This window comes from Gopherus flavomarginatus, chromosome 12 (genome assembly GCF_025201925.1).
Source record: "Gopherus flavomarginatus isolate rGopFla2 chromosome 12, rGopFla2.mat.asm, whole genome shotgun sequence".
Classification (NCBI taxonomy): Eukaryota; Metazoa; Chordata; order Testudines; family Testudinidae; genus Gopherus; species Gopherus flavomarginatus.
Genome location: NC_066628.1, coordinates 16,514,123 through 16,586,030, shown reverse-complemented (window position 1 = coordinate 16,586,030; position 71,908 = coordinate 16,514,123). Strand labels below are relative to the sequence as shown.

Below are 71,908 nucleotides of genomic sequence, written 5' to 3'. Positions count from 1 at the left end.
AGACAAAAAAATCAATGAAGTGGGAGAAAGGTTGAAGTGTGACCATACTAAAAACCGTGAAGACTGAATACAAATATGAGGCAGCATTTGCACTTTGTAAATCCAAGGGGAAGCTCATTGTTCAAATGTAGATCAAATGCACCTGCTCATCCCTTCAGGTAACTGCAGGTCTCTTCTCTGACAAAACCCAGTTTCTGCAGAAAGAGGAGAGACAAGAACCTCACTTGAGGATCCTGAATCCTGGTGGCCGAACCCTGAGAAATAAGAGTTCATCGCTTCAATCTTAGGCTGTGCTGTGGTTACAGGTGAGCACCATCTTCCTGACTGTATTTCTATACACTGTCAAACAGAGGCATGAATGTGTTTTGTGAATAGTAAAGGGACAAGGTGGGTCAGATAATAACTTTTATTGGACCAACTTCTGTTGGTGAATGAGAGAAACTTTTAAGCAACACAGAGCTCTTCTTCAGGTGAATATTAGCAGTTTTAGCCTCACCTTCCCTCAGCAGTGCCAGTCAGCATTCATAGCACCATTTCACAGAGGTAGAGGCTGAGATCCATGTCCTGTACAGGTCCTCAGTTGGGGAACTGCCCCACTAACACATATGGAGATACCTTGAATTATATCAGCAGGGGATCAGGCTCAGTGTCCCCCAATAAGGTGGGGACTGGTGAATGAGTCTTACTAGCCCAGATCAAACATGCCAGATTGTTTCTAGACTCCTAGTTCAGGAACAACATCTTCTACCCCCACCCCCAAGTGAATTATCATTCCACAAATATTAAGAAGTGCAGAGGATCACTCCCCAGTTAGGGTTGCACATCAGCCTGGTTCTGTCCCATCCTAAGATCCACCCCCCAAAGAGATGTATTTTATTACAGCTACAGTTAACGTCAGGAAACAGAAAAGGCATTGCCAGTCAATGATCACATCACAATCACCACCAAAGGAACTAAGGGAGAATTTACTCCATTTCTGAATTTATTGCATAAATTGATGTCTTGTGAGGGGGTGAAAATTATTCCATCTCCTACATGGCACTGAAATGCTGAATATACCAGGATATATAGTTATATTAATTTCCATTAATTGTAACTGGAGATCAGTGCCTAAGGACACTAGACTGGGTGGAAAATCTCAGTCTAACATTTTAGTTGATGTATTTATTAATTTTGACTCCTAAGTCATGGCATGATTCTGGCCATTGCCAGAAGTGAAATACAGCATTTAAGCATCATTGTTAGTCTCCTGTATGTCACTGGAAGGAATATGACACTAGATAAAGAAATGGTCTGATCTGTCATATCAGTACTCGGTTACCAGAGAAATGGTCTGTTATATTAGTCATTGTTCTGACATAGCAGAGGGAGATCTACCTGGACACCAATGTTCTGTCCTCAGGCTAAGGCTCCTGGCACTTAGCTCTGAAAGCTACATTTAGCCTTAAAATTTCAGCCTGTAACCAGAAGAGGAAGGGGCGTTTCTGAATATTTTTGGAATTCAATCATGAACTTTTAACTATGTTTTTCCAATTCAATTGCCCTGTTTGTTTTATTGTTACAAGACTAATCCCATGGAAGACAGAGACTGCAGAAATCAAACAGCTGTCATGGAATTCATCCTCCTTGGATTCGGGGATCTCCCTGAACTGAAAATTCTTCTCTTCCTGATGTTCCCGGTGATCTACATTGCAACCGTGGCTGGGAACATTCTCATAACTGCACTAGTTGTGGCTGATCAGCACCTTCACACCCCCATGTACTTCTTCCTGGGGAACTTGTCCTGCTTGGAGACCTGCTACACCTCAACCATCCTGCCCCAGATGCTGACCAATCTCCTGACTGGGGACAAAACCATCTCATTCAGTGGCTGCTTCACACAACTGTATTTCTTTTGTGCTCTGGCTGCTACAGAATGCTATCTCCTAGCAGTGATGTCTTATGATCGGTATTTAGCAATATGTAAACCCCTGCACTATTCAGCTCTTATGAATAACAGATTTTGCCTCCAGATGGCTGCTGGGTCATGGTTAAATGGTTGTTTGTCTAGTACAATCTTTGTCTTATTCCTATCACAGTTAACATTCTGTGGTTCGAATGAAATTGACCATTTCTACTGTGATGTCATCCCATTCATGGAACTCTCCTGCAGTGACACACACTGGTTAGTACTGTTCCATTTCACACTATCCTGTGTATTCACCCTGCCTCCATTCCTACTAACCCTGACATCCTACGTGTGCATCATTGCCAGCATCCTGAGTATCCCTTCTACCAATGGGAAACAAAAGGCCTTTTCCACCTGCTCCTCCCATCTCATTGTGGTGACAATTTACTATGGAACCCTAATGATTGTCTATGTGCTTCCAAAACAGAATACATTAAGCTTGCTGAACAAAGTCCTCTCTCTTTCCTACACAGTCCTGACTCCCCTGGTAAATCCTCTCATCTACAGCCTGAGAAATAGAGAGGTCAAAGAAGCCTTGAGAAAAGTGGTCAGTAAATATGTGGCTTTCACAAAAATGGACTGAGACTTAGCCTGAAGTTTTCAAGCTGCCTGGGTGATTTAGGCAATCAGTCCCCATTAATATTAAATTGAAAATTCCCATTGGAAATCTCAGTGCTAATATGGAAAAAAAATAAGATGATATGTATGGAGTTACTGAGACAGAATGTTTATGTTTCTGTGTTGTGTCCAAGTAACCCAACATATAGGAAAGGACGGTTGCAGACAGCTTTGTCACTCTCTCATGTTCAGCACTGATACACCTAGTATGATGGTATTTATCTGCTTGGCCTTGGCTAAATGTTCACCCTATGGGATGAACTTGTACAGCGTTTGAAAATGCACATAGCTCACACGGTGTAAGGCACAAAAACCACTAATTATCCAAGAAAATCCTTGTGTATATCCCCTGTCCATTTTTCTCTATATTTATAGGCACCAACTTCCCTGCTTTACCGTGGGTGCTCACCCCCCACCTACCCCCAGCCCCACCCTCATTCCACCCCTTTCATGAGGCCCCACTCCTCCCCCATCCTCAATTCAATCCCTCCCTGCCCCTATTAATACTCTTTCCCAAAATCCCAGCCCTCGCCTCGCATCTTGCCCATCTCTTCCCCTGAGCACACCACGTTCCCCCTCCCTCCCAGAGTGTGCTAATGCTGCCAAACAGCTGTTTGGCGGCAGCTGGGCGGGAAGCGCTGGGAGATATAGGGAAGTGCGGGGATGCAGTGCGCTCAGGGGAGGAGGAGATGGGAGAGGGGCTGAGGAGAGCTTGGCTGTCGGTGGATGCAGAGCACCCACTAATTTTTCCAAGTGGGTGCTCCAGCCCCGGAGCACCCACAGAGTTGGCACCTATGTCTATGTTAGATAATAAAGTCTTGTAACCAAATTCAAACAGTCAAATACAAACAAAACACAATGATTGACATCATGATTGTTTCTGCAGATCATTTTTTATTCCCCCAAATATAAAACGGAGGATCCAGCCGGAGCTCAGGACAGTGTTGTCCATCTAACTAGAAGAATCATAGAGAACTGTGGCCATAACCATCTTCCCATTATGGAGTTATTAACTGGGCAACAGGCAGAGTGAAGACAATTTTAACCAATTTTTTATTTCTGTAAAAAAGCAATTTTTGATCAAAATTAATGGTTGGACAATACAAATACGCACGTAAGCTTGGGAAATCTGCCACCTCTGAAATTGTGCTTATTGCTTCCACTGCTCTCACACAGGCCAGATGCAAATAACCAGGCCCAAGCAGTGACTTCTGGACACTTCACCAGGAACAGCTTCATAGCTCTTACCTAGTTTACACCCGGCTGTGACCAGCTGTGGCAAAGCACCAGTATCAGGCTCACTGGGCCCATGGAGTTTGAGCAAACAAAGAGGTAGACTCACAAGATAGGGCCACTGGGACTGTCCAGACCCAGCTGGGAGTTAGCCAGGGCACACGTAGAACTGAAGACATTCTTGGAGTTCAGGTCTGTCAAACAGTCACCAAGGAGGGACTTGGGCTGTGGCCATACAGGGAATCAGCTGCTCTGTTGCTGCCAATGGCACAGAGCAGATTAAAGGGAGGGGAACTGTTACATTGGGGGTCTCCAAAGCTGACTGCAAAAAGTGTCCATCCCAAGAGTGGTAGTTCTCAGTACAAGGTGTGTAGTCCGTCCTAAGTGCCTTAGACAGCTCTACTGCATTCAGTGCCCTCTCCTCGGGGTGTGAGGAAACCTATGTTGAGAGGAAGCCTCTATCACCTACCAATGGGCAGAATTCCTGTGATGCCAAAATGGCAGTGCTGGCTCAGTCACTGGGAACATGTCAGGGCTTGTGCAGAGACAAAGGAGATGGGCACCATTGAGAATGGTAGGACTTCAGCCCTGCAGAAATTACTTTCCAAGGGCCCTAATGGAGTTAGGCACCATAATCTCTTTGATATGGGAGTTGGATGTGAAGGGTATGCTTAGGTTCATTTTGGGTGAAATGTGGTTTCCAGGGTGCCCACTCTCCATGCTCCATCATATCCCAACACGTGGTACACCTGTATCATTGTTCTCACTAGCACATTTGGTAACACTAGTGTGTTCCCTGGCCCTTTCCAAGTGTTATCATCACACAGTTTGCCCCCATTATCCATCCATAACCACTTCTGTGCCTTTGGTGCAGCGTGTAGAATGTCCTGTAATTTAAAAAACTTTGGGGTATTTATGAGAGGCTGTGTTGCAGCAATCATTTGTGCCTCTTTACCTTCCACTGCTGCTTGTTTAGCTAGTTCACCTGCCTTTTGGTTCCCCTTGCTATGAGGGTCTGTCCCTTTTGTGTGGACCTTCACTTTTATCACTGCTACTTTGGTAGGTTTCTGCATGACTGTATGAAGTTTCTCCACTATCCCCCCATTTTGTATTGGGGATCCTGTACTTGTCAGGAATCCCCGATTTACCCACAAGTTAATATAATCATGTACATCCCCAAACACATATTTAGAATCAGTATATATGTTTACAGCATGACCTTCCGCAGTTTCACATGCCGCAACTAACACCTGTAGTTCTGTTACTTGTGCCGATGCTTCAGGTAAACTGCCATGTGCCACCAGCTGCCCATCTTGAGTGCAAACGGCCCATCCTGTGTGTCGCTTGCCATCCACACAGAAGGAAGAACCATCCACTCAAAGGCAAGGGGCACCATGTATTTCAGTTTCTTTTACCAATGGAAGGTCCATGGGCTTTCCTTCAAGGCAAAAATGATGTGGGTGTCCCTCATCTGTGGTAGGCATGAGGGTGGCAGGGTTTAGCAATGATGCTCATTGTAGATGTACCAAAGGTATTAGCAAGCTCGTTTCCCATTGAGTCTATCTTGCCACATGGACTGCCGAAGATTTATTTCCTGATAAAATAGCAAGGACAGCGTGAGGCATGACAATATTTACATCCTGCACACCAATAAGTGGTGAGGCCTGACTTAGGGCCATAGAAGCTCCTTCCACCGCCTAGAGGCACGGTGGCTTTGCCTGAGTGACAGCATCTAGTTTAGAAGAGTAGTATGCTACTGGACGCTGTTTGTCCCCATGTTTTTGCATTAACACTGCTGTTATATGTTCCTCTGTGACATGCATGTACAATGTAAAAGGAATTAATGGGTTAGGAAGTCCCAACCCTGGGACGGTACTTAGCCTCTCTTTCAATGTGGTAAATGCCTGTTCACATTCAAGTGTCCATTCAGTTGCATCATGTGGTTCACCAGCACCCTTCAGGAGATTATTAAGGGGCTGGACAATCCTTGAGTAATTTGGGATTTGAGTTTGGCAGAAATTGAATAGCTCCAACACTTTCCTAACTCCCTTGACCGCAATTGATCATGGACATGCATTAATAGCCTCAATGCGGTCAACAGTTAAACACATGTACCCCTTGCATATTAGATACCCCAGATAGGATACTTCCTCCTTTGCAATCTGAGCCTTTCTAGCATTACATTTTACCCCACTGTCTGCCAAGTGCTTCAGGATCACTTCTACGTCTTTCATGTGCATTTGACCATCTGGTGAGGAGATTAGAAGATTATCAACATACTGTACAACACAAGAAGTCATGTCTGGCAGCTTTGACAGCACATCAGCTAACACTCTAGGAAACAAAGTAGGTGAGTTATAGAAACCCTGGTTTAGGCGAATGATGGTATATTGCTTCCCTTTAATAGTGAATGCAAACCAAAATTGACTGTCATGGTGCACAGGAACAGACCAAAAGCCATCGCTAATGTCCAAGGCTGAAAACACTATGTGATCATCAAAAGCATATAAGCCTCCCTCTACCATCCACTCCTGTACCTTTTCCCAGAAGGGTAGGTTTGGGTTATTTAGCTGCAAAGATGACATTTCTTTTAACATGCTCAGCAAGTCAGATGGCCTCATGGGAGTGTGATCTAGGCGACTAACAGTAACTGGTTCCCCTTCCCCTGGATTAGGATTAGGGACAGTGTGCACTCTCACCGGAACCATGAAACTAGAGTGATATCCCCATGTTACACATATAGGGTCCAAAGGTGCTGAGGGACAAGATCTCTTCCCCTGCAAGTCTGCTTCTTTATAGTTTTTTGCTTCTGCTTGCAGTTTTTCTACCTCTGTTTCTAACTCTCCCACCCTTCCTTTTAGCATATCACTCTTTCTAACTAGCTGTTCATAATCAACAATTAAACACATAGCAACCATTTTGTCATTCTTTATTTCAGTCATACAGCCAAAATATCTCCACAAGAAAGCTACTAAACTTACTGCTACAATAGTTATAAAAGCACGAACCATATACTCTTCATATTGTGGATCACTATATCCCTTCATCTTTCCCTTTTTTTCTTTAACCTAAATATCCTCCAATCTCCACATTTTTAAATACAATTCTGTTCTTAGACTAATAGCAATTTATTCAAATAAAAAACCCCAGACTGAAATGCCCAATCATCAGATTAATCCTTTTTCCAATTTATTTGATCTGCACAATTACAATGTCCATTTAGGAGATCTGGGCCTGCCAACACATTAGCTAGAGGTACTTATGGCTATACCTGCCCCTATACTAACTGTTGGTCCTTTGATTTCTCATTTCAACAGCATGTAGTCAGAGGAACTTAGAGCTTAACCAGAACCAGCACTAAGTACAATATCTTAAGACTGCAACATCCCCCCTGAATTCCCTAGCAACAAGACTTGCTTACTACAAAAGGTCTGAGAGTCACCAGTCAGGTCAGAGACACACAATCAAATAAAAAATGAACATACTCACCCACTGATTAGATTGTAGGTCATGATCCTGAAGGATATTTCTCACCCTGCTCGCTGCACCAAGAATCTGTTGGGATTTTGTGGTTCCCAGTGAGTCTGATGCTGGGTAGAATCAAGGGACTTCGATGCGATGCGATGCTGTCAAGGAGTGTGGGGGAGTCAGGCCCTGTACCTCTCTTCCTGGGACTCACAGTGACTCTCAGCCAGCCAGTAAAACAGAAGGTTTATTGGACAACAGGAACGCAGGCTACAACAGAGCTTATAGGCACAACCAGGGCCCCTCAATCTGGTCCTTCTGGGGGTTCAGGAAGCTTAGTCCCCAACTTGGGATTCCCTGAATTCCACCACCCAAGCCAAAACTGAAACTGAACTAACTCCCTCCAGCAGGCCCCTTCCTTTGTCCAGCTTCCCGGGCAAAGGTGCTGACATCCCTCCCGCCTACCTAGCTCAGGTTACAGGCTGAGCTCCTGTCCCTCACCTACAGTTATCTCCGGCTCTCCCATCCTCCACACAGACAGTCCCTACTGCATCAAATCTCCAAGTTATGCTGACTCTGCTCACTGACTTGAAACACACAAGGTTATCTATTTACCCTAGCTTTCTCTTAGCTATGTACTGTTCTTTGTTAGCTAGTCTTCATCCGGGCCTATATGAAAAGTTCTTAGCAGAAACTGTAGTTAACATTTTACATCCACAGCAAATGGATTTTGGCCCTTCAAGTGCCCAACTCCCATTCACTGTCCATAGGATTTGGGTGTTTAACATGACCTCTTATGGGAAAATGCAGCCTATACATTTATAGCCAAACCACTCTCCTGAGAATTCATTCCACACCCAGGGGATGTTTCCATCAGTTCTTTCTCATGTTTTACCATTTTTTAGGTGACCCTAAAAATTGTGTCTCTGTTACTAAAAGCATCATCAGTAAAAGAACTAAACTAACTCTTCTCTTTCTGTAGTCTTTGTTGTCATACCACCCGTTATCTACCCCCATCATAACCACTGTGAGGAATACATGTGTCAAGGCTTGGCTACACATAAAAGTTGCACCACTTTAACTGTACCAGCATATCCCTGCCTCTGACAGGGCCACATGCCCTTGGGCTGGAGAGCCTGGGGCCAAGACAGCTCTGATTAAAGATGGAATTCCTGAGAGGAATCAGCCAATGTTCAATAAAAGGCAGAAGGAGGCTAGAGCAGTGGCTCTCAACCAGAGTATGTGTATCTCTGGGGGCACACAGAGATATTCGGGGGGATAAATCAACTCATTTAGATATTTGTCTAGTTTTACAGCAGGTTACATAAAAAGCACTAGCAAAGTCAATGCAAACTAAAATTTCATACAGACCAAATGAGAAAGGAAGCAATTTCTCAGTACTAGAGTGCCATGACACATTTGTATTTTTATGTCTGATTTTGTACACAAGTAGTATTTGAGTGAGGTGAAACTTGGGGTGAGCAAGACAAATCAAACTCATGAAAGAGGTACAGTAGTCCGGAATGGTTGAGAACCACTGGGCAAGAGTAAGACCTTGTCTATACTACACAGTTTCAAAGACAAAAGGCAGCTTTTTGCCAACAAAACAGTGGTGGTGTGCACACTGCAATGCCTCTCCCACTGACACAACTCCTCTGCTTTGCAGAGAAAATAAACCACTTCAGGGAGAAATGATGTAGTTACAGTGACATAGTGTCAGCATAGACACTGTGTTAGTTACATCGCTGAAATTGGACTCCAGAGATATCCACAATGCCCACCCTGACTGCTCTGCTCACCATTTTCATCTCTGTTGCCCTGCATCTAGCTACTCCAATAATTCAAGTTAACTGTCCTTTGCATTCGTCAAATCATAGAAGTATAGGACTGGAAAGGACCTCAATAGATCATTTAATCAAGTCATCTGTACTCCTGGCAGGACTAAGTAATAAGTAGAGTGATTACGAGCCAATAAGCTTGGAAATAAAAATGTATGCAAGGGTGTGTGAAGATCCAGGTCTATCCAAGAAGAGGACTGGGAATAACAATTTTCTAGTTTGTTTTGTATTCAGAAATAAGTGAATATTTGTATTCCGTTAAGGTCGGAACAATCATTTCCTTCAGGGCAAGAAGTGACAGTATGTCAAGCTTCATGCTAAAAAATGACACTTTGGGAGTCTAGTTGTAGAATTTATTGCAATACACACAAGTGCAATGATTGTATTGACTGTCCCCAAATCAGACCATGAGCTGACTGGTGTGAATGGATGATACTATCTTTTATGGGATGGAATATGTGATGTTCTGCTGCTTATCAAACTCTCTAACAGACCAATTAGAGGCCTCTAGTTCTGGTACAAAATTATCTAGTATGTAGAACTGTTGTGGCACTGAAGATCCACATGACCCCTAAACTTGTCAGGAATTTTGAAAGAAACTATCTGCACTTTATAATCTCAGATCTCTGACTTTCATGTTTCCATGGTCTGTACATTTCCAAGAAGCCTAGGGAAGTTAGATGCCAAACTCTCATAGCAATGTCATGGGAGTTGGATGTTTATTGTGTACATTACTCCAGCCTAAATGAGTGAAGCACATTATTGTCTCTTCATTTGATCTCAGTAACAATCCAGTAACATTTTCAAAAACACTTAAGCGAACATCAAAAGTGATTTAGGAGTCTAAGACGTGTTGACCTTCAGTGAAGACCTAGGCTGCTAAGCCTTAGAAACTAATAAACTTTTGAAAATGGGGTTTAGACTCCTAAATCACTGAGATGATTTTTAAAATGTTACCTGAACTGATTGAGTAAGATTATTGGATTGGGATTGGGTACCTGTGTTTCATGCTTTTGAGAGCAACAAGAGGTTTGTTTAGAGAAAGTGCAAGCTCAGCTAACTATGCTGAGATTTCCAAAGAGGCCTCAGGGAATTCGGTGGGAACTCAGAGTCTAAACCTAGGCAGCTCTGAATATCTCACATTTAAAATCTAGAATTCATGCATTATTTCTTGACAGTCACCTTAGCATTCACCCAATAAAAAGAGAGATTTGATTTAGGATTAGAGGTTTCTTCCCTCTCCAGGACTTTTCCCTTTGAGATTAGAAGTTTGACTCCACTGATGTTTTCTAAAAGTAAACCAAAGATCAACTTTTCCTTGCTTGTTACATTCTCCACAGCAGAGGTGTCTCAGGAGACTGCACCTTGTCACAGAAGGCTATATAACCAATCAGAGAAGACGTTCCCCATTAGGCGGAGGGTATGATGCACAGGGTAAGTTACTAGACATGGCAATGGAGCCCCAGTAGCTTTTCTAGGCTATGACATTCTATTTACTGGGTAAATGAAAGTACATGGATGCAGTGAGAAGCAAAGATGGACTGAATAACCTGGATCCTGGTCTCTGAAACGATGAATTAGAAGATGACAACAGAGATTCTGGCTTGTGACTGACCCACCTTAAAGGTAAATAAGCCTTTTCCTGCCTGATTCTTGAAGCTCGAGGTTTTTGAAGCAATATAATTGTGCTAGATAACGGATTCCATGGGAATACAAGGGGAAATGGTCAATGATCTCTCTCAAACTCCCAACCCAAAGCATAATAATATATTTCAGAAAAAGGAAAGATCTGTCAGGTTCCTGATATCCTAGCTCCTTATCTGGCCCCCATCACCGTGGTATCTGGCACCTTACTGTCTTTAATGTCTCTATCCTCCCATTGCTCTGTGAGGTGCTATTATCCCTGCTTTAAAGATGGGGACCTGACACCCAGAAGGACAGATGTATAGAGGTGTTTCAGCACCCAAAGACACCCCCCCCAAGTGGGATTTGTAATTGATGGGTGTTAGGTGCTGCACTTACTACTCAAGCACCAATAAGCATTTTTTGTACCTAGAGAGCTTTGATAATTTGCCCTGAAAGTCACATGAGGAGTTTATGACCAGGGAGGGAATTTAACTAACATCGCCCAAGTTCAAGATGAGCTCCTCAAACACTGGAACATCCTTTATTTCACTTTAAGCTTCCCTCCATGCACAGGATTTTACTTTTCTTTCTGGCTCTGACCTCGCTGGGGCATGGAGAGGGTCAGGGAGATGCTTTGGGTACAGCAGAGTTGATATTTCCTGCTGTGCTCAGTGCTAGGAGAGGAGACATTGGAAATAAATTCGCTTGGCAGAATCCATTCCCCCTCCCCCCCGCCTCCCACTTTTCATGACTAATGTTGATTTTTATTAACACCCCTCCCCCATTTTAAACTGTTTTAATTTTTACTGTTGCAGGAAATTCAGCAGTGGTTGAGGGTGGGGTCAGCGTTCAGGCAGCGCTTACAGCCGGGCTGCAGAGGCTCCCAGCATCGACCAATAGGATACTGGTGGCTCCATGCACCACCGAGGTGCAAGGGGCAGAGAAGGTGACTGCCCTGGCCCAGTGGAGCAGAGATCCATGGCCAGGGCTAGGAGGAGGAGGAGGCGGATAACAAGTCCTCGTCTGCTGGGGAGCCCTCCCCGACTGGCTGCCTCAATGGGCAGAAGCCATCCAGCACCGAGGTGGCCTCCCCAATGGCCACAGACTCTTCTTTCTCACAGCCCAGCCTTTGGGGTCTCTGTTCTATTCTACCAGGACAGCAGCCTGCCCTGCGCCTTGCATCTGACACCAGCGATGGGTGTCACCAGCCGCACGGCCGTGCAGGGAGCTATGTGCATCTCAACTGCCATTGCCCCACTCACTCACCCCAGTGACAGCTGGGTGCGGAGGGTCCCTGCCTGGCCACGGGTCTGGTGAATCTCATCCCTGCTGGAGCACAGAGCGAGGGAGGCTGCGCTAATGCCACCTGTGACCAATAGTTTCTATTGTTGGTTTCAGTGTCTCAGTAGATAGCAACATTTACCGATGTCCAACGATTGAAACCGAATCCTGCCGAGCCGAGCTGCAAGTGTCAAAGAAGGCTCAAGGCGTTAGCTGTCCAAACCCCACTGAAATCAAAGGGTCTCATCCCTGAAGTCAGTGGAAATTTTATCTTTGACTTCAAGAGAAGGCTCAGACTAAACAGAAATATTCTGGTTTGTAAAATTAACATTGGGTAGGATCAGATCCTCACTTAGCAGTTAACAAGGATTAGTAATGGCAGACTAGACAGCCACAAACAAAAAGGGAGAAAGAGAATTAATGTTTATTTAACCAATGTTAAAGAAGAAAAGAATAAAATATAGACCTGAAAAAAAAATCTGGTCCTACATTTTTGCATCAGAAATCATCCGTTCATGATCAAAATGTTCAATGGGAACACACCAATTTCTACAAAATTTTGCTTAGGAAAAAAGTGGTTATATAGTTTTATAAAATGTTAAAATAGAAAATTTAAATAATTATAAAAATGTAATTATTGTATCAAAGAAAATACAATACAAATATAAAATAACATAAAAATAATATAAAATGAAAATCAAGAAAGAAAATTAAAAATAGATAATTAATTTTTTAAAGATAAAATTGGAAGAAAAACCAATATTTTGAAATCATGAACTTGACAATTAAAGGGAAATTTGGGTTCCACACCACTCTCATAATATGAAAATAGAACACTTTTTATACAGATTTCAAATTTTATATAGATTTTTTTCTTGCAATAGAGGATGAATTTCAAGCTATAATGGTGGTTTCTAGCTAGAGGGTTTTTTGTTTATTTGTTTATTTTTAATGAATAATGAGGGGAAGTGGGGAAAATACAATAGTACAGGGTCTCTGTGTAGAGTGTCCTGCTATAGGACAATGAAATATTGTCCTACCGAACAACAGGCATTTGTCTGTTTAGGATAAAAACTTGCAAAGGGTGCTAATAGAGTTAGGGTTAGCGTTATTTCCATTTCCACTACAACTCACTTGGAGTTGGCCGCTCAAACATTACAATCCCCAGTCCTATTTACTTGGTCTGATTCTTTTCTGTGGCTTCACCTAAAATAAAAAATCCTGACCCATTTCAGCAGTGGAACTGCAACCTCTCAAAGGACACTGCTCTGCTCTGATACAACGGGAAGTGAAAGGTGTGACTGTTGGAATCAATATCTACCTGTGTTCCTGTATTGTTGTACATGAACCTCATCACGACAGTATTTGAGTGCTTGGTGTGATCTGTCCAATTACTACACAGGTTTCCAGAGAGATTAACATTTTGTTTAACCTGCAGTCTGCTCATATATCAAATCTGTCCGCCGGGGTCAAGCAAGTTGGTATCTTCCCCGTTTCCCCTCCCCTAGCCTCCACTCTCTAATCAGCTATTGTTCTGTTAGCCAGCTGCAGGGACAATGAAAACAATGCTGACATTTTATTGAGTGAATGTTCTTCATTTATATCCCAGAGTGAATTTCCTTCCCGTGGACGCAACCTATGACGAACCCAGAAAAGGGAAATCAAACGTCCGTCGCAGAATTCAACATCCTGGGATTTGGGACTCTGCAAATCCTTATTTTCCTGCTGTTTCTCTTGATCTACATTACAACCATGGCTGGGAACATCCTCATCATAGTGCTAGTTGTAACTGATCAGCACCTTCACACCCCCATGTACTTCTTCCTGGGGAACTTGTCCTGCTTGGAGACCTGCTACACCTCCACCATCCTGCCCAGCGTTCTGGCCAGTCTCCTGGCTGAGAACAGAACCATTTCATTTAGTGGGTGTCTCACACAATATTTTTGTTTTGGTTCTATGATTGCCACGGAATGCCTTCCCTTATCAGTGATGTCTTATGATCGGTATTTAGCGATATGCAATCCAATGCACTATGCAACCCGTATGAATGGCAGGTTATACTTCCAGCTTGCAGGTGGCTCTTGGACAGGTGGCTTTCTGTGTAGTGGCATAATAATCTTGTCTATATCTCAGTTAACTTTCTGTGGCTCCAAAGATATTGACCATTTCTTTTGCGATCTTATCCCTCTGGTAAATCTCTCCTGCAATGATCCTCAGCTGATGGAAATGTTGGCTTTAACACTATGCTTGATTTTCTTAGTGGTCCCATTCCTACTTACCTTGATGTCCTACATCTGCATCATCGTGACCATCCTAAGAATCCCTTCCACCACTGGGAGGCAAAAGACCTTTTCCACCTGCTCCTCCCACCTCATTGTAGTGTCCATTTTTTATGGAACTCTACTGATTGCCTATATGTTCCCAACGACCAACACACTGAGAAACTTCAAGAAAGTTCTCTCTGTCATCTACACTGTCCTGACTCCTCTGGTCAATCCCCTCATCTACAGCCTGAGAAACAAAGAGATCAAGGAGGCTCTGAGGAAAGTTAGCAGGAAAATCATGTTTGGACAATGCTAACCAATCAGTTTCCTTAGGTTAAAATGAAATAGACATACAATAGGCTGGCTTCAGGCCTGAAACGAAGCCTGCTGTAGTCCGAGGTAAAGTTCCCCTTTCATTCCTTGGGTTTTGTGTCATGCTCTTAGAGTCAAAGCCATGGGAGAAAGTGGAGACAGAGAGACCTCTTTAATCCTGTGACCCCATTCTTTTTAGGAGATTTTTATAAGATTCCGCAGGTGGGTACTACTGGGCTGGTGGGAGACTTGAACTTCTGGCTGCCCAAATTTCAAACAATGAGGGGAGTTTGTGCTCAGTTAGAGGGTGCGAGCAAAATGAACTCAGTAGGAACGCTGAGCATCCTTTCATTGTAGAGTGAGAGAATTCTATACACAGTCACACACACAAAATGTGTGATTCCTACTTTATAAAAATATAGTGTTGCAATGTCCACGTGGAACCCCAGTGTTAGGGAATTCTGTAGTTAACTTTTGTTTCTCAAAAAGCAGCAAAGAGTCCTGTGGCACCTTATAGACTAACAGACGTTTTGGAGCATGAGCTTTCGTGGGTGAATACCCACTTCCTCAGATGCATGTAGTGGAAATTTCCAGGGGCAGGTATATATATTCTAGCAAGCAAGCTAGAGATAACGAGGTCAGTTCAATCAGGGAGGATGAGGCCCTGTTCTAGCAGTTGAGGTGTGAAAACCAAGAGAGGAGAAACTGGTTCTGTAATTGGCAAGCCATTCACAGTCTTTGTTCAATCCTGAGCTGATGGTGTCAAATTTGCAGGTGAACTGAAGCTCAGCAGTTTCTCTTTGAAGTCTGGTCCTGAAGTTTTTTTGCTGCAGGATGGCCACCTTAAGGTCTGCTATAGTGTGGCCAGGGAGGTTGAAGTGCTCTCCTACAGGTTTTTGTATATTGCCATTCCTAATGTCTGATTTGTGTCCATTTATCCTTTTCCGTAGAGACTGTCCAGTTTGGCCGATGTATATAGCAGAGGGGCATTGCTGGCATATGATGGCGTATATTACATTGGTGGATGTGCAGGTGAATGAACCGGTGATGGTGTGGCTGATCTGGTTGGGTCCTGTGATGGTGTCGCTGGTGTAGATATGTGGGCAGAGTTGGCATCGAGGTTTGTTGCATGGATTGGTTCCTGAGCTAGAATTATTATGGTGTGGTGTGCAGTTACTGGTGAGAATATGTTTCAGGTTGGCAGGTTGCCTGTGGGCAAGGACTGGCCTGCCACCCAAGGCCTGTGAAAGTGTAGGATCATTGTCCAGGATGGGTTGTAGATCCTTGATGATGCGTTGGAGGGGTTTTAGCTGGGGGCTGTATGTAATGGCCAGTGGAGTCCTGTTGGTTTCTTTCTTGGGTTTGTCTTGCAGTAGGAGGCTTCTGGGTACACGTCTGGCTCTGTTGATTTGTTTCCTTATTTCCTCGTGCGAGTATTGTAGTTTTGAGAATGCTTGGTGGAGATTTTGTAGGTGTTGGTCTCTGTCTGAGGAGTTAGAGCAGATGCGGTTGCACCTCAGTGCTTGGCTGTAGACAATGGATCATGTGATGTGCCCGGGATGGAAGCTGGAGGCTTGAAGGTAGGCATAGCGGTTGGTAGGTTTTCGGTATAGAGTGGTGTTAATGTGACCATCACTTATTTGCACCGTGTTGTCAAGAAAGTGGACCTCCCGTGTAGATTGGTCCAGGCTGAGGCTGATGGTGGGGTGGAAGCTGTTGAAATCATGGTGGAATTTTTCCAGAGTCTCCTTCCCATGGATCCAGATGATGAAGATGTCATCAATGTAGCGTAGGTAGAGAAGGGGCATGAGTGGACGAGAGCTGAGGAAGCGTTGTTCTAGGTCGGCCATAAAGATATTGGCATATTGTGGGGCCATGCGGGTGCCCATAGCAGTGCCACTGATCTGGAGATATATATTGTCATCAAATTTGAAATAGTTGTGTGTAAGTATAAAGGCACAGAGCTCAGCAGCCAGTTGTGCTGTGGCATCATCGGGGATAGTGCTCCTGACAGCTTGTATTCCATCTGTGTGTGAGATGTTTGTGTAGAGAGCTTCTACATCCATGGTGGCTAGGATGGTGTTTTCTGGGAGGTGACCAATGCATTGTAGTTTCCTCAGGAAATCAGTGGTGTCACGGAGATAGCTGGGAGTGCTGGTGGCATAGGGTCTGAGTAGAGAGTCCATATATCCAGACAGTCCTTCAGTGAGAGTGCCAATGCCCGAGATGATGGGGCGTCCAGGATTTCCCGGTTTGTGGATCTTGGGTAGTAGATAGAATAGCCCTGGTCGGGGCTCTAGGGGTATGTTGATTTCTTCTAGTGTTAGTGTAGGGAGTGTCCTGAGTAGATGCTGCGTTTTCTTAGTGTATTCCTCAGCGGGATCTGCGGGAAGTGGCCTGTAGAATTTGGTATTGGAGAGTTGTCTGGCGGCCTCCTTTTGGTAGTCAGACCTGTTCATGATGACAATGGCACCTCCTTTATCAGCCTCTTTGATGATAATGTCAGGGTGGTTTCTGAGGCTGTGGATGGCATTGCGTTCTGCACGACTTAGGTTGTGAGGCAAGCGATGTTGTTGTTCCACGATTTCTGCCTGTGCACACCGGCGGAAGCATTCAATGTATAGGTCCAGACTGTCATTTTGACTCTCAGGAGGAGTCCATGTGGAGTTCTTCTTCTTGTGCTGTTGGTGAGAGGGCACCTGTGCATCAGTGCTCTGTTCAGTGTTGTCCTGGAAGTATTCTTTGAGTTGGAGACGGCGAAAGTAGGCTTCCCGATCGCCACAGAACTGTATCATACTGGTGGGATTGGCAGAGCAGAAAGAGAGTCCCCGAGATAGGACAGACTTCTCTTCTGGGCTGAGTGTGTAGTTGGATAGATTGACGATATTGCTGGGTGGGTTGGGGTACCACGGTTGTGGCCCCATATGGCAGGTAGGAGTTTAGACAGCTTACAGTCCTTTTTCCTTTGTAGAGAAGTGAAGTGAGTAATGTAGATCTCCTGTCTTATTTTAGTGAATTCCGTTTGTATAGAAGTTTGGTTATTAATGAGAGTCTCCAGGTTGGAGAGCTCTTTTTTGATGTTTTCCTGTTTGCTGTATAGGATGCTGATCAGATGGTTCCTCAGTTTTTTTGATAGAGTATGGCATAATCTCTCACTGTGGTCTGTGTAGTATGTAGATAGCAGTGGATTTTTTACCTTTAGTCCATTTGGTATGATGCCCATCCGTTTGCATTTGGAAAGGAAGATGATATCTGTTTGTATTTGTGCAAGTTTCTTCATGAGGTTGATGGATTTCCACTCCACATGGCTAAATGCAGTGCCTTGCATGGTGTCAAGTATCAGAGGGGTAGCCGTGTTAGTCTGGATCTGTAAAAGCAGCAAAGAGTCCTGTGGCACCTTACAGACTGACAAACGTTTTGGAGCATGAGCTTTCGTGGGTGAATACCCACTTCCTCAGATGCATGTAGTGGAAATTTCCAGGGGCAGGTATATATATGCTAGCAAGCAAGCTAGAGATAATGAGGTCAGTTCAATCAGGGAGGATGAGGCCCTGTTCTGGCAGTTGAGGTGTGAAAACCAAGAGAGGAGAAACTGGTTCTGTAGTTGGCAAGCCATTCACAGTCTTTGTTCAATCCTGAGCTGACACCATCAAATTTGACACCATCAGCTCAGGATTGAACAAAGACTGTGAATGGCTTGCCAACTACAGAACCAGCTTGCTTGCTAGCATATATATACCTGCCCCTGGAAATTTCCACTACATGCATCTGAGGAAGTGGGTATTCACCCACGAAAGCTCATGCTCCAAAAAGTCTGTTAGTCTATAAGGTGCCACAGGACTCTTTGCTGTTTTTCCAGATCCAGACTAACACGGCTACCCCTCTGATACTTTTGTTTCTCAGTGTCTTTCATTCCCAAGTTTCAGGAATGTAACAGAAAAGTAAAAGGAAACCCTCTAATCTGTGCTACAGGACACAGGACACCAACCTAGGCTGCTTATTTTCAACAATGATTTAGGGCCAGTTTTTCAGAATACTTCGGTGCCCAGTGGAATTTTCAAAAGCATCTGGGCACCTCGCTTGCCAGATCAGGGCAAGCAGGTGAGTCAGGCAGGGGAACTCCTATCTTCCCTGAGTCCATACATCACTCTGGGGCTTTGGCGACCGGGAGCTTAGTGTGGGGCTGCAGGGGGCATGTCCAGAGGCAGAGACATAGGGGCCTACACCCCTTTTACTGCAAACACTTAGCTGCCTACAGGGTTTGCCGACAGCTGTGTAGGGTTTTTGTAAATCCCAGAGGGCCAGACTCTGTGATTCGGAGGCCTAAAGTGGAAGCTTTGTGAATCTAGCCCTGTTCCACATCCTTATCCTCATGTTATAGCTGGGAAACGAAGGCAGAAAGATGTGACGTTACCTGCCCAGACTCACTCAGTGGGCTAGTGGCAGGGACAGGAAAAGAAATCAACTATCCAGAGTCCTAGTCCAGTGCACTGTCCACTCCACCATGTCCAGTTGTAATTGACAGTGGCACCTAAGTGTGGTTTGGTGCCCAACTCCCATTTACTGTGCATAGGATTTGGGTGACTAACATCAGCCTCTTAAAGTAAAACCCAGCCTGTACATTTATAGCCAAAGCAATGCCCTGAGAATTCTTTCCACTCTCAGATGATGTTTCCCACCAGTTCCTTCTCATGTTTTACCATTTTCTAGGAGACCCTAATAATTGTGTTTGTTATCAAAAGCATCATGCAATAAAAGAACTAAACTAACTCTTACTCTTTCTGTCGTCTTTGTTGTCATACCTCCTGTTATTTATCCCCTTCTTAACCAGTGTGAAGAATACATGTGTGAAGGTTTGTCTACACATAGAAGTTGCACCACTTTAACTGTACCAGCCTATCCCTGTCTATGACTGGGCCACGTGCCCTAGTCTGAGATCCTGGGGCCAAGCCAGCCCTGATTAGAAAAGATGCCCCGCTGAGAGGAATCGGGCAATGTTCAATAAAGGGCAAAAGGAGGCTAGAGTAAGAGGCCAGCTCAGGAGGCTGAAGTGAGACTTGAGAGAGTGAGAGAGGCTGCTGCAGGGAAAACCTTGAGACTAGGGGAATTCCTCCATTCTATGGGGAACAAAGAAGGGAAACTGAGTTGAGGGGCTGCTTTTTGGGCTACCCTGAGTCCTCCAGGGCCCCATGCGGTGTCTCATCATCTACACCGACTGGATGCAATTATACTGATGTAAAGGTGCTCATGTCGGCATAGCTCATTCCCATATGGGAAGGGGAATAAACTATACCGGTATAAGGCACCTTTTTATAGGAAAACTGTGTCTGCACTAGAGGTTGTACCTGTAGAACTATTTACACAACAAAGTCACAGAACTACCAAAATAGTTATACTGGTGCAAAATTTGGGTGAAGAGTTCATGTGAGTCCCTGTGAAAATACATCAGTATATTCATGACTTTGAAACAAATTCCTATAATCCAAGGCAACTATCTTTCCCATTCATAGACTCATAGAAGAGTATGACTGGAAGGGACCTCAATAGGCCACCTAGTCCAGTCCCCTGCACTCCAACCAGGACTAAGGGTACATCTACAATACAAAATTAATTTGAACTTATTTTATTTGAATTTTTGGAAGCGATTTTATACATTGGGTGTTGTGCGTCCCCACTAAAGTGCCTGAATTCGGCGGAGTGCATCCACATACCGAGGCTAGCATCGAATGTCAGACCGGTGCACTGTGGGAAGCTATCTCACAGTTCCTGCAGTCTCTGCCTCCCATTGGAATTGTGGGTTAAGCTCCCAGTGCGTGATGGGGCAAAATCATTCTCACGGGTTTTTCTGGGTGTGTGCCATCACTTGCTCCTCTCTCCATGAAAGCTACAGCAGACACAATGCTGCCAGTAGATGGTGCAGCATGGTGCACTGCCTGTCTCCTGGTACCACCTTGCATGTTCTCTTGTCTTTCTATCTACTCTTTCAGCTAACCATTTCCTGCCGTTTTTTGGCTACCATGAAAAGAGCCACACCTCTTCCTCCGCTTTTTCCATGTTGTCTGTCTTGGGTTCCCATGGAAGATACAGATGGCAACAAATCCCCGCCATTTTTTGGCCTTCGTGAACAGAGTTGCACAGCTTTTGCCGCAAACTCTGCTCCATTTTGTGCTGCAAACTCTGCTCTCCCACTCTTGAAGTTCGAGTGAAGTTCCCGACTCCGTGAAAGCTACAGAAGACAACCATTTACCACCTTTTATCTGCCATCTTGAACCAAAGAACTCATTTCGCACCCTTTTTCCACGATTACCCATGCAAGCATCATACTGTGGCAGGAATGGAGCCTGCTCAGATTTCCACTGCAGTTTTAACCATGGTACATGTCTCATGCATTATCCAACAGTATGTGCAGTACCTGAAAAACCTGGCTAGGAAGTGAAGACAGTGTGATTACTAAACTGATGAGGACATGGACACAAATGTTTCTAGATGCACGGCATGTAGTGATTGGGAGAGTATGGTGGTATAGGGCCTGGTTCATGCAGTGGAACGTTGATTCTGGTCCCGAGAAAAAATCACAGACTGATGAGACCGCACAGTGTTGCAGGTCTGGGATGATGTCCAGTGGATGAGAAACGTTCGTATGTGTATGGCCACTTTCATGGAACTTTGTGACTTGCTGTCCTCTGCCCTGAAGCGCAAAGACACCAAAGTGAGAGCAGCCCTCACAGTTGAGAAGCGAGCAGCCATAGCACTGTGGAAGCTTGCAATGACTGACAGCTACCAGTCAGTCAGGAATCAGTTTAGAGTGGGCAAACCTACTGTAGGGGCTGCAGTGCTGCAAGTAGTCAACACAATCATTGACCAATTGCTATCAAGGGTAGTGACTTCGGGAAATGTGCAGATCATTGTGGATGGCTTTAATGCCATGGGGTTCCCTAACTGCGGTGAGGCGATAGATGGAACACATATCCCTATCTTGGCCCCAGCACACCAGAGCAGTCAGTACGTAAACCACAAGGGGTACTTTTCCATGGTGCTGCCAGCACTGGTGGATCACAAGGGACATTTCACTGACATCAACGTGGCATGGCCAGGAAAGGTGCATGACACTCACATCTTCAGGATTTCTGGTCTATTTGAACAGCTACAGGAAGGGACTCACTTCCCAGACCAGAAAGTTACTGTTGGGGATGTTGAAATGCTGACCGTTATCCTTGGAGACCCAGCCTACTCCTTAATGCCATGGCTCATGAAGCATTACACAGTCACCGTGGACAGTAGTCAGGAGCAGTTCAACTATAGGCTGAGCAAGTGGAAAATGGTGGTAGAATGTGCTTTTGGACATTTGAAAGGGCGCTGGTGCAGTTTACTGACTTGGTTAGATTTCAGCACAACCAATATTCCCAATATTATTGCTGCTTGTTGTGTGCTCCACAATATCTGTGAGAGTAAGGAGGAGATGTTTATGGTGGGGTTGGAGGTTGAGGCAACTCACCTGGCTGCCAGTTTTGCACAACCAGACAACAGGGAGATTAGAAGAGCGCAGCAGGGCGCACTTAGCATCAGAGATGCTTTGAAAGTCAATTTCATGACTGGCCAGGGTACGGTGTGACAGTTGTGTTTGTTTCTCTTGAGGTTACCCGCCCTCTATATATATGAAAGGAAATAAAGTTAAAATTGTTTGAAAGTTGTTCTTTATTATTTGTTGCACAACACATTGAGAGAAATCAGAAGGTAGACTGAGAGAGGCGGGTATTGGGTTGGGGGGGTGGAGGAGGAAGGAGACAAGTCCAGAAACCAATCAAAAGTTCACATATGCCAGCTTTCTGGTGCTTGGACAATCCTCTGGGATTGAGTGTGTGGGTTCCTGTAGCCTCTCCCTTCATGTTCTTGGGTGTCTGGCTGAGGAGGCTATGGCACTTGAGGAGGAGAAGGGAGGGTGGTTATATAGGGGCTGCAGGAGAAGTCTGTGGTCTTTCTGCCTTTCCCGCATTAGATCCACCATACAGGGCAGCATGTCAGTTTGCAACCCCATGAGCTTGACCATAACATCCTGCCTGCTCTCATCGTGTTCCTGTAATGCTTTATGGGACTCCACAATTGTTTGCCTCCACTCATTCAGCTGAACCCTATCAGTGTGTGAACATGTCATCTCAACAGGGCTGCCCGGGGGGGGGGAGGGCAAGTGGGGCAATTTGCCCCAAGCCCCCATGAGAATGTAGTATTCCATAGTATTGCAATTTTTTTTGGAAGGGGACCCCAAAATTGCTTTGCCCAAGGCCCCCTGAATCCTCTGGGCAGCCCTGCATCCTGAGTTCATTTTTTCTACCTTCTAAACTGGACCAGCCTCTGAGACAGAGTAGATAGGGGCTGCGTTGAAACATTTGCACTTGCAGGAGGAGAAAAAGGGAGGGTAGTCTTTTAAAAGATACCTTTCAGAGAACAAAGGGGACACTTTGGTGTGAGTAAGCCACTACACACGGCCGGGCAACAGAATTCAGCCTGCAGGCAGCCTAGGGGCATGCAAGGTTCTGCTTCTTCTACATTCATTTCAATGCTTTCAAACTGCTGGGCCTCCTTTCCCATAGCAAGCATGCCTGGTGGGTTTGCCATATAAAAGGAGGGCCTGCGGGTTCTCTGGGATGACCACTTCGCACAACCTCCTCCCGACACCCACTCACCACGTGGCTCCGATCAGGCTGTCACTCACCAGAAGTACCTTCTTATGGGTCACCTTGGGAGTGGGGGTAGGCTCTTGGCTCCACTGTTAAGAATAGTTCCTGGCTAGGGGGGGAATTGAATTCCCTACTTGCCGCCTGTGCACTGTCCTCTTCCTCCTCTTCATCCTCCAGTGACTCTTCCTCCTCGCTCCGTGCAACTCCCTCCTTGCAGGTGTCCATGGACAGTGGTGAGGTAGTGGTGGCATCACCCCCCATAATTGCATGGAGTTCATGGTAGAAGTGGAATGTATGGGGCTGTGACCCAGAGCACCCATTAGCCTTCCTGGCTTTTTGGTATGCTTGTCTGAGCTCCTTGATTTTTGTACGACACTGCTCTGTGTCCCTGGATAGCCTCTTTCCATCCTGGACCTGGAGACTTTAATGTATGTATTTGTGTTCCTTTTTTTGGAACATAGTTCTGCCATAACAGACTCGTCTCCCCAACATGCGATGAGATCCAGTACCTGCTGTTTGGACCATGCTGGAGCTCGTCTATGAATCTGGGACTGTGTGATCTCTTGTGATGGTTTACTCTGCATGGTCGCCTATGAGGGTGGGCTGTGCTGACTGTCACCTGTACTGATGATGGCCAATCAGGAAATGAAATTCAAAAGTTCCCGGGGTTTTTCTTGCCCACCTGGCTAGTGCATCAGAGTTGAGAGTTGAGAGTGTTGTCCAGAGCGGTCACAAGGGAGCATTCTTGGATAGCTTCCAGAGGCCAATAACACTGAATTGCGTCCACAATACCTTTAACCCAGGATTGCGATCTCGATTTAAGCGTTATTCCACTTGCCGAGGTGGAATACAAAAACCGGATTAATGAGCCCTTTAAATCGAAAAAGCCGGTTTGGTCATGTGAACAGAATTTTTTTTTTTTGGAATTAACTCGGCTAATTCAGAAATAACAGACTAATGTAGACCGAGTCTAAGTAATAATTAGAACATTTCTGACAGTCTTCTAGTTTGTTTTGCTTTCAGAACTAAATGCATATTTGTATTCTTCTGTTAGGGTTGGAACAAAAACTCCTTCAAAGCAAGAAGTGACAGTATGTCAGAAACTACATGGTGAAAAAGGACAGTTTTGGGGTGTAGTTGCAGAATATATTGCAATATATACAACTGAAATGATTATATTGACTGTACCCAAATCAGACCACGAATTGGTTGGTGTGAATGTATAACACTGTCCTTTACGAGATGGAATCAGTACTGTTCTTTTGGTTATCAATTAGAGATCTCTAGTTAGGATACAAGATTTTCTAATGTCTAGAATTGCTTTGTCATTCAGGATACACATAACCCTTAAACTTGTCAGGGATTTGGGAAGAAACTATTTGCACTTTATAATCACAGGTCTCTGACCTTCATGCTTCCATGGTCTCGGCTTTTCCAAGAAGCCTAAGGGAGTTAGGTGCCAAACTCTTATAGTAATGCTATGGGAGATGGGTGTTTATTGTGCCCATTACCCCCTTTGATAATCCCAACCTGAATGTGTAAAGCACCTTCTTGTCCTTGCATTTTATCTGACTAGCAATCAGGTAACTTTTTCGAAAACACTCAAGCAAACATCAGAAGTGACTTAGGAGACTAAATCCTATTGACTTTCAGTGAAGGCTCAGACTACTCAGCCATAGTAACAAATATACTTTTGAAAATGGGATTTAGGCCCCTAAATCACTTAGACACTTTTTAAAATTTTACCTGAACTGATTGAGTAAGCTTATTAGATGGGAACTGGGTACATGTGTTTCATGCTCTTGAGGGCACCAGTAGGTTTTTTAGAGAAAATGAAAGTTCAGCTAACTATGCTGAGATTTTCAAAGCTGCCTAAGGGAAATAGATGCAAATTCAGTGTCTAAATCACTCAGGCATCTATGAAAATCACTGATGTAATATCTAGAGTTAATGCATTATTGCTTGACATTCACCATAGCATTCATCCAATAAAGAGAGATTTGTTTTAGGATTAGAAGTTTCTTCTCTCTCTGGTACTTTCCCTTGGAGACTAGAAGTTTGACTCTACTGACGTTTTCTAAAAATAAATCTAATACTAACTTTCCCTTGCCTATTATATTCTCCACAGCTGACATGCCTCAGGAGACTGCACCTTCCCAAAGAAGGATATATAATGAATCAGGAAAGACATTCCCCATTTGGTGGAGGGTATGAGGCACAGGGCACTTTATCAGACATGGCAACAGAGACTTGCTAGGTGTTCTGGGTTAAGATGTTCATTTTACTGGGAACATGAAAGTATGTGGATGAGGCGGACAAAGAAGATGGACTGAATAATCTGCATCCTGGTCTCTGAAATGGTGAGTGAGTAGGTGATAACAGAGATTATGGCTTGTGACTGACCCACCTTAGAGGTAAATCAGACTTTTCCTCCCTGCTTCTTGAAGCTTAAGGTTTTTGAAATTATGTAAATTTGCTAGGTAACTAATTCCTTCAGAATCTAAGGTGAATTGGCAATTATCTTTCTCAAACTCTCAACCCAAAGCAAAATGACAGAATTTGGATAGAGGAAAGACCTGTTAGGTCACTGCTATCCTAGCTCCTTTTCTGCCCCCCATCAAAATGGCATCTGGGCACCTCACTCTACTAAATGTAGCTGTCCTCCCATCACCCCATGAGGTTCTATTATCCCAGCTTTACAGATGGGGACCTTACAGCCAGAGTAAAGATTTATAGAGATATTTCAGCACCTAAAAACAGAGACATCCATATTGAGATTTGAAATCCATAGGTGTTAGGTACTGTACCTACTCAGGCACCGTTGTATATTTTTAAGTACCTGCAGAGCTTTTGAAATCTAGCCTCAAGGTCAGACGAGGAGTTTGTGACAAAGGAGTTAATTGAACCACCGTTTCCCAAGTTGAATTCGTCAAACATTGGAGTATCCCACATTGCACTTGAAGCTTTCCTAGGTGTTACACACAAGATTTTACTTTTCCTTCTGGCACAGACCTTGCTGGACCATGGAGAGAGTTAACAAGATAATGTGAGTACAACATGGCCAGTATTTGTGCTCTGAGCTAGGGGAGGAAACATTGGGTATGAGAAGACTTTGCAGAATTTGTTGGATTTTTTTATTTATTTGTTTGCAATTTTGATGACTAATATTATTTTTTATTGTTTTTTTCTATTTTTAACTCTTACTGTTTACTGTGGCAGAAAAATTCAGTGAGAGGTAGGGTGTGGGTCAGGGCTAGGGCAGTGCTGACCACAGGGATTCTGGGGGCTCCCAGCAGTGATAGCAGAGATACAGGTGGCTCTCTGCACTGCCGAGAGGTCCAGGACACCAAGGTGAAAGGAAGGCAGCTGCTCTAACCCAGTGGATCAGACAGCCATGGCAAGTGTTGTTAGGTGGAGGAGAAACATAGAATTATAGAACTGGAAGGGACCCTTGAGAGGCCATTTAGTCCAGTCCCCTGCACTCATGGCAGGACTATGTATTATCTAGACCATTCCTGGCAGGTGTTTGTGCAATCTGCTCTTAAATTTCCAATGATGGAGATTTCACAACCTCCCTTGGCAATTTATTCCAGTGCTTAACTATCCTGACAGTTAGGAAATTTTCCTAATGTCCAACCTAAGTGTTCCTTACTGCAATGTAAGCTCATTGCTTCTTGTATTATCCTCACAGGTTAAGGAGAACAATTTTTCTCCTTCATCCAGGCAACAATTATTTATGTAGCTGAAAACTGAAATCATGTCCCCTCTGTCTTCTCTTCTCCAGACTAAACAAACCCAGTTTTTTCAATCTTTCTTCATGGGTCATGTTCTCTAGTCCTTTCATCATTTTTATTGCTCTCCTCTGGACTTTCTCCAACTTCTCTGCATCTTTCCTAAGATGTGGCACCCAGAACTGGACATAATGCTCCAGTTGAGGCCTAATCAGCATGGAGTAGAGAGGAAGAATTACTTCTTGTGTCTTGCTTACTACACTCCAGCTAATATGTTTGCTTTTTTTTTCAACAGTGTTACACTGTAGACTCATATTTAGCTTGTGATCTCTATGACCCCCAGATCCCTTTCTGCAGTACTCCTTCCTAGGCAGTCATTTCCCATTTTGTATGTGTGCAACTGATTGTTCCCTCATGAGTGGGGTACTTTGTATTTGTCCTTATTGAATTTCATTCAATTTACTTTTGACCATTTCTCCAGTTTGTCCAGATAATTTTGAATTATGAACCTATCCTTCAAAGCACTTGCAATCCCTCCTAGCTTGGTATAATCCACAAACTTTATAAGTGTACTCTGTATGCCATTATCTAAATCATCGATGAAGATATTGAACAGAACCAGATCCAGACCCCACTCATTATGACCTTCCAGCATAACTGTGAACTACTGATAGCTACTGTCTGTGAATGGTTTTCCAAGATGTTATGCACCCACTTTATAATAGTTCCATCTAGGTTGAATTTACTTAGTTTGTTTATGAGAAGGTCATGCGAGACAGCATCAAAAGCCTTTTCAGAGTCAAGACATACCTCTACTGCTTCCCTCTATCCACAAGGATTGTTACTCTGAAAAAGAAAGTTTAGAAGAACGGTGAGCCCCGGGTCGTGGCATAGGCCACCCCAGTTGAATGGCTCCATTCATGAACAGAAGCCATCCAGCAGCGGGGTGGCCTTCCCCAAAGACATTGACTCATTCTCCACCTCACAGCTGAAGGGTATGCTTGTGTTCATTTATACAAAATGTGATTTACAAGATAGGTATGCATAAAGAAGCATGCTGTGGCTCACCACCCTAGGAAGATTCTAGAAAAGGCCAAGGGGAGGAGAGTGAGCTCAACACGTGGAGTGGAGAAGTATAAGCATGTGATGAACAAATCCATATATAGAAAGGTTAAATATGATTGGTTAGAGGTCTGTGTTATGTAACTTGTTACATAACTGCCATGTGATATAAAATAGCAATGGGAAGGGATACTTACTGGAGGGACGGACTCTGGCTGATTTTCGCGCCAGAGGCTTTCCCTTTGTGCACATTGAATAAAGTCTTGTTGAATTGAATTGAACTGAATTGAATGAAGTATCAAAGACCCTAGATTCTGCCGGCATCTGACTCATTTGGTTATTATTAGGAACCACAAAATCCAAAAACAGCCAAGGCTGGTTTTCTTTTCTTTGGCCCACCAGGACCACAACCTGCCCTGCACCTTGCGCCTGCAGGGATGGATGTCAGCAGCAATTCAGCCATTCATGGAGCCCTCACATCTCTGCTGTCACTGCTCACTCACTCACCCCCAGACAGCTGGGGGCAGAGGGACCCCTGCACAGCCACAGGGCCAGTGACACCCATCTCTGCGGGCACAAGGCATGTGGGGAGGCTGCACTAACACCACCTGTAATCAATATTTTCTGTTGTTGATTTCAGTGTGTTAGCTGATCTCAATGTTTGCCGATGTCTGTCCACTGAAATCAAATCCGCCAAATCGAGCTACACATTTTAAAGAAGGCTCAAGGCATTAGTTGTCCAAATTCCATTGAAATCAATGGTCCCCATCTCAGAAGACAGTGGAAATTTTATCTTTTACTTCAGTAGGAGAAGGCTCAGACTGAACAAAATTATTCCCGATTTGTAAAATTCATGCTATGCATAACTCCATGCAGGATCAAGTCCTTATTTTATAGTTAATAAAGATTAATAGTGGCAGACTAGAGAGTCATGAACAAAGCAAGACAGAGAATTAATACATTTTTTTAACCAAAGATAAAGAAGAAAATGTAGAGCTGATAAAAATTTCTGATTTGCAATTTTAATGGGAAAAAAATTGTTGATCGAGATCAAAATGTTCCAGTTGCAGGACAATGAAATATTGTCCTAGGGAAGGACACGTATTTATCTGATGTAAAAATTGTTAAATTGCTTTAATAGAGTTAGGCAGCTCATTTCCAGTTCAATTCACTTGAAGTTGACTGGCCAACGACTGCAAATACCAGCCCAAGTTGCTTGGTTTGCTTCTTTGTTATGGCTTCCTCTAAAATATAAAATCCTGACCCTTTCTGCCAGTGGAAGTCCAATCTGGTTCTGCTTTGATACACCGGGAGGTGAAATGTGTGACTATTTAAACCAATATCTGTCTGTGTTTATGTTGTATCTTGGCCCCATCAGTATAGTATTTGAATGCATGATGACATCTCTCACGTTATTACATATGTTTCCAGAGAGATTAACGTTTTGTTTAACCTGCAGACTGCTCATAGATGAAATCTGTCCCAGGGAACAAGGGATAGCATTTCCCCTCCCTTGGCCATCATTCTCCACTCAGTTATTGTTCCAGTAGCCAGCAGAGGGAGATGATGAAAAGAATACTGCCATTTTATCGCATGAATGTTGTTCATTAATATCACAGAGTTAATTTTCTTTCCCGTAGGCACACCCCATGGCGAACGCAGAACAGGGAAATGAAACGTCCATCACAGAATTCATCCTCTTGGGATTCAGCAATCTCCCTGAACTGAAAATCCTTCTTTTCCTGTTGTTTCTAGTGGTCTACATTGCAACCATGGCCGGGAACATCCTCATTGTGGTGCTAATTGTGGTCGATCAGGACCTTCACACACCCATGTACTTCTTCCTGGGGAACTTGTCGTGCTTGGAGACCTGCTACTCCTCCACCATCCTACCTAGGATGCTGGCCAGTCTCCTGTCTGAGGTTAGAACTATTTCATTCAGTGGATGTCTCACACAATATTATTTCTTTGCTTCTATGGTTGCCACCGAATGCCTTCTCTTATCGGTGATGTCTTATGATCGGTATTTAGCCATAGGCAAACCACTGCACTATGCAGCCCTTATGAGTGGCAGGTCTTGCTTCCAGCTTGCAGTTGGATCTTGGATAGGTGGCTTCCTAGTTAGTAGCATAACAACACTGTCAACATCCCAGTTGTCTTTCTGTGGTCCCAATGGTATTGACCATTTCTTTTGTGATCTTATCCCCCTTGTAAAGCTCTCCTGCAATGATCCTCAGCTCATGGAAATGTTGGCTTTCACACTCAGCTTTATTTTCTTACTGGTCCCATTCCTACTTACCTTGATGTCCTACATCTACATCATTTCAACCATCCTAAGAATCCCTTCTACCACGGGGAGGCAAAAGGCCTTTTCTACCTGCTCCTCCCACCTCATTGTGGTGACCATATATTATGGAACTCTACTGATTGTCTATATGTTCCCAATGACCAACACAGTGAGAGACTTCAAGAAAGTTCTCTCTGTCATCTACACTGTCCTGACTCCCCTGGTCAATCCCCTCATCTACAGCCTGAGAAACAAAGAGGTTAAGGAGGCCCTGAGGAAAGCGTGCAGGAAAACCATGTTTGGATAATGCTAACTGATCACATTCCTTAGGTTAAAATAAAGCAGATATGGCACAGGCTGTTTTGAGGTCTGTGCCAAAGCCTACTGTAGTCCAGGATCATGTTTCTATTAGCTTCCTTGGGCTTCATGTCATGCTCTTACAGAGTCACAGCTCTGGGAGAAAGTGGAGACAGATAGATCCAAAAAAGAATGGAGGCACAGGTTTTAAGAGGTCTATGTGAGATCCCACAGGAGGGTACTACTGGACTGGTGGGTGATTTGAACTTGTGACGGTTTTAAGTTCAGGCAATGAGGGAATATTGTGCTCAGTGACAGGGTGTGGGAAAATGGACCCAGCCAGAATGTTGATCACCCATTCATTGTAGGATGAGAGACTTCTATACACACACGCACATACAAAAATATAAAACCTACATTATAAAATATTGAGATGTAACAGCACAATGGAACTCAATGTTAGGCAACTGTATAATTAACTTTTGTTAGTTAGTGTATTTCATCTCCAGGTTTCTTTCCAAAGTAACAGAAAAGTAAAAAGAAACTCTCTAACTTGTGCCACAGAACACAGGACACCAGTCCAGGCTTGTTATTTGCCCATTTTTAGCAACAATTTAGGCCAGTTTTTCAGGATACTTGGGTCCAGTGGGATTTTCAAAAGCATCTGGGCACCTTGCCTGCCAGATTGGGCCCTGCAGCCGAGTCAGGCAGGGGAATGCCTATCTCCCCCAGGTCTGGGCATCACTCTGGGGCTTTGGCATCCAGGTGCCTAGTGTGGGGCTGCAGGGGGCATGTCCAGAGGCAGAGACATAGGAGCCTACACCCCTTTTACTGCAAACACTTAGCTGCCTACAGGGCTTGCTGACAGCTGTGTAGGGTTTTTGTAAATCCCAGAGGGCCAGACTCTGTGATTCAGAGGCCTAAAGTGGAAGCTTTGTGACTCTAGCCCTAGTTCCACATCGTTATCCTCACGTTATAGCTGGGAAACGAAGGCAGAAAGATATGACGTGACCTGCCCAAAATGATTCAGTGGGCTAGTGGCAGGGACAGGAAAAGAAATCAACTATGCAGAGTCCTAGTCCAGTGCACTGTCCGCTCCACCATGTCCAGTTGTAATTGACAAAGGCACCTAAGGGTGTGAGGTGTCAAACTCCCATTCGCTGTTGATAGAATTTGGGTGCCTAACATCAGCCTCTTATGGGAAAACCCAGCCTGTACATTTATAGCCAAACAAAGGCGCTGAGAATGTCTTCCACTCTCAGGTGATGTTTCCCACCAGTTTCTTCTCATGTTTTACCGTTTTCTCGGTGACCCCAATGACTGTGTATCTACTACCAAAAGCATCATGCTATAAAAGAATTAAACTAAGTCTCTTTCTGTCGTTTTTGTTGTCATACCTCCCCTTATCTACCCTGTTCATAACCAGTGTGAGGAATAAATGTGTCAAGGTTTGGCTACACATAGAAGTTGCACCACTCTAACTGTACCAGTGTATCCTTGCCTCTGACAGGGCCGCATGCCCTTGGGCTGGAGATCCTGGGGCCAAGCCAGCCCTGATTAGAGATGGAGCCCTCCTGAGGTGAATCAGCCAATGTTCAATAAAGAGTTGAAGGGGACTACAGCAGTGGCTCTCAACTGGGATATGTGTATCCCTGGGGCTACACAGGGGTCTTCCAGTGGGTACATCAACTCATTTAGCTATATGTCTAGTTTTACAGCATGCTACATAAAAAGCACTAGCAAAGTCAGTACAAACTAAAATTTCATACAGACCAAATGAGAAAGGAAGCAATTTCTCAGTACTGGAGCGCTGTGACACTTTTGTATTTTTATGTCTGATTTTGTACGCAAGTAGTCTTTAAGTGAGGTGAAACTTGAAGCTTGGAGTGTGCAAGACAAATCAGACTCATGAAAGGGGTACAGTAGTCTGGAAAGGTTGAGACTCACGGGGCTAGAGTAAGGGCTTGTCTACACTACACAGTTTTGTAGACAAAAGGCAGCTTTTTGTTGACAAAATGGTGGTGATGTGCACACTGCAATGCCCCTCCCACTGACACAACCTTCTTCTTTGCCAAGAAAATAATACCACCTCAAGGAGAGGCTTAGAGCTTTTTCTAATGTAGTTGCAGAGACATGTCAGAGTAGATACTAAATTCATTACGTTACTGAAACTGGCCTCCGGAGGTATCCCACAATGCTCACCCTGAATGCTGTGCTCACCGTTTTCAACTCTGTTGCCCTGCATCCAGCTGCACTGATATGTGCCTCTCCCCTTTCAAAGCCCCAGAAAGTGTTGAAATCGCTGCCTAGCTGAGCATGCCAGCTCTCTGCAAAGGCACTCCTGCCTGGACTACAGGGGAGGGACTGGGTCTCCTTGGCCTGTGGGGAGAGGAGGCTGTGGGAGAGCTCAGAGAGGATCACAGAATGCAGCTCTCCCTGGCACTAGGACCGCAGCGGCAGGCAGGCAGGGTGGGATGCTGCTGAGGAGTGGGGAAAAGAAAGATGTGCTGTGCAGAGACAGGGAGGGATGTCAGGGTGTCCCTCTTCCCTGTCGGGGTACTATCTCTGCTGAGCTGGGGTGTGGGGATGGGGGGCACCTGGATTGGTTGCTTCTGGCTACTGTCTGAGCAAGTGTTTAGACTAGTGAGTGCTATACTTAAAGAAACAGCATTCAGCACACTCACTCTCCCCCAACGCACACACTTCCCCAACACACACTTGGTCTCTTTCTCTCTCACACACACACACATATCCTCCCTCCCCTCCCCCAACACACACACACTTCCCCAACTCACACTTGGTCTCTTTCTCTCTCTCACTCATGTAAGCAGAGTCAGGATGAGCTCTCCCCTGACATTCGGTGGTGAATTATGGTGAGTGTGGAAAAGAATTTCAAGGGCTGATCTTGTTTGCACAGGCACACCCACCCCACCTAGCATAGCCCATGGCAGCCTAAAATGGTCACTTTGACAGCTGTGAGATCCTCAGTTTCTCTGTTATTGCTGCAGGGGGAATAAAATGTTGTTACCCTAATTATGTGAATGAGCGACTATGAAACTATTTTATGACAGAAAGTCTCACCATCAACTAAGTAGCACTTGCTAGACAAGGGACATGAGCAGTGATGAGCTGCCAAAATATTAACAACAGGTTTCTTCTTCCTCACCTGATGAGGGGGTTGTGCCCCATCCAACCCCCGATGTTCCTTGACACCTCTCTGGGGACCCCTGACACATCCACTGCCATTTCCTGTCCCCTGACTGCCCCCTCCCGCCCTCAGTTCAGCTGGGACCAGGACCAGTGCCGCAGGGTCTGACTCCTCAAGCTGGGCTAGTGCCCTCCTTGCGTCCTCCCCTCCCCCTGCCCAGCTTACCTATCTGCTGGTTGTTTCAAGTTTCCCGAGAACATTTGATTCTCAGGAAGCAAGGGAGAAGGAGGAGAAGGAGGGCGGAGCGTTCAAGGGAGAAAGGGGCATGAGCTGGGGCCGGGGCCGGGGCTTGGTGGACAGATACCAGAGCCTTTATTAAATTTAAAAGCTTTTTTAGAACTGGTTGTCCTGGAGCAACCGGTTCTAAAAAGGCTTCTAAATTTAACTGGTTCCTGCGAACCGGTGCGAACTGGCCCCAGCTCACCACTGGACATGAGTTCCAAAACCTGGTGAACTGAGAAAGGTTGGAGACTGATGTGTGTACCTGATGGTATGAGCCCCTTTTGAGGGCCTGGAGCACCAATTGCACTGTCTTCCTTCTCCACTGTTGAATAGCAAAGCTAATTTTGATTCCATTAGGAGTCTAGCTAGAGGCTGCTAAGCTGAATTCACTTTAGGCCAAGGGTGCACCAGCAGTGGGGCTCCCCTACTACAAGCTGAAATCACTAAGAGCTGAAGCTACTGAGCCAAGCTCACTGAGTGCTGTGTTAACTACGGGGGGAGCCTGATGATATATTGCTAAGTGGCTGGCAGAGCAATTTGCAGAATGGTTGGAGAAGTGAGTGCAGTGGAGTGGAGCTGAGCAGTTTGTGGGGACAGCTGGAGTGGTTCATGGACAGCTGGTGGAGCAGCCCATGGAACAGTTTGTGGAGCAGAGCGGTTTGCGGGGACGGCTGGAGGAGCGGACTGGAGTATCTGGTGGAGCAGAACTGTTTGTGGTGAAGGCTTCAGCAGACCTCCACAGAGAGGTGGGCAGTTGGCCTCGGCCCATGTAAGGTACCCATAACACTCCGTGTGCCCCCCACTCCCAATTCCATCCAGGCTGGGGGCGGTAAAACTCTGCAGATAAACTTCTGAAATCTGGGGTGGCACTGACCAGGGACAGAGACTTCTGGATTGTTGGACTTTGGGGTGATTTGGACTTAAGACCCTGAGGGGAAAAGGACACTGCCAAACTTACTTGGAGGTGGGTCTTTTGCTCATGGTTTGTGCTATGAATCCTGTTTATGGTGTTTCCCCAACGTAATGCTGCGTTGTTTCCCTCCTTTAATAAAAGGATTTTGCTACACTCAGATTCCATGCTCATGAGAGGGGAAATATTGCCTTCTAGAGGCGCCCGGGGGATGTCCCCGGTCACTGGGTGGGGCTAGAGCTGGTTTTGCATTGCGTTATTGAAATGGAACCCCTGGATACTGAACCCGGCCATTATTGCTGCCAACTCGGGGGGCAGAAGGGTTACACTCACACACACACACACCCTCCCCTCCACCAACACACACACTTGCCCAACTCATGCTCTGTCTCTTTCTCACTCACACGCACACACAACCTCCCCTCCCGTACACACACATCTGTGGGTGTCTTGTGTTAGTGCTCAGCAATGTCAGTTTGGTCAGATTACCGAGTGCTACTTTAAAAAGTGATTTACAATGTGTTACTTTTCGGGGATACACATTAATCATTTTAAGGTTCAGAGCACAGTGCAAACAAACACTATCAGGCTCAGCACACTACAGCAACACACATTACTGTGCCTCAGTGTTAAAATGCTCCTTCCAGGCATCCCTCAACCAAATAGCCCCCTCGCTGAGCCCCTCTTATAGACTTCAAAAGCAGCAAGAAGTCCTTGTGGCACCTTAGAGACTAACAAATTTATTTGGGCATAAGCTTTCATGGGCTAGAACCCAGTTCATCGGATGCATGGAATGAAAACACAGGAGCAGGTAAAAATACATGAAAGGATGGGGAAAACCTATACTTATACTAGAAACTTGTCAGGGATTTGGGTAGAAACTTTGCACTTTATAATTTTCATGCTTTCATGGTCTGGACCTTTCCAAGAAGCCTAAAGGAGTTAGGTGCCAAACTCTCATAGCAATGTCATGAGAGTTCGATGTTTATTGTGAACATTACCACTTTCTAAATCCCTAAAGCCTAAATGAGTGAAGCACATTGTTGTCCCTGCATTTTATCTGAGTAACAATCCAGCAACATTTTCAAAAACACTTAAGCAAACATCAAAAGTGAGCTAGGAGCCTAAGACCTGTTGACCTTCAGTGAAGACCTAAGCTGCTAAGCCCAAGAAACTTTTGAAAATGAGATTTAGGCTCCGAAATCACTTAGACACTTTTTAAAGTGTTACCTGAACTGATTGAGTAAGCTTATTGGATGGGGACTGGGTACCTGTGTTTCGTGCTTTTGAGGGAAAGAGGAGGTTTGTTTAGAGAAAGTGCAAGCTCAGCTAACTATGCTGAAATATCCAAAGCTGCCTCAGGTAATTAGATGGGAACTCAGAGTCTAAATCACTCAGGCAGCTCTGACAATCTCAGATGTAAAATCTAGAATTCATGCATTATTTCTTGACAGTCACCATAGCATTCACTCAATAAAAAGAGAGATTTGTTTTAGGATTAGAAGTTTCTTCCCTCTCCAGGACTTTCCCTTTGAGATTAGAAGTTTGACTCTACTGATGTTTTCTAAAAGTAAACCAAAGATCAACTTTTCCTTGCTTGTTACATTCTCCACAGCAGAGGTGCCTCAGGAGATTGCACCTTCCCACAGACGGCTATATAACAAATCAGAGAAGATATTTCCCTTTTGGTGGAGGGTATGATGCACAGGGCAAGTTACAGATATGGCAACGGAGCCCCAGTAGCTTTTCTAGGTTATGATGTTCTATTTACTTGGTAAATGAAAGAACGTGGATGCGGTGGGAGGCAAAGATGGACTGAATAACCTGGATCCTGGTCTCTGAAATGGTGAGTGAGTAGGTGATAACAGAGATTATGGCTTGTGACTGACCCACCTTAAAGGTAAACCAGCCTTTTCCTCCCTGCTTCTTGAAGCTCAAGGTTTTTGAAGCAATATAATTGTGTTAGATAAAAGCAGCAAAGAATCGTGTGGCACCTTATAGACTAACAGATGTTTTGGAGCATGAGCTTTCGTGAGTGAATACCCACTTCTTCAGATGCATGTCAGGGCATGCATCTGAAGAAGTGGGTATTCACCCACGAAAGCTCATGCTCCAAAACATCTGTTAGTCTATAAGGTGCCACAGGATTCTTTGCTGCTTTTACAGATCCAGACTAACACAACTACCCCTCTGATACTTGTGTTAGATAACTGATTCCATGGGAATCCAAGGGGAACTGAGCAATGATCTCTCGCAAACTCCCAACCCAAAGCAAAACAACAGAATTTGGAAAAAGGAAAGATCTGTCAGGTCGCTGCTATCTTAGTTCCTTATCTGGCCCCCATCACCATGGTATCTGGGCACCTCACTCTACTGAATGTATCCAACCTCCCATTGTCCCATGACATGCTACTATTCCTGCTTTACAAAAGGGGACCTGATGCCCAGAGGGGCAGATTTATAGAGGTGTTTGAGCACCTAAAGACAGAGACACCCATAGTGGGATTTGAAATCCATGAGTGTTTAGGTACTGTACCTACTCAGGCACCATTGTATATTTTTAAGTACCTGCAGAGCTTTTGAAATCTGGCCCGAAGGTCACACAAAGAGTTTGTGACAAAGAAAGGAGTTGAACCAACATCTCCCAAGTCAAACTCGTCAAACACTGGGGTATCCCACATTGCACTTGAAGCTTTCCTAGGTGCTACACACATGATTTTACTTTTCTTTCTGGCACAGACCTCGCTGGGGCATGGAGAGGGTTAGGGACATGTTGTGGGTAGAGTAGATCTGATATTTGCTGCTGAGCTCAGTGCTAGGGGAGGAAACATTGGCAATAAGTTTGCCTGGCAGAATACTTTCCCCCTCAAGGTTTCACTACTAATATTGATTTTTATTAATTTCTCCCCTTCCTCCGTTTTAAACTATTTTAATTTTTACAGTTGCAGGAAATTCAGCGGGGGATGGGGTGGGGGTGGGGTCAGGATTCAGGCAGCGCTTACAGCGGGGCTGCAAGGGCTCCCAGTGTTGTAGAAGCAGCAGTGATCTGTATGCTCTGTATAACCAGTATGCTCAAAAGGTTTGTTACACTCTCCCCCGCCCGCCACTTGTCTCCTCTCTCTCTTTCTCCCTCTTTGAATATCTGTGAAGTGGCTTTCCCTGACCCCTCCTTCCTGGAATGCTTGTGGGATGAATGGGTTGCTTAAACAGCTGGAAGATCAGAAGAGCTCCTAGTTAAACAAGATGTCTGGGACTCTAATTAGGCAGCACTCACACACCCAGTGCATGGACATTGCATGGACACTGGCTGAGGTGGAGTGTGACCAACCAGATGCAGCCAAGTCATCTCTAGTCACAGGCCATGAGGAGCAGATCCTTAAAAGAGGAAGGGCCATGTGCTCAGCAGTGCATTCATAAACTTGTATCTCTCGTAGAGGCCCTTCACCAGGACCACCTGGCCAGTGGTTCACTGTGTTGCATTCCATCGTGCCTTGGGAAGACTTACCTTCATCACACCATCCATCACTGTGCCGTGGGACACGTACCTTGAAGGATCCTGACATCTCCAGTGCCATGCCTGTCCTGGGAGTGTGAGTATATGAGTGTGAGTGTGACAACCTTCCCCTCTCCCCTTCTTTTGAGCTTAGTTATCAATATAATAAACGTGCTGCTTTCTGCCAAAGTCTGGTAGGTCATTAGTCCTCCCTAAGCTTACTAACTGACTCAATTTCGGGTAACGCCCAGCACTGAGCAATAGGATACTGGTTGCTCCTTGCACCACCGAGGTGCAAGGGTCAGGGAAGGTGGCTGCCCTAGCCCAGTGGAGCAGAGATCCATTGCCAGGGCTGGAAGGAGGAGGACAATGAGCTAACCTAGTAAGGAGGGCTTTAAACTAGGTTTGATGGGGACAGGTGAGCAAAACCCACAGGTAAGTGGGGAACGAGACCAGGGAGATGGGTTGGAAACAGGAGGGAGCATGGGCTATAATGGCAGAGAGAAAGGAGGGTCAGGGCAAAGCTGGGAGACAAGATCAAACCAGTATCTTAGATGCCTATATACAAATGCAAGAAGTATGGGTAATAAGCAGGAAGAACTGGAAGTGCTAATAAATAAATACAACTATGACATTGTTGGCATTACTGAAACTTGGTGGGATAATACACACGACTGGAATGTTGGTGTGGATAGGTATAGTTTGCTCAGGAAGGATAGACAGGGGAAAAAGGGAGGAGGTGTTGCCTTATATATTAAAAATGTACACACTTGGACTGAGGTAGAGATGGACATAGGAGACGGAAGTGTTGAGAGTCTCTGGGTTAGGCTAAAAGGGGTAAAAAACACGGGTGATGTGCTGGGAGTCTACTACAGGCCACCTAATCAGGTGGAAGAGGTGGATGAGGCTTTTTTCAAACAACTAACAAAATCATCCAAAGCCCAAGATTTGGTGGTGATGGGGGACTTCAACTATCCAGATATATGTTGGGAAAATAACACCACTGGGCACAAACTATCCAATAAGTTCCTGGACTGCATTGCAGACAACTTTTTATTTCAGAAAGTTGAAAAAGCTACTGGGGGGAAGCTATTCTAGACTTGATTTTAACAAATAGGGAAGAACTCGTTGAGAATTTGAAAGTAGAAGGAAGCTTGGGTGAAAGTGATCATGAAATAATAGAGTTTACAATTCTAAGGAAGGGTAGAAGGGAGTACAGCAAAATAGAGACAATGGATTTCAGGAAGGCTGATTTTGGTAAGCTCAGAAAGCTGATAGGTAAGGTCCCATGGGAATCAAGACTGAGGGGAAAAACAACTGAGGAGAGTTGGCAGTTTTTCAAAGGGATGCTATTAAGGGCCCAAAAGCAAGCTATTCCGATGGTTAGGAAAGATAGAAAATGTGGCAAAAGACCACCTTGGCTTAACCACGAGATCTTGCGTGACCTACAAAATAAAAAGGCGTCATATAAAAAATGGAAACTAGATCAGATTACAAAGGACGAATATAGGCAAATAACACAGGAATACAGAGGCAAGATTAGAAAGGCAAAGGCACAAAATGAGCACAAACTAGCTATGGGAATAAAGGGAAACAAGAAGACTTTTTATCAATACATTAGAAGCAAGAGGCAGACCAAGGACAGGGTAGGCCCACTGCTCAGTGAGGAGGGGGAAACTGTAACAGGAGACTTGGAAATGGCAGAGATGCTTAATGATTTCTTCGTTTCAGTCTTCACTGAGAAGTCTGAGGGAATGTCTAATATATTGGGGGGGGAGGGATAGCTCAGGGGTTTGAGCATTGGCCTACTAAACCCAGGGTTGTGAGTTCAATCCCTGAGGGGGCCATTAAGGGAACTGGGGTAAAAAACTAGGGATTGGTCCTGCTTGGAGCAGGGGGTTGGACTAGATGACCTCCTGAGGTCCCTTCCAACCCTAATAGTCTATGATTCTATGATAGTGAATGCTTACTGGAAAAGGGTAGGTTTAGAAGATAAAATAAAAAAAGAGCAAGTAAACAATCACTTAGAAAGGTTAGATGCCTGCAAGTCACCAGGGCCTGATGAAATGCATCCTAGAATACTCAAGGAGTTAATAGAGGCGGTATCTGAGCCTCTAGCTATTATCTTTGGGAAATCATGGGAGACGGGGGAGATTCCAGAAGACTGGAAGGGGGCAAATATAGTGCCCATCTATAAAAAGGGAAATAAAAACAACCCAGGAAACTACAGGCCAGTTAGTTTAACTTCTGTGCCAGGGAAGATAATGGAGCAGATAATTAAAGAAATCATCTGCAAACACTTGGAAGGTTGTAAGGTGATAGGGAATAGCCAGCATGGATTTGTAAAGAACAAATCGTGTCAAACTAATCTGACAGCATTCTTTGATAGGATAACGAGCCTTGTGGATAAGGGAGAAGCGGTGGATGTGATATACCTAGACTTTAGTAAGGTATTTGATACGGTCTCACATGATATTCTTATAGATAAACTAGGAAAGTACAATTTAGATGGGGCTACTATAAGGTGGGTGCGTAACTGGCTGGATAACCGTACTCAGAGAGTAGTTATTAATGGCTCCCAATCCTGCTGGAAAGGTATAACAAGTGGGGTTCTGCAGGGGTCTGTTTTGGGACCAGCTCTGTTCAATATCTTCATCAACGATTTAGATGTTGGCATAGAAAGTACGCTTATTAAGTTTGCGGATGATACCAAACTGGGAGGGATTGCAACTGCTTTGGAGGACAGGGTCAAAATTCAAAACGATCTGGACAAATTGGAGAAATGGTCTGAGGTAAACAGGATGAAGTTCAATAAAGATAAATGCAAAGTGCTCCACTTAGGAAGGAACAATCAGTTTCACACATACAGAATGGGAAGAGACTGTCTAGGAAGGAGTATGGCAGAAAGAGATCTAGGGGTCATAGTGGACCGCAAGCTTAATATGAGTCAACAGTGTGATACTGTTGCAAAAAAAGCAAATGTGATTCTGGGATGCATTAACAGGTGTGTTGTAAACTAGACATGAGAAGTCATTCTTCCGCTTTACTCTGCACTGGTTAGGCCTCAACTGGAGTATTGTGTCCAGTTCTGGGGACCGCATTTCAAGAAAGATGTGGAGAAACTGGAGAGGGTCCAGAGAAGAGCAACGAGAATGATCAAAGGTCTTGAGAACATGACCTATGAAGGAAGGCTGAAGGAATTGGGTTTGTTTAGTTTGGAAAAGAGAAGACTGAGAGGGGACATGATAGAAGTTTTCAGGTATCTAAAAGGGTGTCATCAGGAAGAGGGAGAGAACTTTTTCACCTTAGCCTCCAATGATAGAACAAGAAGCAATGGGCTTAAAGTGCAGCAAGGGAGGTTTAGGTTGGACATTAGGAAAAAGTTCCTAACTGTCAGGGTAGTTAAACAGTGGAATAGATTGCCTAGGGAAGTTGTGGAATCTCCATCTCTGGAGTTATTCAAGAGTAGATTAGATAAATGTCTATTAGGGATGGTGTAGATAGTATTTGGTCCTGCCATGAGGGCAGGGGACTGGACTCGATGACCTCTCGAGGTCCCTTCCAGTCCTACAGTCTATGAGTCTATGAGCCTCCAGCTCCTGGGGAGCCCTCCCCAAATGGCTCCCTCGATGGGCAGAAGCCATCCAGCACTGGGGTGGCCTCCCTGACAGCCACAGACTCTTCCTTCTCCTCGCAGCCCAGCCTGGGTGGGATCTCTGGCTCTGTCCTGCCAGGACCGCAGCCTGCCCCATGCTTGCACCTGACACCAGGGATGGGTGTCCCCAGCCCCGCAGCTGTGCAGGGAGCTCTGTGCAGCTTGGCTGTCACTGCTCCACTCGCTCACCCCAGTGACAGTTTGGTGCGAAGGGTCCCTGCCTGACCACGGGGCCTGAGACTCTCATCTCTGCCGGCACATGGTGAGGGGGAGGCTGCAACCAATCGTTTCTGTTGATTTCAGTGTCTCGGTGACATTTACCGAGGTCTAGCGATTGAAACTGAAACCTGGTGAGCCGAGCTACCAGTGTCAACGTGTTGAAATCAAAAGATCCCATCCTTGAAGTCTAGGGTGACCAGATGTCCTGATTTTATAGAGACAGTCCCAATTTTTGGGTATTTTTCCTATATAGGCTCCTGTTACCCCCCACCCTCATCCTGATTTTTCACACTTGGTCACCTTGTTGAAGTCAGTGGCAATTTTATCTTTGACTTCAGTAAGAGAAGGCTCAGACTGAACAGAATTATTCCAGTTTGTAAAATTAGCACTGGGTAGGATCAGGTCCTCACTTAGCAGTTAATAAGGGTTAGTAATGGCAGACTAGACAGCCACAAACAAAACGAGACAGATAGAATTAATGTTTTTAACCAATGTTAAAGAAGAAAAGAATAAAATGTAGACCTGAAAATAAATTCTGATGGAGCACTTTTGCATCAAAAATCGACTCTTTGTGATCACAACGTTCAATGGGAACACACCAATTTCTACAAAAGTTTGTTTAGGAAAAAAAGTTGTTATATATTTATAAAATGACTGAAAAATAAAATTAGAAAATGTAAATAATTGTACTAATATAATTACTGTATCAAACAAAATACAATACAAATATTAAATAAAAATAATATAAAATGAAAATCAAGAAATAAAAATAAAAATAGATTTTAAAAAAGTCAAAATTGTAATGAAAACCAACATTTTGAAATCAGAGAGTTGCCAATAAAAGGGAAATATGGGTTCCACATCGCTCTCATAATATGAAAATAGCACATTTTTTAAAAAAAATTTCAAATGTTATACAGAATTTTTTCTTGCAATAGAGGATAAATTCTGAGCTGTAATGGTAGTGCCTAGGTAGAGGATTTTTTGTTTATTTATTTTTAATGGAGATTGTGTAGAGTTTCCTACTGCAGGACAATGAAATATTGTCCTGGGAACGACAGATATTTGTCTGTTTAGGATAAAACAGGGTGCTAATAGAGTTAGGCTGCCCATTTCCATTGCAATTCACTTGGAGTTAGCCACTCAAACACTACAAATCCCAGTCTTATTTACTTGGTTTGCTTCTTTCTTGTGGCTTCCACTAAAATAAAAAATCCTGACCCATTTCAGCAGTAGAACTGCAACCTCTCAAAGGACACTGTTCCGATACACCAGGAAGTGAAAGGTGTGACTGTTGGAACCAATATCTATCTGTGTTCCTGTACTGTTGTACATGAGCCCCATCACCACAGTATTTGGGTGTTTGGTGTGGTCTGTCCAGTTACTACACAGGTTTCCAGAGAGATTAACATTTTGTTTAACCTGCAGCCTGATCAGATATCAAATCTGTCCCTGGTGTCAAGTGAGATGGCATTTTCCCCATTTCCCCTCCCTTAACTTCCACTCTCTACTCAGGTATTGTTCTGTTAATCAGCTGTGGGACAATGAAAACAATGCTGACGTTTTATTGAGTGAATGTTCCTCATTTATATCCCAGCCTGAATTCCATTCCTGTAGACACAACCCATGATGAACCCAGAACAGGAAAATCAAACGTCCATCACAGAATTCAACCTCCTGGGATTCAGCACTCTCCCTGAACTTCAAATCCTTCTTTTCCTGCTGTTTATAGTGATCTACATTGCAACCATGACTGGGAACATCTTCATCGCAGTGCTCGTTGTGACTGTTCAGCACCTTCACACCCCGATGTATTTCTTTCTAGGAAACTTGTCCTGCTTGGAGACCTATTACACTTCAATCATCATGCCCAGCTTTCTGGTCAGTCTCCTGACTGAGGACAGAACCATTTCATTTAATGGGTGTCTCACACAATATTTTTTCTTTAGTTCTATGGTTTCCACGGAATGTCTTCTCTTATCAGTGATGTCTTATGATAGGTATCTAGTGATATGCAATCCAATGCACTATGCAACCCTTATGAGTGGCAGGTTATACCTCCAGCTTTCAGGTGGCTCTTGGACAGGTGGCTTCCTATGTAGTGGCATAATAACTTTGTTAATATTCCAGTTAACTTTCTGTGGCTCGAATGGTATTGACCATTTCTTTTGTGATCTTATCCCCCTGATAAAGCTTTCCTGCAATGATCCTCAGCTGATGGAAATCTTGCTTTTCACACTATGCTTGATTTTCTTAGTGGTCCCAATCCTACTTAACTTGATGTCCTACATCTGCATCATTGTGACCATCCTAAGAATCCCTTCCACCACGGGGAGGGAAAAGGCCTTTTCCACCTGCTCCTCCCACCTCATTGTGGTTTCCATTTTTTATGGAACTCTATTGATTGTCTATATGTTCCCAACAACCAACACACTGAGAGACTTCAAGAAAGTTCTCTCCATCGTCTACACTGTCCTGACCCCTCTGGTCAATCCCCTGATCTACAGCCTTAGAAACAAAGAGGTCAAGGAGGCTCTGAGGAAAGCTAGCAGGAAGTTCATGTTTGGATGATGCTAATTGATTAGTTTCTGTAGGTTAAAATCAAATAGATGTATCCTGGGCTGGTTTGCGGACTGAATCGAAACGTGCTGTAGTCTATAGTTGTGTTGCCATTAGCTTCACTGGGCTTCCTGTCATGCATTTCAGAATCATAGCCATGGGAGAACATGGACACAGATAGACCTCTCTAATCCTATGACTCCATTCTTTTTAGGACCTTTATAAGATGCCACAGATGAGTACTACTGGGGTAGTGGGAGTTTGTGCTCAGTGAGAGGGTGCCAGCAAAATGGACTCAGCTGGAATGCTGAGCAGCCATTGTAGGGTGAGAGAATACTTTCCCTCTCTCTCTCCCTATATATGTATACACACACACAAAATGTGTGATTCTTACATTATAAAAATATAGGATTGCAATGTCTGCATGGAACTCCAGTATTAGACAACTGTATAGCTAACTTTTATTTCTTAGGGTATGTCTACACTATGAGATTACTCCAATTTTACAGAATTTGATTTTTGGCAACAAATTGCATAAAGTCAAGTGCATGCAGCCACACCAAGCACATTAATTCGGCATTGTGCATCCATAGTACCGAGGCTAGTGTCGACTTCCAGAGTGTTGCATTGTGGGTAGCTATCCCATAGTTCCTGTAGTCTCCCCCACCCATTGAAATTCTGGGTTGAGATCCCAATGCCTGATGGGGCAAAAAACATTGTCGCGGGTGGTTCTGGGTACATGTTGCCAGCCCCCCTTTCCCTCTGTGAAAGCAACAGCAGACAATCATTTCACACCTTTTTTCCTGGTTACTGCGCAGACGCCATCCCACAGGAAACATGGATCTCGCACAGCTGACCGTCACTGTAAGTATGCTGGGTGCTGACAGACGTGAGACTGCATGACTACACAGCAGCAGCTCATTGCCTTTTGGCAGCAGATGGTGCATTAGGACTGAAAGTCATCGTCATCATATAGAGATGGGAGTGACTTAGCCAGGTCATTTCTCATCTTCTGCCGAGCACCCAGGAGGTGATGTTGGCTAGCAGTCATAATGCAGCATCTTCTGCTAAGCACCCAGGAGATGATGATGGCTAGCAGTCGAACTGCTCTGCTGCCAGCCTAAGATGTAAAAGATAGATGGAGTGGATCAAAACAAGAAGTAGACCAGATTTGTTTTGTATTCATTGCTTCCCCGCTCCTTCCATGAAATCAACAGCCTGCTAAACCCAGGCTTTTGAGTTCAACCCTTGAGGGGGCCATTGTGTGTGACAGTTTGTGTTTCTCCTTGATGCAAAACCTCCGCCTTTGTGGTTTTTATTTCCCTGTAAGCCATGTTGTCAATAACCCCTCCCTCTGTCAGAGCAACAGCAGAAAATTGTTTTGCGCATTTTTTCAGTGCAGATGCCATACCATGGCAAGCATGGAGCCCGCTCAGCTCAACTCAACAATCATGAACATTGTAAACACCTCGAGCATTATCGTGCAGTTTATGCTGAACCAGAACCTGGAAAACCAGGTGAAGAGGAGGTGGCAACAGCAGCGCAGCGACAAGAGTGATGAGGACATGGACACAGAATTCTCTCAAACCGCGGGCCCTAGCGCTTTCGAGATCATGCTGCTAATGGGGCAGGTTCTAGCCCTGGAATGCTGATTCTGGGCCCAGGAAACAAGCACAGACTAGTGGGACCGCATAGTGTTGCAGGTATGGGACAAAACTTTCGCATGCGTAAGGGCACTTTCATGGAACTTTGTGACTTACTTTTCCCTGCCCTGAAGCTCCAGAATACCAAGATGAGAGCATCCCTCACAGTTGAGATGCTAGTGGCAATAGCCCTGTAGCAGCTTGCAATGCCAGACAGCTACTGGTCAGCTGGGAATCAATTTGGAGTGGGCAAATCTACTGTGGGGGCTGCTGTGATGCAAGTAGCCAAACAATCACTGAACAGCTGCTACCAAAGATAGTGACTCTGGGAAATGTGCAGGTCATAGTGGATGGCTGTGCTGCAATGGGATTCCCTAACTGTGGTGGGGCGATGCATGGAACCCATGTCCCTATCTTGGCACTGGACCACCAGGGCAGCCAGTACATAAACCGCAAGGGGTACTTTTCATTGGTGCTGCAAGCACTGGTGGATCACAAGGGATGTTTCACCAACATCAACGTGGGATGGCCAAGAACGGTCTGTTTAAATAGCTACAGCAGGGGATTTACTTCCCAGACTAGAAATTAACTGTTAGGGATGTTGACATGCCTATAGTTATCCTTGGGGACCCAGCCTACCCCTTAATGCCATGACTCTTGAAACCATACACAGGTAGCCTGGACAGCAGTCAGGGGCTGTTCAACTACAGGCTGAGCAAGTGCAGAATGGTGTAGAATGTGCATTTGGACATTTAAAGGGACACTGGCGCACGTTACTAACTTGCTCAGACCTCAGCCAAACCAATATTCCTATTGTTATTGCAGCTTTCTGTGTGCTCCACAATCTCTGTGAGAGTAAGGGGGAGATGCTTACGGCAGGGTAGGAAGTTAATAAATTGCCTGGCCACTGATTACGTGAAGCCAGACACGATTAGAAGAGCACACCAGGAAGCACTGTACATCAGAGAAGCTTTGAAAACCAGTTTCAGGACTGGGCAGGCTAGGGTGTGAAAGTTCTGTTTGTTTCTTCTTGATGAAAACCCACCCCCTCAATTGACTCATTCCCTGTAAGCCACCCACCTTCCCTCTTCAATCACAGCTTGCTTGCAAAGGAATTAAAGTCCCTATCATTTAAAAACCATATATTCTTTATTAGTTGATTATAAAAATAGGGAGAAAACTGACAAGGGTGTGGGAGGAGGTGAGGAGGGAAGGAAAAGGCCTCTTCAAAAGTTGTTGCTTGGGCTGTCCACTGGGGTGGAGTGGCAGGGTGCACGGAGCCTCCCCCCCTACCCTGTGTTCTTGGGCATCTGGCTGAGGAGGCTATGAAACTTGGGGAAGTGGAAGGGCAGTTAAACAGGGGCTGAAGAGGCACTCTCTGATCCTGCTGCCATTCCTGAAGCTTCACCAGATGCCAGAGAATGTCTGTTTGATCCCACAGTAGCCCCAGTGCTGCCTCCTGCCTCCTCTGAACTTCCTGCTGCCACCTCTCATCTCAAGCGTCCCTCCTGTCCTCATGTTCATTGGCCGTTTTTCTGTACTGTGATACTGTGTCCTTGCACTCATTCAAATAAGCTCTTTCATTGAGGGTCGACTGCATGATCTCAGAGAACATTTCATCACGCATGTGTCATGGTATAATCCCCCACTCTGAACCTTAGCGTCCAAAAGGTGGGGTACAAGCATGAATTCCTCTAAGCTCAATTACCAGCTTAGTACTTGTAGCGTTGCCACCAACCAGGAATTCCAGTCCCTGGTACACTCTAATCCCCCCAAAACCTTTCCCAGGGACCCCCAAGACCCAGACCCTCTGGATCTTAACACAAGGAAAGTAAACCCTTTCCCTCACCGTTGCCTCTCCCAGACTTCCCCTCCCTGGGTTACCCTGGAAGATCACTGTGATTCAAACTCGTTGAATCTTAAAACAGAAAGGAAAATCCACCTTCCCCCTTCCTTCTCTCTCCTCCTCCCAGACTCTCCCTGAGAGAGAGAGAGAGAGAGAGAGATATCCTAACACAGAGAGAAAATAAACCTCTGTCTCTCCCTTCCCTCCTTTCTCCCCACCAATTCCCTGGTGAATCCAGACCCAGTCCCCTGTGGTTTCACCAGAATAAAAAAAAAATCAGGTTCTTAAATAAGAAAAGCTTTTAATTAAAGAAAGAAAAACAGTAAACATTATCTTTGTAAATTTAAGATGGAATATGTTACAGGGTCTTTCGGCTATAGACACTAGGAATACTCTCCCAGCCTAAGTATACAAGTATAAATTAAAATCCTTTCAGCCAAATACACATTTGAACTCCTCCCAGCCAAATACACATTTGCAAATAAAGAAAACAAACATAAGCCTAACTCACCTGATCACCTAGTACTTACTATTTTAAATCTACAAGAACCTGTATCAGGAAGATTGGAGAGAAACCTGGTTGCACGTCTGGTCACTCTCAGAACTCAGAGAGAACAACCACCAAAAACTAACAGCACACAAAAAACTTCCCTCCCTCAAGATTTGAAAGTATCCTGTCCCCTGATTGGCCCTCTGGTCAGGTGACAGCCAGGCTCACTGAACTGTGTTAACCCTTTACAGGCAAAAGAGACATGAAGTACTTCTGTTCTATTAACCCTTAACTATCTGTTTATGACACGCCCCCCAAATTGCTGATAGTGTGGAACCACACTGGCAGTGATTTCTCCCTAGAACTCTAGAATAAACAGATCAATAAACACATGCACCCTTACATATGCCACTAGTTATGTAAAACTACAAGATTCTTCACATTGTAAGGACAATTTTTAACCAGTTGATTTTGAGAAACTTTCATGGGAGAGTGTATCAACTCCTTGATCTGTTACCGCTGCAGATGTTCCCAGGTTGTGGAGAGGTTTGCCTCTTTCACGCCACCGTTACTTTTCCCTTTGTAGTAGACATCGTCAGGCCACTCAGCATCATCTCCTCCCTGGGCTGTAAACTGACAAACCTGTAAGTCTCTAGAATAAAAGGGCTTGAGAGAATTAATGTGGTACACTCATGGCTTTAGGGAGGAATTGGGAAATGTTATGAGGTAGTTAACAGCTCCTAGGCACTTTTGGACTGTGAATGGCCCTTCCCATGATGCTTCCATTTTATGGGCCTGTTGCGCCTTCAAGACCATAACCTGGTCTCCTACCTTGAAAGAATGCTTTCTGGTATGTCTATCATAGCAGGCCTTTTGCTCTTTTTGAGCATCCTTTAGGTTTTCTTTAGCTAGGGCTAAAGAGTGTCGGAGGATGTTTTCTAGGTTGCTTACAAAGTCCAGAATGTTAATTCCTAGAGAGAGTGTAAACCCCTCCCATTGCTGCTTCACCAACTGTAGTGGCCCTTTAACCTCGTGGCCATACACAAGCTCAAATGGTGAAAACCCTAAATTGGGATGTGGTACAGCCCTGTAAGCAAAAAGCAACTGCTGCAACACTAGGTCCCAGTCATTGGAGTGTTCATTCACAAATTTACGTATCATGGCCCCCAAAGTTCCATTAAATTTTTCCACCAGGCCATTGGTTTGATGGTGGTACGGGGTGGCAACTAAGTGATTCACCCCATGAGTCTCCCACAGTTCTTTCATGGTCCCGGCCAGGAAATTAGTCCCTGAATCAGTAAGGATGTCGGAGGGCCAACCTACCCTGGCAAAAATGTCTGTTAGGGCCTGGCACACAGTTTTAGCCCTGGTGTTGCCTAGAGCTACTGCTTCCGGCCATCGGGTAGCAAAGTCCACTAAAGTCAGTATGTACTGCTTTCCTCTGGGTGTCTTTTTTGGGAAAGGACCCAGAATATCCACAGCTACTTGCTGAAACGGGACCTCAATTATGGTGAGTGGCTGGAGAGGGGCCTTGACCTGGTGTTGGGGCTTTCCCACTTTTTGGCACACCTCACAAGACCAGACATAATTGGCAATGTCCTTGCCCATCCCCTCCCAGTGGAAGGACTTCCCCAACCTGTCTTTGGTTCTGTTCACTCCAGCATGGTCACTGGGATGATCATGGGCTAAGCTTAAGAGCTTCCCCCGATATTTAGTTGGAACCACCAACTGTTTGTGGATGCCTGTCTTCCCGGATGTCCACCAGAAAGAGTCTCCTTGTATAAAAGTCCTTGTTCTATAACAAACCGGGATCAATTAGAAGAGCTGAGAGGTGGTGGGGTGCTCTGTGCCGCTGTCCAAGCTTTCTGGAGGCTGTCATCTGCTTCCTGCTCAGTCTGGAACTGTTTCCTGGAGGCTGGAGACTGTAGTTCTCCCTTAGACTGTGGACTTGGGCTTGGTCCTTTGGGAAGCGATGTAGGCGATGGGGTTGTTTTTGTGGCTGGTGAACCGCTCTTCGCTGGTGCACCAGGTGGTATTTCAAGCTCTGGCCGAGCCTCTTGGGAATGGTTGTCTGCTGCTTCTGCCAGTTCAGGCTCGCTGGTGCCCTCTGGCGTTGGGGTTGAAGATGCGTTTGCAAGCACTGGCGTCAGTGCTGGCAATGGTTCTGGTGCTGGTTGCGTTTCCAGGTCCAGGTCTCGGACTAGAAGTACTGTGGCTGTTGCAGTCGTTGGCAGGGGATCTGGGTCTCTGCTAACACAGACAGGGCCCCTGTGAATGGCTCAGGAACAAGGATGGGTCTGGAAGCTTGGCTAGCTTGGCTGCATGTAACCATTCCCACTCTCTTGGCCTGCTTTACCTGGTTGGCCATGTCTTCCCCCAGTAGCATGGGGATGTGATAATTGTCGTAGACTGCAAAAGTCCACATTCCTGACCAGCCTTTGTACTGGACAGGCAGTTCAGCAGTAGGTAAGTCTACAGCTTGTGACGTGAAAGGGTAAATTGTCACTTGGGCCTTTGGGTTGATGAATTTGGGGTCCACTAAGGATTGGTGGATAGCTGACACTTGTGGTCCTGCGTCTCTCCACGCGATAACCTTCTTTCCACCCACTCTCAAAGTTTCCCTTCACTCCAATGGTATTTGAGAGGCATCTGGGCCTGGGGATCTTTGATGTGATGGTGGTGTAATGAACTGCACTTGGTTGGGGTTCTTTGGGCAGTTGGCCTTTATATGTCCCAGTTCACTACATTTAAAGCATCGCCCAGCTGACTGATCACTGGGCCAAGGTGGGTTACTTTAGATTGGTGAGGTGAGAGAATAGGGTGTCGGCGGCTTTCCTTGGGTTGTAGGTGGGGTCTTGGGTTGCCCTCGAGTATAGTGTTTGTCGGTGTGACCCCTGTGGTATTTGCTCCCCTTGATAGTAGCTCTTCTCTTTCCTGCCTCTTCCACCTATCTGGCTCCAATCTCCCCAGCCTCAGTTACTGTTTTGGGCTTTCCATCTAGGATGTACCTTTTTTTCTCCTCAGGAACACCCTCTAAGAACTGCTCCAATTGTATTAGGAGGTGCATGTCGTCCAGAGATTTAACGTTGGCTCCTGATATCCAGGCATTATAATTCTTTCCAATGTTGTAGGCATGTCGGGTGAATGACACATCAGGTTTCCACCTTAGGGCTCTGAACCTCCGATGGGCATGCTCAGGTGTTAGCCGCATTCTGATTCTGGCCTTGGTTTGAAAAAGTTTATAATCGTTCATGTTCTCCTTAGGCATTTCAGCTGCCACCTCTGCTAGGGGTCCACTGAGCAGTGGCCTCAGCTCTATCATGTACTGGTCTTCAGTGATGCTGTACCCATGGCAGGTCCTTTCAAAATTTTCTAGGAAGGCCTCAGTGTCATCATCTGCCTTGTAAGTGGGAAATTTCTTGGGATGTGGAACAATAACTGGAGAAGGGTGGCTAGGATCGGCTGTGTTCTTCAGCTTAGCCTGTGTTAATTCCAGTTCATGCTTTCTCTTTTTCCCTCTCTCTTTCCCACTCCCTTTTATCTCCAGCTCTCTCCTGTGAGCAGCCTCTTTGTTTTCTTGTTCTCTTTTGTGGGCCACCTCTCTTTCTCTTAGCTCCATTTCTTTTTCTCTCAGTTCCATCTCTTTGTTTTATTTCTAGTTTTGTTTCTTTCCATGTCTCGCTTGTGGTCTGCGTCTTTGATTTGTCCCTCTGCCTCCAGTTTTGCCCGTTCCTGTTTCAGGGTGTCCTTGGTAGTCATGGTTTCTGCTTTCTTGTGTGGGGGGACCCTCTGCTGTTTACTGTCTGAAATGCTGCTTTTCTGTTGTCTTCTTCAGGTTACTTAGCAACAGAGTCTTTTTTTTAACTCCTTCTACCTAGTTATTCCCGACAGAGTTAGAAAGAAAAAAACCATTCATTTGCAAATGTGTTTTGCTGGTGTATGGTGACTCACAACTGGAGTCCCTTCGTTTAACAAAGATCCTTGTTAAACCCTAATGCCTTTGCCTTCAGAGTACTCAGAAGGGAGAGACCAAAAAAACTTGCAGACCTTTGCTTTTAAAAACAATCTCCTCTAGCCTGCTTTACACACAGCTAGCAGGGAAAGTGAAAGAAAAAAATCCTACTGGCTTTTGCTTCTAATCCCAAACCTCAGTCTGCCTGCAGATAGCTAGCAGGGAGAGAAATAAAACCTCACTGGCTTTTGGATTCTATCTTATCTATCTATCCCACATGCTGCACACCATGTCATGGTATAATTCCCCAATCTGAACCTTAGCATCCAAAAGATGGGGTACCAGCATGAATTCCTCTAAGCTCAATTACCAGCTTAGTACTTGTAGCGCTGCCACCAACCAGGAATTCCAGTGCCTGGTACACTCTGGTCCCCACAAAACCTTGCCCAGGGACCCCCAAGACCCAGACCTTCTGGATCTTAACACAAAGAACATAAACCCTTTCCCTCGCCATTGCCTCTCCCAGGCTTCCTCTCCCTGGGTTACCCTGGAAGATCACTGTGATTCAAACTCCTTGAATCTTAAAACAGAGAGGAAAATTCACCTTCTTCCCTCTTTCTCTCTCCCCTCCCAAACTCTTCCTGAGATAGAAAGTAATCCGAACACAGAGAGAAAATTAACTTCTTATGACAGCATGCATCTTTTTTTACCACCTTATCTGAGAGACTTCGGGATGGAGGAGGGAGGCTTGAAAAATTTACAGCTGCATGAGGGAGAGAAAAAAGGGAAAGAAGTATTTAAAAAGATACATTTTACAGAACAATGGGTATACTCTTTCACGGTGAACAACACTATTCGCATTACATAGCACATGTGATTTCAGTACAAGGTTGCATTTTGCATCTTAATGTTGAGTGCCTGTGGCTTTGGTGTCAGAGATCACAGATAAAGGTCCAGGCAACAGAATTTGGCTTGTATGTGGCCATGGTAAGCCATTGTCTTTCGGCTTCTGCAACCTTCATAAAAGCAGCGCCCTCCTTTTCCATACCAAGCAAAGCTCATTGAGTGCTGCGGTTTTCATCTTAACGTGTAGCAGCAGAAACCAAACTACCCCCCCTCCAGTTCTCTGGGATGATCACTTTACCCCTCCCCCCACTGCATGGCTGGTATCAGGGAAGATCCCTGCTACAGAAATGCGAACAGCTCAGCACCAATGCCCCCATCCCCCACCCACCGTTTGGCTAACTGCAGGGAGGATTTCTTTTCAGCTACAGGCAAACAGCCCAGTAGGAACACTCACCTCTGTCCCCTTAATTAAATTCCTGTATTTCAACAGGATTACCATGAACAACATCACTCTCCTGAGGGTAACACAGCAAGATAAAGAACAGATGTTGCTTGAATGCCAGCAAACACCAGCACCATACAGTGTCAAGCTTTGTCATGCAGTGATACCAGATTACTTGCTACTATCATGGCATGGCAAAGTGTCCTACCATGGAGGATGGAATAAGGCTGCCCTCCCCAGAAACCTTCTGCAAAGGTATTTGGAGTATCTCCAGGAGAGCTTCATGGAGATGTCCCTGGAGGATTTCCACTCCTTCCCCAGACACATTAACAGACTTTTCCAGTAGCTGTACTGGCTGCAAATGCATCCCAAGTCCTCAGGGCAAATTAATCATTAAAAACACTTGCTTTTAAACCATGTTTTATATTTACAAAGGTACAATCACCAGAGGTCCCTTCTCCAGCTTCATGGTCGGGGATTACAGTCATGGTGAGAAAAAGATCCTGGCTGTTGGGGAGAACGGTGTGCTGTGTGCTCTCCTCAAGCTCATCTTCCTTCTCCTCCTCCTCATCTTCCCTGTCCGCAGAATCCTCAGGCATGGCTAAGATTACCTCCTCCTCAGAATCCACGGTCAGGGATGGAGTAGTGGTGGTAGCCCTCCCCTAGAATTGCATGCAAGTCAGCGTAGAAATAGCATGTCTGCGGCTCTGCACCAGAGCGTCCATTTGCATTTTTGATTTTCTGGCACACTTGTCTGAGCTCCTTAACTTTCATGAGGCACTGTAGTGAGTCCCTATTGTGGCCTCTTTCCATCATGCCCTTGGAGATTTTTTCAAATGTTTTGTCATTCCATCTTTTGGAACTTAGTTCTGCTAGTATGGGATCATCTCCCCATACAGCGATCAGATCCAGTACCTTCCGTACGGTCCATGCTAGAGATCTTTTTCGATTCTCAGACTGCATGGTTACCCATGCTAATCAGCCCTGCATGGTCACCTGTACTGCTCAGCTCTCCACACTGAGCAAACAGGAAATGAAATTCAAAATTTCAAGGGGCTTTTCCTGTCTACCTGGCCAGCGCATCCGAGTTCAAATTGCTGTCCAGAGCGGTCACAATGGTGCACTGTGGGATAGCTCTGGGAGGCCAATACTCTCAAATTGCATCCACACTAACCCTAATTTGAACCAGCAATGTCCATTTCAGCACTACTCCCTTCCTCAGAGAGGAATACAGAAATCAATTTTAAGAGCCCTTTATGTCAAAGTAAATGGCTTCATTGTGTGGATGGGTGCAGGGCTAATTCAATTTAACACAGCTAAATTTGACCTAAACTTATAGTGCAGACCAAGACTTAGTGTCTTTCATCCCCAGGCTTCTTTCCAAAGGAAGAGAAAAGCAAAAGGAAACCCTCTAACCTGTGCCACAGAACACAGGACACCAGCCCAGGCCGCTTATTTGCCCATTTTCAACAATGATTTAAGGCCAGTGTTTCAAGATACTTGGGTGCCCAGTGGGATTTTCAAAAGCTTCTGGCCACCTCGCTTGCCAGATCGGGCCCAGCAGGTGAGTCAGGCAGGGGAACTCCTATCTCCTCTGGGTCCATACATCACTCTGGGGCTTTGGAGACCGGGTGCCTGGTGTAGGGCTGCAGGGGGCATGTCCAGAGGCAGAGACATAGGGGCCTACAACCCTTTTACTGCAAACACTTAGCTGCCTACAGGGTTTGCCGGCAACTGAGCAGGGTTGTGTGAATCCCAGGGGGCCAGACTCTGTGATTCAGAGGCTTAAAGGGGAAGCTTTGTGACTCTAGCCCTAGCTCCACATTCTTATCCTCACATTATAGCAGGGAAATGAAGGCAGAAAGATGTGACGTGACCTGCCCAGACTCACTCACTGGGCAAGTGGCAGGGACAGGAAAAGAAATCAGCTATCCAGAGTCCTAGTCCAGTGCACTGTCCACTTCACCATGTCCAGTTGTAATTGACAAAGGCACCTAACGGTGTGAGGTGTCCAACTCCCATTAGCTGTCCATAGAATTTGGGCACCTAAGATCAGCCTCTTATGGGAAAACACAGCCTGTATATTTAGACCCAAACCAATGTCCTGAGAATTCCTTCAACTCCCAGGCGATGTTTTCCACCACTTCCTTCTCATGTTTTACCATTTTCTCAGTGACTCTAATAACCATGTGTCATAAACAGATGGTTAAGAGTTAATGCCCCTTTTACCTGTAAAGGGTTAAAAAGTTCACCTAGCCTAGCTAACACCTGACCAGAGGAACCAACAGAGGAACAAGATGTTTCAAAAGGAAGGAGGGAAGTTTTCCCTTTGTTGAGAGTTTCAGTTTCAGCCAGAGTGAAAAAGATTAAGGAACCAGCTTCTTATCAGAGTGGTAAGTTTTAGAAAGGAATAAATAGGTTTATGTTTATTTCTTTGTAACCTGTCTTATGCAATTAGAGGTAGAATCAAATTGGGTATTTGGTTATTTTTTTTTTGTATGTAACTAAATTTGTGCCCAGGGGAACATCCTCTGTGTTTTGAATCTGTTGTCTGTGAGAGTAGCTGGTATGCTAATCTCTCCCAGAGGGTTTTCTTTTACTTTTCTTTTCTTTAATTAAAAGTCTTTTTCTTAATACCTGGTTGATTTTTCCTTGTTTTTAGATCCAAGGGGATTTGATCTGGACTCACCAGGGATTGGTGGGAGAAAGGAAGGGGGATGGTTAATTGTTCCTTGTTTTAAGATCCAAGGGATTGGATCTGGACTCACCAGGGATTGGTGGGAGAAAGGAGGGGGGATGGTTAATTTTTCCTTGTTTTAAGATCCAAGGGATTGGATCTGGACTCACCAGGGAATTGATGAAGAAGTCTCTCAAGGCTACCCAGGGAGGGGAAAGTTTTGGGGGGAAAGGGAGTGATCCAGACACTGAAAATTATGGATGGTGACAGCGATACCAGATCTAAGCTAGTAATTAAGCTTAGAAGTGTCCATGCAGGTCCTCACATCTGTACCCTAAAGTTCAGAATGGGGAAGGAACCTTGACACAGTGTATCTGTTACCAAAAGCATCGTGAAATAAAAGAACTAAACTAAGTCTTCTCTTTCTGTCGTCTTTGTTTTCATATGTCCCATTACCTATCTCCTTCAAATACACTGTGAGGAATTAATATGTCAAGGTTTGTGTACACATAGGAGTTGCATCACTTTAACTGTACCACCCTGTCCCAGCCTGTGACAGGGCTGCATGCCCTGGGCTGGAGAGCCTGGGGCCAAGTCAGCCCTGATTTGAGAAGGAGCCCAGCTGAGGGGAATCAATGCCCAATGAAGGGCAGAAGGGAGCTAGAGTAAGAGGCCAACTCAGAAGGCTGAAGTGAAATTTCAGAGAGCGAGAGGGGGAAAACCCTGGTACTGGTGAATTGCTCCAGCTCGGAAGAGCTGAGAGCAGCCTGCTTAGGCGGGAAGGATTCAGATCAGATGGGGAGTTTGGGTGTATGCAGCTGGAGGGAAGACTTCTGGGTTTAGTTTTGAACTTTAAGTTATTAAATGAAACCTAATGGGGAGGATTGTGACTGGAATGGAAAAAAACAACAGATGGCATTTATTTTGGGGGATGAAGAAGAGAAACTGAGGTGAGGAGGTGTGCTCTGGGCTGCCCTGAAGCCTCCAGGGGGCACCGTGAGGCGACCATTCATCTACTCCGGCTGGATGCAATTATAGTGATGTAAAGATGCTCATATCAGTATAGTTCATTCCCATACAGGAAGGGGAATAAGCTAAAGTGGTATAAGGGACTTCTATATTGGTTAACTGTGTCCGTACTGGAGCTTGCACTGGAGTAATGATTTCTATAACAGTGTCACACCATTAACCAGAATAGTTATACTGGTGCAAAATCTGTGTGGAGACCTAGCGTAAGTGAGTCCATGTGAAAATACATCAGCACATTCATGGCTTTGAAAAGAACACGGATGATCCAAGCAAACTGTCTTTTACTTTTCAATGGAATGCTGATAATCTACGCTGATTGGCCAAGTCAAAAGTGGCTGACTGACAGAAAAAGAGGCCAGAGTGAATAATTCAGAGATAGACATTTGGGGGGCATCTACTGTCAGCTAGGGAGGGGTGAATGGCAGCTCCTGTAAACATAGCTGCTGTAGCTGTACCCTAGCTAGCTCACTAAAAATAGAAATGAGGAAACCATGGTACCAGCTTCAGCTCCGGCTGCACATGCAAGAATGTCCCGTGGGCTGCCAGTGCTGAACCCTGCATTTGGGGCAGCCGAGGGGGAGGGATGGGAAAGGGCACTAGGGGTAACAGAGGGTGAAGTCCGGTAAAGGCGTGGTCAGGGTGTATATTGGGCTCTATGCGGAAGCCAAGGTTAAATAAGGCCAAAGTTTTATGTTTCCTATCTAATGATCTCTAGATGGCAGCGTATCACAGGGAATGACAAATGGACAGTAATAAATATTCAACCTATGAATTCAGTAAAAAAAAATATTAAGTGGTTAGGAGTCAATAAATTCAGAATTAAATGTTTAAGCCAAAGTGTGTGAAGATCCAGGTCTTGCCGCGCTCCAGCTGGGGACACAGGGCTGCTGCACTCTGGCCGGAGCTCCAGTCAGGGGAGTGGGGCTGCGGGGCTTACAGCACTCTGGCTGGGTGCGGGGACCCTCTTAGGTGTAGGGCCTAATTTGGGGGAATTGGAGGAATCGGCCTAAAGCCGGCCGTGACAATAATACCATTCCTGCCATGGAGGCTAACCACAGGGATTTTCAAACTTCGTTACTTTTGATGTGAGATAATTATGAGTCTGACTCTCTGTATGTAGTGAGCCCTTTTGTGGAATAAGGAAACTCTGTGACAGGGAAGGACAGAAGTGTGTATGTAGTGGCATCAGAAGCGGTGCCAGGGTTTTTGCCACCCTAGGTGACAGCGCTGCTCCTCTGAGCATTCAGCTGCGGGAGGGGTCCTTCCACTCCGTGTCTTTCAGGCACTTTGGTGGTGGGTCCCAGAGTGAGTGAAGGACTCACCGCTGAATTTCGGCTGAAGACCCGGAGCGGAAGGACCCCCCACCGCCGAATTTCCACTGAGGGCAGCAAAATGGCACTCTGCAAATCCTACTGCCCTAGGCAACAGCGTGGGATCGCCTAGTGGAAATGTCGGCCCTGAGGGGCATACACACTTCTCTGTGTGTATGCCATGAGCGTCATGGGAGGACATGACCACAATGATTTTAGGCATCAGTTCTGCCGTATGTACTTGTGTCTCCCTCACAGAGCACTTTTCCCAGATCCGCTCGTCAAGCTCCGTTCTGGACTTACAACCTGCACAGTTTGGTCCAAAGTGCTGGTGCCAGTGACCTAGCCATGGTGGGGAATCCTCACGATCAATGTGAGCAGACTGAACCCTGCCTAGCACTGACCACTCCAGCTCCAATACAGCAAAGCATTTAAGCACACGCTTACCTTTAAACGCCGGAGGATTCCCACTGAGGTCACTGCAGCTAAAGGTGTATATGATTTGCTGGTGTGGCGTGTGGGGTAGCTCCATTCATTATGCCCATTATTGCCAGGATATTGTATTCAGCGAATTGACACCAAGGATTTGTATCTAAAAGATATAGAAGAGGAGAGTTATTGGAACTTTCAGGTTTGCTGGTGGTGAGTTATACTGAACTGCACTTTAGTGATGCAGGTGGGTTTTTAAGTTATCTCAAGAGCACTGAGAGACAGATTGTTAAAGGTATTTAGGTGCCTACTGGGTTTTCCTAAAGCACCAAGGCTCCTAAAACTCACTGATTTTAAAGGGTGTTGGGCACTGCAGTGCTTTCAGAAATCCCACCAAGGCTGGATTCACAAAGGGTCTGTGAACATTGGGCCTTACGAACTTATCCTCATTGTGAGCTCAACTGCCAGAAGTGCGTGAAAGTTCACAGAGAATCACAATAACCTAGAACAATAAACGTTGATGGGAAAAGGTGCACAGAAGAGGCAAAAGTCTGAATTAGTCCAAACAAGAAGGTCCCCTGGTATAACTCAAGGATGGTTTTATGGTCATGCCTGGTAAATGAGAACAGCGTGATACATGAAGTCAATGAACCAAAACTGATGTATCACAAATTAGAGCTAATTGATGGACAAGATAATGAGGGGATGGGCTATTCCACCCACCACTCCCTTTTGGGGTTCTCAAAAAAAGAGACTTTGAGAGGAAAGTTGGTCATCACCAAGCTGGCTGACTAAAAGACAAGAGAAGGGGAAGGTCCAAGTTTCACCAACATCGGCTCCCATCCCCACCATTTTCTGGAACCCTGGACCTTCTTCATCCTAACCAGGATGTACAAAGTAAAAGTGCTTGTGGACACAACCATAACTCTGCTCTTCTTGAGCAATGACCCAATCTGCTGTAACCCACATACTCACACTCTGCCTTTGCAGAGCACTCAGGCACTAGGGCACAGGACAGCTCTAGGACACTAAGGAGTATGAAATAACTAAATATTCACTGCAGTTAGAGGACTGGAGCTTCGGGAGCCTCAATTCCTACATGAGTGCCCCATTATAGAGCAAGTGTAAGTCTGTCTCTCTCTTTGTGCCCGATGGATTTTTAACTATTTCATACAAAGCTTTAACAGGCCAGAGTGAGAGAGGCCTAGGGTAGGAACTATCTTTTTGTTCTGTGTTTGTACAGCACCTAGCACAAAGGGGCCCTGGTCTATGTCTAGGGCTTCAAAAACAACAAAGTATTTTTAGTTCTGAAGCTTTTCCTTCTCTGTTCCATCCCCTCTGTGGCCAGAAGAAGTATAATTCTATTAACATACTGTCTACCCGCAACAAATAACCAAAACATGTGAATAACTTTTCCTTCCAGTAATTTAAAATGCTCATTAGCAGACATCTCAAGGGAGAATTCACCTGCTGCGTTTGCAGGATAAATAATGGCTTAGCAGAGACGTTCATTTTCTGCTGAGAGATACAAGGCAAAGCAAACCAAGGTTCTCAGCACACCTAGGGTGTTCAGCCAGGAGCATGCAGGTCTCATTATTGCTTTTCACTGCGGTGTGTAGCTACACATACCTTACACGCTGCTGCCAATAATGTGCAGAGTAGACATACCTTGAGACAACTAAAACACATCAAAGGGGTGTAGATAGGAGACAGATGGCAGAACCAGGATCCTGCTCTCTGAAACACTGAGTGAAGTGGTCACATCACAGGTTCCATCATCTTCTATGCCAGCCTTAAGGTAAACAAATCTTTCATACTCAGCGTCACTAAAAATAGATCATTCAGGAAAGGGAAGCAAATGTCATCTTATCCATCCAACCATGCCGATGCAGTTTCCTATCGGATGACCCTGGATCTTTTGCCTGGGTCACTGAAACAATTAGAGTGATGATGGAAACTCAAAGATCCAAGTAGAAGTTGCGGTACTAGAAAATTTGCTACCAGAGTCTTGGTTCTTCACTGAACCAACAGGATGAGAGGCCTTATGGAATATTTATGGAACTACATTGATGCTGCTGCTTGATAAAAATGTATCATCTTCAGATTCTATTGTAAATTGTGTTTTCTTTCCCATAGTTGCACTTCATGGCGAACCCAGGGCAGGGAAATCAAACAGTTCTCACAGATTTCATCCTGCTAGGATTTGGGAATCTCCCTGAGCTGCAAATTCTTCTCTTCTTGCTATTTCTTGCCATCTACATTGTGACGGTGGCTGGGAACATCCTATTGTTGTGCTAGTTGTGACTGATCAGCAACTTCACACCCTCATGTACTTCTTCGTGGGGAACTTGTCCTGCTTGGAGACTTGCTACACCTCCACTATCCTGCCCAGGATGCTGGCCAGTTTCCTGACTGGGAACAGAACCATTTCTGTTAGTGGCTGCCTCACACAATATTATTTCTTTGGTTTCCTGGCAGCTGCAGAGTGCTATCTCCTGGCAGTGATGTCTTATGATAGGTATTTAGCAATATGCAAACCACTGCACTATGCAGTCCTTATGAATGGCAGGTCATGCCTCCCGCTAGCAGTTGGCACTTGGATTAGTTGTTCTCTGGCTATAGACATAACAATATTTTTAAAGCAACAATTAACTTTCTGCGGCCCCAATGAAATTGATCATTTTTTCTGTGACTTCATCTCAGTAATAAAACTCTCCTGCAGTGACACACATATGATGGAGCTTATCACTACCATAATGGCTGCTATATGCGCTCTCCCACCATATCTATTAACCCTGGCAACATACGTCTGTATCATCACCACCATCCTGAGAATCCCTTCCACCTCTGGGAAGAGAAAAGCCTTTTCCACCTACTCCTCTCACCTCATCGTGGTGTCAATTTTCTATGGGACCATAATGATTGTCTACATGCTACCAAAAACTGATACACTGAGAGACCTGAACAAAGTGGTCTCTGTCTTCTACACAGTCATGACTCCCATGGTCAACCCCCTCATATACAGCCTGAGGAACAGAGAGGTCAAAGAGGCCCTAAATTCTCTACTGTCAAAAGGATTCAAACCTTCTTATCATAGTTTGTTCAGTGCATGTGAAACGAGAATGAGCTGGTTTACTGTAATGTGTCTGAGTAACCTCTCTCATTGGCCATCAGGCTTTTTAGGTGAGGTCAGTGGCCATTGTAGCTCACGCTCAGTATTGGAGCTGATATATGTGCTGTTTGGGCACAGGGATCCTGGTAGTTGTGGTTAGATTAGTCTGATATTTATCACTGCTGTTGTGGATTGCTTTAAAACACCTCGTCAATGAGGTACCAAGGCAGAGAGATGACATCTTGTGCTTCCATTATAATACTGCCTGTAATTACATGAGCACACATTGTGTTTTATACTGGGCCCCTTTACCATGGATTGCATCAGATGCTCAATATTTCTTTTTATCCATCTCCTTCAATAAGCCAAGGTAATGGGAGAGGAGGCCCAGGACTCAATAGCTCTGTAAGAACTTGAGCACTGAGGTGGGACAGTATTGAAGAAAGGCTGGTACTGTGATAAAGGCGCAGAGAGACCTGGCTTCTATTCCCTGTTTTGTCACTGGGATCCAAGGAAGCTGACTTCACCTCACTGAACCTGTTTCCTTATCTGTACAATGGAGTTTCTTGCCACACTTGTGTGAATGGCTGATTTGATCCCTTACTGCCCAGGGTACCCTTGTTTTGCAAATTTCCCAACTTCATAGCTCTGAAATCTGATCTGTCAATTATACAGCAGGGAAAGCACATGGTGTCCATTCCTACAGTGCGCTGGGCATTTCCTGTGAAATGCTGAGCACCCACAGCTCTCAGTGAAGCCAATGGGAATTGAGGGCACTCAGCATCCTGTAATGTCAAGTCCCAGGTGAGCATGATTGTGGGTGAACACAGCCTGGTCTGTGACAGCACCTGGCAGAAACATCTTATTTCCCAAGAACTGCATCAGATTCTGTATCAGCAATTCATTGTCGCCCCGTTAGCGTCACTATGTTAGCAGAAAATGCAGACTGGTAGCTCTGCTATAATTAGGCTTGGAAGGATTAGATTTTTATCAGTCAATGTTGATAAGCATCAATTTCCCCATACATGCACAAATCAAGAAAAAAATATTTCCAAAAATATAACCAAAATGTGCAGACAGGCAAAGTAAGAAAAATGTTACTTGAGAACTTACTGGAGTTTGATTTAAGGATATTTACTTTGTATACATTGACATGTCAGTTGACAATTTGTGTTTTAATGGTTATGAAATTTAATTTGTAAATCTAAATGTCTGCTGCCATTAAACAATTATCGTCTGACCACTCCATTGTCTGACAGCCCATAATTTTGCACCACTGTGAAAATAAAAAGTAGAAAATAATGCTTAAAAATGAACTTCAATATTATCCATCAAATTATGTTTTAAAAAAATGAATTCTGCCAAGTCTAGCTATGATTAGGGTTGAGCTTCACTTTCTCGGTGGATCATTCTAAGTGCTTAAAAATTTTCCCTGCCTCGTGGGGCAGTTACATAACATCAGTGTTCCAAAACTGAACCAGAGATTCCTGAGTTTCAACCCCCCCCAAACCTTCTCAAGCAACAGCATTTGCAAAATCAAGTTGTTCTTCTAAGGATCTTTCTTTCACACAACTGGGGCTCACACTACAGCATGGATCAGCCCCAAACTTATCTCAGTCACTCAGGATTCATCTCAGCTAGTGCACAGCACCCACTGCCCCTTTTGGGTTACATTGAAGAAGCTGTTGTGATCCAGAGACCTCGTGGTGTGAACTGGCAGAGGGCTCAGGGGGTCCATAGACTTTTACAGGGATCCTCTAAGCCACTTACACGCATAATAGTTCACCAAAGGGTGGCATGTGAGGTCTCTACCAGGAGCAAGTAGTTCACTGATCATCATAATTATTGGAAGATGTTTGTACAGGCAACAGTTTAAGAGATATGTAAAATATTAGGTTCCAAAACTGTTAAAGGAGAGTTTGTCACCTGAGTCAAGGCAAGGCTCAGGGCTAACTCAATCAGCACACAGAACAATGAACATCTGGGGAGAAAACCTACGTTTACTGTCTGGGTCAGATGCAGGCCTGAGGATTTACAAAGAAAAAGGAACCTCAAGAAAAGTCTCTGAAGAGGGGACCTTTTAGGGGCAGAGACAACAGTCTGTAACTGCATAAAAAAAAGAGGAGAAGGGACAAGATTTTATCCTTTAGCAAAGAGGCAAGCTGGCAATGTGCTTTGTCATAAGGAGTAGGGGTCATAGCCAGCCTGGCTGTAAAGAACTTGTAAGCAATACTTTATTAGACATGAGAGTATCTTGTTAATTAAGTCTCAGCTCCAGGATGCTGTGACATTCCCCAGGGTACAGTTTGAACAGATGAACAGCTGTGTCCCCTCAATTCTCCAGCTTGGGGTGCCTTTTACATTGCTTCACTGTGACAACAACCACTCCTGGCCTGCTCACATGCAGCCCCCAGCATGTAAATCACTCCCAGCTACATTGCATGAGTGTTACAGCCAGCCTCTCATGAACTATATACAGGGGAACACCAGCAAGCTCCCAGTCCCAAACTTGTCCCCAGAAATGTGTGTCTTGGACTGACCATCTCTCTCCTTCTTGACAATACAAGTTCATAGAAAGTCTGTCTAGAGAAAGTCAAGCAAGAGGAGGGAGAGGAATGAGGGAGATAATGTTGTGCCAATATTCAAAAAAGGCGAGCAGAGTGCTTGAATAACTATAGGACATCAATCCCAGGCAAAATACTGGAAAAGCTTGTACAGGGTTCAAATGATAAAGAATGAAAGCATAGGAATATAATTAATGCCAGTCAACCTGGTTTTATGGAAAACAGATCTTGTCAAACTAATCTGATTTCATTCTTTGATGAGATTACAAGTTTTGGTTGGTAAAGGTAACTAAATAGATGTGATCTACTTAGACTTGTGCAAGGTGTTTGATTTAATACCATTCAGATCATAGAATACTAGGATTAGAAGAGACCTCAGGAGGTCATCTAATACAATCCCCTGCTCAAAGCAGAACCAACACCAACTAAATCCTCCCAGCCAAAGCTTTGTCAAGCCAAGCCTTAAAAGACGCTGCGGATGGATATTCCACCACCTCCCTAGATAATCCATTCCAGTGCTTCACCACCCTCCTAGTGAAATGATTTTTCTTAATAGCCATATGTGGTCCTTATGAATGGTAGGTCCTGCCTCCAGCTAGCAGCTGGCACTAGACCTCCCCCACTGCAACTTGAGACCATTGCTTCTTGTTTTGTCATGTGCCACTACTGAGAACAGCCAAGCTCTATCCTCTTTTGAACCCCCCTTCAGGTAGTTGAAGGCTGCTATCAAATCCTGCCTCACTTGTCTCTTCTGCAGACTAAAGAACCCAGTTCCCTCAGCCTATCCTAGTAAGTCATGTGCCCCAGCCCCTTAATCATTTTTGTTACCTTCCGCTGGACTGTCTCCAATTTGTCCACATCTCTTCTGCAGTGGGGGAACTGAAACTGGATGTAATACTCCAGATGTGGCCTCATCAGTGCCGAATAGAGGGGAATAATCACTTCCCTCAGTCTGCTGGCAATGCTCCTACTAATGTAGCCCAATATGCCATTGGCCTTCTTGGCAACAAGGGCACACTGCTGACTTATATCCAGCTTCTTGTCCACTGTAATCCCCAGGTTCATTTCTGCAGAACTGCTGCTTAGCCAGTTGATCCCTAGCCTGTAGTGGTGCATGAGATTCTTCCTTCCTAAGTGCAGGACTCTCCACTTGTCCTTGTTGAACCTCATCTGATTTCTTATGACCTAATCCTCCAATTTGTCTAGGTCACTCTGAACCCTATCCCTACCCTCCAGTGTATCTACCTCTCCCTCCAGCTTAGTGTCATCTTCTAAATTTTTGAGCATGCAATTCATCCTATCATTCAGAAAATTGATAAAGATGTTGAACAAAACTGGCCCCAGGACTGATCCCTGGGGCACTCTGCTTGATACTGTCCCTGCCTGCAGGTATATGGGATCTTGGGGAGCAATTACCACACAGGTGGGGTGCAAAATAAACTTTATTAAGAAAATGCAAAAACAGGGAAAATTTAATAGTGAGGGATATGGGGTTTGTTAAGGTAGGCAATTGGGGAGGGAGTTCTTTTAGTATAGTATAGGGGGTTTCAATAGTGGGGTACAATACAGTGGGGTACAATACAGTTGGTAACCAACTAACACTGAAGTATAAATGTAACAGGTAGCTAACAATTTCTAGGTAAAGGGTGTGTCACAGCAGCATATAACCAACTAACAGTTATGGGTAAAATGTGTTAAATAACCAACAACTCTAGGTAAAAATGTGTCACAGTGGTGTAAATATAAAATGTGAGGTGTGTGAGAGAGAAAAAGGGTAACCAATGGGGTTTTATGCTAGACTTCAGTAATACAATTGAGGTTTGGCAGCAGTAGGAGCGGGGTGAACACGTGGGGGAAGGGATTAAAAGAGAGAGAGAGAGAGAGAGAAAGGCAGTGGTAGAGGAATGAGGTTAGGGGATGGGGGAAGAGGAGCACGTGGTGGAGCAGAAACCAAAGATAGAGGCGCTACAGAGGGAGATTTAAACTCAGGGAGACACAGAGAGCAGACAGGCTGCAAGTTTAAACAGCAGAGAGACTGCAATGAGTGACTGGGGAGCTCGGGGGGAGGGATTGGGGCAGTGGGAAGACAAATTCAAATAGTAAAAACCTTATCTATCCCCTAACTTAATCAAACTTATATAAAATGACAAGCAGCTACAGAATACAACCAGGCAATGATTTTCTAAACTTATCTTAACCAACAATTAGGCAACACAACAAATATCACAGAAACTTACAAGCTCTACAATCTTAACAAACTATGACTTATTAAATTAAAAAAAAACAAGACCTATGGTGCACCTTATGCTATGGGGAGGTTACAGAGGGCAGAGTGGTATGTATCCAGGACGCAGCTCCCAAGGAAGCCAAGGGATGGTGGCTACAGCGGTGGATACAGCTGAAAGCAGAGAGCCCCAAGGCAAAGCCCACAGGAGCAGAGCTTAGCAGTGGCAAAGAGCCCTGTAGTTTAAGAGAGGTTTTAAGACACAGACCAAGGTTTAGCTTGAGTCTGTGTGCTGGGGAAACAGAGCCAGCAGCTAAAATAATAAAATAAAAGTATAGAAAGTTTTACAGAGGGATTCTTACCAGTCCCCAAGGCAGCAGCAAAGGCAGAAGCAGCAGCAACATCAGAAGAGGCAAGGAGGGTTCGGTACAGTCTCAATAATCAGGAGATCTCTCAGGTAGCAATTCGTTCTTCGTGGGGGGGGTTTCAAAAATGGGGGTACGCTCAAAAATAAAACGAGAGCGGAGAAAGGACCCCCCAGAACCCCTGGCTGATCAGACCAGGCAGCAATGCAGGAACCTTTCTGAGGTGTGTTTCAAAAATGTCTGGTTTTAAAGGCAAACTTGGGCAGTTTCCCACCAGTAATCCTGATAGGCTCCCTCTGTCACAGGGGAGGGGGCACAGGGGAAAAACTGAAGGTAAGTCCAGAGACATGCCTGGACATAGTCCTGTGCAATAGGTGACTCAAGAGCACATGAGACTATGACTCATGCCCAGGATCTTAAAACCACAATAGGCCTTGCAGCTCTGGACATTGCCTACCCTACACCAAGCCCAGGTTCAACGAGGTGATAACAGGACTAACCCTTTGAAAAGGGCAGTGGTCCCACTTAGCATGCAGCACAAGTGGCCATCCCTTTGAGAAGGGCAATGGCTCTTGTTAAACAACTTAAGGGGCCCTCCCTTTGAGAAGGGCAGTAGCCCTGGTAAACAACTTAACAGCCAGGGAAGGGCGGCCACAGGAGAACAGAAAACAAAATGGAGTCTGGGGAAACAAAATGGAATAGGGGAATAGCTGTAACGGACAGATACCAGCTGCCAACTAGACATGGAGCCATTGATCACTACTTGTTGAGCCCGACAATCTAGCCAGCTTTCTATCCACCTTATAGTCTACTTATCCAATCCACACTTTTTAAACTTGATGGCAAGAATACTTTGGGAGATTGTATCAAAAGCTTTGCTAAAGTCAAGTTATATGACGTCCACCACTTTCCCCATATCCACAGAGCCAGTTATCTCATCATAGAAGGCAATCAGATTGGTCAGGCATGACTTGCCCTTGCTGAATCCATGTTGACTGTTCCTGATCACCTTCCTCTCCTCCAAGTGTTTCAAAACGGAGTCCTTGAGGATCTGCTCCATGATTTTGCCAGGGACTGAAGTGAGGCTGACAAGTCTGTAGTTCCCTGGGTTCTCCTTCTTCCCTTTTTTAAAGATAGGCACTATATATGCCTTTTTCCAAACATCCAGGACCTCCTCCGATGACCATGAATTTTCAACGATAATGGCCAATGGCCAATGATTAAAAAAATAACACTATGCAGTATCAGTAAAGACAGCAGAGAAAAGCAGAACAAGAATCAATAACTGAAAGCTGAAGACAGACAAATTCAGATTAGAAATAAGACTCCCATGTTTTAACAGTGGGGGTAAGTAACCATTAGAACAAAATTCCAAGGGCGAAGGGGGATTCTCTTTCTCTTGATTTCGTCAGACCCAGCCTGGCTGCTGTTCTGGAAGATGCTTTTGCCAGACACAAGTGATTGGGTTCAAAACATGGGTAACTGGATAAAACTTAATGGCCTGTGCTACGCAAGAGTCAGATAAGGGAACTTAATGCTCCCTTTTGGCCTTAAACTCTATGGATCACTGATAAATGGGGATGGAAAGGATTGAGAGTTGAGGAAATGTCCAAGCGAGGATGTGTAGGGCCAGGGGGAGGGAAGAAACATTGGAAGGGGGACATGGGTGTGGATGGAAGGGGGATGGGATCTAAGGAGGTGGGGACCTTTGTGGCAGATTTCTGTTACCAATCTTCCTGGGGCATCAGGTAATCAGGCTGAGGCCACAGGATCTTTCAGGGAGGAGATGAAGGAGCACACCAAGGACTAAATTTTAAAGCTTTATTAATAAAATAATAAAATAACAGTGGAAAGTGATGGGTGCTCCCCACGGCACTCAGAGGAAGGAAGAAAGTGTTAGTGCCCCAAGCTCTAACTCACTTTCATACTCTACCCAAGGCTGGCCAAGAAGAAGAGGGGGAGGGGTGGATGGAAGTTCTGTCCTGGGCCCAGGTCATCCGAGATCCCCTGTTGATCTCTAAATTGCTCCTTCTTTTAAGAGGTTTTTAAGTCCAGGGTTCCTTTAGGGGTGTTTCGTTCCATGACCTCTGTTCCTGGTGTTCTTTGTACCAGTCCAAACCAATTTTCTGTGGTCTCCTCAACTTTTCCAAAACACACCGGCAGGACTTTGTTTTCCCCTATGTTGGCCTTCACTGTCTCGTTCATTTTGGGCTGCCTCCACAGGTCTGTCCAGCTGAATCCTTCTTTCTTACGGTTGGTCGGGGGGGTGGGGGATCCAGCCTCCCCTCTTTCCTGGCAGGCAGCCGAGAGTCAGATGTGTGCTGTGGCCTTGAGCTGACTGGAGCCAGCATCTTATCTTCAGGCCTAGCAGGAGCGTGGAGTTAGCCCATTCTCTGCTCTCTTCCTCCTTCTCCCTCTTGGCCTCTCGTACCCTGCAAGGAACCATCCATTCCACACTCACACCTTTGACCCTCCCCAAAATGCCCTGGGATGCTTGCAACAGAGTTAGCAATATACAGTGCTAATCTGCCTCCCCAGTGGATCTACGGGAGGGAGGTGACTGTTGAGCTGTGACACTGTCAGCTCCACATTCACCTATCTGGTTTGAAGCCACCACACCTTTCCCCTCCCCTCCTCTGCTCCTGTCCTGGCTGGGTGGTATGCGTAGGGAAGGAGAGATGCCTTTTATTTACAGCCCCTCGCTCAAGAGCTAGAAAATCCACCATTTCCGTTGGTAGTTTAACCTTTGCAGGCACTCCCATTACTGACTCATACGCTATGGTTATTGCTAGCTCCAGGATTCAGAATTAAAGTTGTGTTGTGGCAATAGTGTGTACCTTAACTCTTCATTTCTTGGTATTAAGAGGTTTCAGTTTAATGACTTTTCCCATTCTGGAAGGGTACGAGGCACCTCTGGGCAACCTTAACTCGGCTATAACAAAGTTTTGGGGCATTTAATATAAGTGATAAAGAAAAAAAATGGAGAAGAGTTTTTCTTTGAGGTTAGTTCTACACCCTCCAACTCATCCCCTTTGAGGTTAAGAGTTTGACATTCTTAACAATGTCCTAGTTTTCCTATAAATTGATTTAAAACTCCATCTGCAGAAATATCCTGGGAGACTTCACCTTCTTGCCTGAAGGATAAATAATGAGACAACAGAGACAGTTGCTTTTATACAAGGCAGAACATACACCAAACAGAACAGTAGAACTAGGGCATCCAGACTATAATCTTCTTATTGAAGGAAATCATACACATGGAGAGGTGGTATTAGAAGATTAATTGTAGAACCTGCATCTCAGCCCCAGAAATGTTGAACAAAGGGGTCATATCAAACAATTCCAGCTTGAAATAGACCCATTTCAAAAGTGAAAAAAACCTTCATTACTCTTTTCAGTTAAATCAGAAATGCAGATGGACAAGAGAGGGCTGCTGATAATGTCCATCCTCTCTGCTCACTGCTGTATTTTACCTTTCAGGAGACGATCTGCCTCACTGAGTTGTTGAGAAACTTAGTGATAGATAAAAGGAGGCAAAGAGTCCTGTGGCTCCTTATAGACTAACAGAAGTATTGGAGCACAAGCTTTCGTGGGTGAGTACCCACTTCGTCAGATGAATGATATCTATCTATATTAGTGATAGATGGCTGCTAACAATTTTTTTAGCTGTATAGGCTGTGATTTTCATAGACTCTTTACTGGGCACCCCACTCCTCTAGGCAGGTTTGGAGATCTCAGCCTGAATTGTTTATTTTGGAATCATAGGAATGGCTGTATCAGGTCAGATCATCCATCCACCCAGTGTAGTGGCCTATCTCCAAGAGTGACATGCACAAGCTGCTTAAGAGGTAGGTGCACAGAGCAGCTTTCTCTCAACCCACCCATTTAATTGGCTTATACTCTAAGGCAGGGGGATTTATTTCCCTTCCAAACCTTTTATTCTATCTTTGGTTTGTGTTTGAATTCTCAATAGCATAACTCGGGAAGTTCCAGTTGTCCACGTAAATCCTCGGTCCTTTAAAATCATGGTTTGCTGCTTGTGGCTTGTGGCTTGTGTTCTGCAGACCAGTGCTGCA

General features: G+C 44.9%; 2 protein-coding genes and 2 pseudogenes across 3 annotated transcripts; all 4 read left to right on the top strand.

The window, feature by feature from the left end:
• The first annotated feature begins 1,521 nt into the window (after nt 1–1,521).
• On the top strand, nt 1,522–2,531 carry LOC127033203 (olfactory receptor 10A7-like; annotated as a pseudogene).
• An 11,116-nt stretch (nt 2,532–13,647) lies between these two features.
• Nucleotides 13,648–14,589, top strand: LOC127032839 (olfactory receptor 11A1-like). The gene has a single exon (XM_050920443.1). It carries the CDS (start codon nt 13,648–13,650, stop codon nt 14,587–14,589), a length of 942 nt encoding a protein of 313 aa, XP_050776400.1.
• Nucleotides 14,590–29,702: 15,113 nt separating this feature from the next.
• Nucleotides 29,703–44,931, top strand: LOC127032838 (olfactory receptor 10A7-like). 2 transcript variants are annotated; one of them, XM_050920441.1, is made up of 2 exons: nt 29,703–30,599; nt 44,868–44,931. In XM_050920441.1, exons 1-2 carry the CDS (start codon nt 29,703–29,705, stop codon nt 44,913–44,915), a joined length of 945 nt encoding a protein of 314 aa, XP_050776398.1. In that variant the 3' UTR covers nt 44,916–44,931. The 2 variants fall into 2 exon arrangements, with proteins under 2 accessions (XP_050776398.1, XP_050776399.1); XM_050920442.1 differs by lacking the exon at nt 44,868–44,931 and having other exon boundaries at nt 29,703–30,647.
• A 16,781-nt stretch (nt 44,932–61,712) lies between these two features.
• Nucleotides 61,713–62,750, top strand: LOC127033201 (olfactory receptor 11A1-like; annotated as a pseudogene).
• Nucleotides 62,751–71,908: the final 9,158 nt, after the last annotated feature.

What these genes read in the sequence shown, in the direction of transcription:
- LOC127032839 (XM_050920443.1), top strand. Translation starts at nt 13,648, where the DNA reads ATGACGAACCCAGAAAAGGGAAATCAAACGTCCGTCGCAGAATTCAAC.
- LOC127032838 (XM_050920441.1), top strand. Translation starts at nt 29,703, where the DNA reads ATGGCGAACGCAGAACAGGGAAATGAAACGTCCATCACAGAATTCATC. An exon ending in ACAGCCTGAGAAACAAAGAG is followed by an intron (nt 30,600 to 44,867) that starts GTTAAGGAGGCC and finishes AGAAACAAAGAG; the next exon opens with GTCAAGGAGGCTCTGAGGAA.